The sequence below is a fragment of the Cervus elaphus genome, chromosome 18 (assembly GCF_910594005.1).
Source record: "Cervus elaphus chromosome 18, mCerEla1.1, whole genome shotgun sequence".
NCBI lineage: Eukaryota > Metazoa > Chordata > Mammalia > Artiodactyla > Cervidae > Cervus > Cervus elaphus.
Window position 1 is genome coordinate 40,521,954 of NC_057832.1, and position 72,089 is coordinate 40,594,042.

Genomic DNA, 72,089 nt, shown 5'->3' on the forward strand with positions numbered 1-72,089 from the left:
CAGCATTTTTTGCAAAAGTGCAAAAATTTATCCTAAAACATATAGAATCTCAAAGGACCTTGAATAGCCAAAATAATGTTTTTTAAAAAGAACAAATTCAGAGGACTCACACATTCTGATTTCAAAAGATATTATAAAGCTACAGTAATCAAAAAAATATGGTGCTCACACAGATATACAGATCAATGAAACAGAATAGAGAGCCCAAAAACAAATTCCAAATGATCTTTTACAATAGTACAAAGACCACTGAATGAGGAAAGGACAATTACTTCTGCAAATGGTGCTGGGAAAACTGGATATCCACATTCAAAAGAGTGAAGATGGATTCTTATATATATACTATATGGCAAGGGACCTGAATAGACATTTTACAAAGATGATATACAAATGGTCCAGATGAAAAGATGCTCAACATCACTAATCACCAGAGAAATGTAAATAAAAAACACAATGAGATATCACTTCATACCCATTAGGATGGCTACTAGAAAGAAGAAAGAGAGAGAGAAAGGAGGGAGAGAGAAAAAAAGAAAAGGAGAGAGAAGGAAGGAAATAACAAGAGTCAGCAAGGATATGGAGAAATTAGAACCTTGTGCACTCTTTGGTATTGTAAAATGGGATGGAAAGTAATATGGCACTTCCTCAAAAAATTAAAAATCTAGAACTACTATATGATCCAGAAGTCCCACTTCTAAGCATATATCACAAAGAATTGAAAGCACAGTCGCAAAGAAATATTTGTATTTCAATGTTTATAGCAAACTATTCATATGAGTCAAGAAATGGAAGCCACTCAAATGTGGATCAACAAATGAATGAATAAACCAAATATGGTATAAACATACAATAGAATAGTATTCAGTCTTAAGGAAGGACATCTTGTCACATGCTACAACATGGATGAACTTTGAGAACATTAAGATAAATAATCAAAGCCAGGCACAAAAGAAAAATACTCTGGTTTCACTTACATGAGGTCCCAAAAGTGGTTGAATTAGTAGAAACAGAAAGTAGAATAGTGGGGGAAGGTGGGTAGGGGAGTGGTTGTTTAACGAGTACGGACTTTCAGTTTTGTAACATGAAAACATTGTGGAGCTCTATTTCACAACAGTGTGAAATACTTAACATTACTGAACTGTATACTTTAAAATGGCCAAGATGGTAAATTTTTGTTACATGACTTTTACCATGATAATATATATATGTGTGTGTGTAAATATATATTAATTATATATAATTTATATATATATTTATTATATATATTTATTTGCATTTATATATATATACACCTATAACTCTTTTTTAAGGACTGGTACAAAAGCAGAAGACTTGGTGAGGACAGCTCTCAAGCCATCTCCTGCATCATGCTATTCCAGTCTTTACTGATTGCCCTCTACATCTCAAGCATAATTGTAATCCTGGGAACTCCCTTCACCACTTTCCAGGAGATTCCCTTCCCTTCTCCACAGTGATGGATTGTCTGTATTCCATATCTTCCTCTTTCTTGGTTTATTTACTAATTAATATGGAGTGATCCTTGAGAAGCTTCCTGAGAAGGGGGACTTTTTGCAGTTTTTTAACATTCGCCTCTCTGAAAGTATCTTTTTTTCACCTTCTCACTTGACTCATAGTTTGACTTGCTATAGAAACCTAGGTTGAAAACAAATGTTCTTCATATTATCGCAAGTACTGTCCATGGCTTTCTAGCTTCCAGTGTTTCTGTTGAGAAGTTCAAAGCCCTTTGATTGCTAATCATTTGTACGTGACCTAATTTTTTTCTCTCTGGGAGCTTGCAGAATCTTCCAAATTCCCAAGGTAATGAAATTTCACAATTATGCTGAAGGTATTTTTTCATCCATTGCACTGGGAAATCACTAGGTCCCTTTAATCTCAAAAATCATGTCCTTTAGTTGTGAGAACTTTTCTCCCCTCCATGGTCTCTGCTCTCTCTTTCTGGAACTTTTATTGTTGGGTTGTTGTATCTCCTGGACTCATCCTCTAGTTTCCTTCTCTTTATTTTCAACTCTGCTTTTTACTCTACTTTCTAGGAGTTTCCTCAACATTTTATCCACCCCTTTTTTTGAGTTTTTCATTTCTGATATGTTTCCAACATCCAGGGATTATCTTCGTTTCCAAGCATTACCATCCTGTTCTTCTACAGAAGGAATGTTTTCCCTGAGGATATTAATGTCAGGTTTTCTTCTAAACTGCACAACCTATTTCTCACAAGTTGCTTTTCTGTTTATTTTGAACATTCTCATGTGAAATACTGTCCTCACAAGGCTGCTTGTCTGCTCATGTTTAAAAGCAGGTGGAGAAAGCGTTAAGGATCAGAAGCTTTAAGCTTGAGCATGGGCTTACTCGAGGACTTTGAGCTTCACTGCAAAGTGATCTGGGCAATACAGTGTCTGTATCTTTAAGTCTTTCTGCTTTGCACAGATACGATTCCCTTCAGTATACTCTTGGAGAATAAAGGCCTGACTGCTCAGCACAGCTCTGGGAGCCAAGTGGGAAAAAATTCTTCAGTACACATGTGTATTATTATGTGTTTCGTTATTATGTGTTTAAGCCCAATTTTCAGTACAGCACCCGTGCCCTCACCTGTACCTTGTGTTTCCAGCCCAAATAACCTGATCCTTACATCTTACTCCCCTCTTCTCTTCACCCTAGGTGATGAGAATGCTCTTGGTTCCAGTTGTCAGATGCTGAGCCTTTTAGCACCCCAGGTTAGAATAGGTGGCTCTCAGCTTCCTCCATGGCCAGCATAGCATTCAGCTTTCCTGGGTCTCTGCATCAGCTGTCACTGTTCCACCTGTACTTCTGCTTCCAAAATGTTAAGAGTTTTTGATTTGTCTTCTATTTGCTCCATCTTTATAAATTTTTGCCTTAAAAGAACATCCCTTTCCATAGTTTTAGTGAAGAGTTTTGGAAGGCAGAAAAATTATGTGTTCAATCTACCATACTAATTCAGATGTCTCCAAAACAAATCTACCTTTAAAAAGAAAAGGAATTTAAAACATACAGTACATTCCCATTTATATGCAAGGGAAAAAAGGTGAGACTATATGCAGGCTGAGAGATACACAGAAGATTTCTGAATGAGGGTACTCTTACTGTCCACTTTGTGCCCTATGCACTAGGTCCTATGCATGCAGACAGAAGTCACCAAAAGAGATTCCTGCTCCCACAGAAGTCTAGTAGAAATGATACAAGTCAGCTTAAAAACAAACAAAAAAGATACAAAAAAGCAAATTATAACACATGTGATAAGGCGCATAAGGAAAAATGTGGTAAAAGTTACAATAGAAGACCTATCTCAGGAATAATTCTCAGCTGGGGCCAGAATTCAGTGGTTACACAACAAAAGGTCCTCAGAAAAAGCTTCCTCTTTGTCAACACTTGAAGTCTGTCATAGACGCTTCTATTACGATCGCATTTTTTTAAGTGTGACAGACCATTGGAGTTTCTTAATAAACAAGCAGACAGATTCCAAAGGACCTGTGCCTTAGGGAAAAGAAGAGCTATGTGTGTTATTTCTTCCCTCAAATAAAACGTGTGTATTTGTTCTCTACAAGAATGAAAGAATGGCTAACATTTACTAAAGCACTAAATGGAAAGTGCTTATCTCAGATAATCTCTAATCAAATAATCCCTAGCTTCACAATGTCAACTTTGGTTCTTGGGGAAACTCCCGATTGCCCCAGGGAAGATCTCAGAATGATGAGTCTCTGCCTCAAGCCAATCCTTTGTTTGACCTGATGAACATAAACTTGGTGAAGTGTCCTACACTCCAGAGCCCAACCATATACCAATCTTAGATCTTCTCTGGGTGTAAATAATAGTCTAAAGCAACTTGTAATCATGATTTGTAATAGTATAAGACCTGTGATACACCAGTCAGGATGGCTGCTATCCAAAAGTCTACAAGCAATAAATTCTGGAGAGGGTGTGGAGAAAAGGGAACCCTCTTACACTGTTGGTGGGAATGCAAACTAGTACAGCCGCTATGGAGAACAGTGTGGAGATTCCTTAAAAAACTGGAAATAGAACTGCCATATGACCCAGCAATCCCACTCCTGGGCATACACACTGAGGAAACCAGATCTGAAAGAGACACATGCACCCCAATGTTCATCGCAGCACTGTTTATAATTGCCAGGACATGGAAGCAACCTAGATGCCCTTCAGCAGACGAATGGATAAGGAAGCTATGGTACATATACACCATGGAATATTACTCAGCCATTAAAAAGAATTCACTTGAATCAGTTCTAATGAGATGGATGAAACTGGAGCCCATTATACAGAGTGAAGTAAGCCGGAAAGATAAAGACCAACACAGTATACTAATGCATATATATGGAATGTAAAAAGATGGTAATAATAACCCAATATGCAAAACAGAAAAAGAGACACAGATGTACAGAACAGACTTTTGGACTCTGTGGGAAAAGGCGAGGGTGGGATGTTCTGAGAGAATAGCATTGAACAAGTATACTATCAAGGGTGAAACAGACCACCAGCCAGGTTGGATGCATGAGACGGGTGCTCAGGGCTGGTGCATTGGGAAGACCCAGAGGGATGGGATGGGATGGGGAGGGAGGCGGGAGAGGGGATTGGGATGGGGAACACATGTAAATCCATGGCTTATTCATGTCAATGTATGGCAAAAACCACTACAATATTGTAAAGTAATTAGCCTCCAACTAATAAAAATAAATGAAAAAAACAAACAAACAAAAGACCTGTGATATACCCATCTGAATGCAGAGAATACAAGGAGAATACAAGGAGAGATAAGAAAGCCTTCCTAAGTGAACAATACAAAGAAATAGAGGGAAATAATAGAATTTTTGGAATAAAGGAAATAGAATAGAGGAAAAAATAAAGTGGGAAAAACTAGAAATCACTTCAAGAAAATTAGAGATACCAAGGGAACATTTCATGCAAAGACGGGCATCATAAAGGACAGAAATGGTATGGATCTAACAGAAGCAGAAGCTGTTAAGAAGAGGTGGCAAGAATACACAGAACTATACAAAAAGATCTCAATGACCCGGACAACCACAATGGTGTGACCACTCACCTAGAACCAGATATCCTGAAGTGCAAAGTCAAGTGGGCCTTAAGAAGCATCACTATGAGCAAAGCTAGTGGAGGTGATGGAATTCTAGTTGAGCTATTTCAAATCCTAAAAGAGGATGCTGTTAAAGTGTTGCACTCAATATGCCAGCAAATTTGAAAAACTCAGCAGTGGCCACAGGAATAGAAAAGGACAGTTTTCATTCCAATACCAAAGAAGGGGAATGCCAAAGAATGTTCAAACTACCACACAATTGTACTCATATCAACGTGCTAGCAAGGTAATGCTCAAAATCCTCCTGTTGAAGCTAGGCTTCAACAGTATGTGAATCAAGATGTATAAGCTGGATTTAGAAAAGGTAGAGGAACCAGAGATTAAATTGCCAACATCCATCGAATCATAGAAAAAGCAAGAGAATTCCAGAAAAATATCTGCTTCATTGACTACACAAAAGCCTCTGACTACGTGGATCACAACAAACTGCAGAAAATTCTTAGAGACAGGAATACCAGACCACCTTATCTGCCTCCCAAAAAACTTGTATATAGGTCAAGAAGCAACAGTTAGAACCAGACATGGAACAACAGACTGGTTCAAAATTGGGACAGGAGTACATCAAGGCTGTATATTGTCACCTTGCTTATTAAGTTATATGTACAGTACATCATGCAAAATGCCAGGCTGGATGAAGCACAAGCTGAAATCAAGATTGCCAGAAGACATATCAATAAGCTCAGATATGCAGATGACACCACCCTTATGACAGAAAGGAAAGAGGAATTAAAGAGCCTCTTGATGAAAGTGAAAAAGGAGAGTGAAAAAGCGGGCTTAAAACTTAACATTCAAAAAACTTAGATTGTGGCATTGGGTCCCATCACTTCATGGCAAATAGATGGGGAAACAAAGGAAACAGTGACAGACTTTATTTTCTTGGGCTCCAAAATCACTGCAGATGGTGACTGCAGCCATGAAATTAAAAGACGCTTGCTCCTTGGAAGAAAAGTTATTTCAAACCTAGAGAGCATATTAAAAAGCAGAGACATTACTTTGTTGACAAAGCTCCATATAGTCAAAGATATGTTTTTTCCAGTTGTCATGTATGGATGTGAGACTTGGGCAATAAAGAAGGCTGAGTGTCGAAGAATTGATGCTTTCAAACTGTGGTGTTGGAGAAGACTCTTGAGAGTCTGCTGGACTGCAAGGAGGGCAAACCAGTCAATCCTAAAGGAAGTCAACCCTGAATATTCATTGGAAGGACTGATGCTGAAGCTGAAGCCCCAGTACTTTGGCCACCTGATACACAGAGCCAACTCATTGGAAAAGACCCTGATGTTGGGAAAGATTGAAGGCAGGAAGAGAAGGGTATGACAGAAGATGAGATGGTTGGATGGCATTGCCAACTCAATGAACATGAGTTTGAGCAAACTCCAGGAGTTTAATGAAGGGCAGGAAGCCTAACATGCTGCGGTCTGGGGTTGCACAGTCGGACATGACTGAGGGACTGAACGACCACAAGACCCTTGAGATGATCAATCAAAAAGTCTCAGAGAGCAGCTTAATATCATTATTCCCACAGGTAAAGTAATTCAGTGGACTATGAATAGCCATAGATCTCCATCTTATTTTTCTTGAGTTACCCAGGGCTCAAGCTTGAAGGCAAACCATGATAGCCTGTGGCCTCCAGTCTGATTCTGTCCCTAGCTTTCACGGTCAAAGGGACTTCCCCAGCTGCTCAGTAAAAGAAAGAGAGGAAGGGTAATTTACAAGTACTTCCCTTCCCTACAGTCACAAGGTCCCTGTTATTTAATACTTGAGACATACTACAAAGTCTCAATGAAGATGGCTGAGATCAAATGTACAGGCTACCTTACATTAAAGAGAACATAAAAGACATACATGTGTATGTACATGTGCCCAACTAAATGTAAGTATGTGAGAGATAGGCCTTTGATGACTGGAGCCAGATGAGACAAATCAAGAGGAAATTTAAGGAAAAGCTGACTATAAGTTTCATTCATTTATTGTTGCTTAGTCACTACGTCATGTCCGACTCTTTTGAGACCCCATGGACTGTCTAGTTGGTCCTTGAGATTTCCCAGACAAGAATACTGGAGTGGGTTGCTGTGTCGTCCTCCAGAGGATCTTCCCGACCTAGGGATCGAACCCATATCTCCTGCATTGCAGGGGGATTCTTTACCACTGAGCCACCATTCATTAAACAAATTTTTATTGAGGACCTGTTGTGTGCCAGGTACTGTGCTAGACACTGGGGTAACAATAGTAAACAAAATCAGTCATTTTATCTTCTCACACAGACTATGCAATAAGTCGGGGGGGGGGACTGAAATTACTCAAGTAATTCTACCAAGGAGTATATTAATTAGAGACTGATAAACACACATGGGGCCGGGGGCGGGGTGGAGGGGGAAGCAGGGGATGTGGAGAGGAATGGTTCAGGAATGCCTATAACTGGAAGTAGTTCGGAAAGGTTTTCTTGGGAAAGGGAGCCTTGGGCTAAGATCTAAAGGTTCAGTAGGAACTGACTGAACAGGAAAAGAAGAAATTAAAATTATATATAACCTCTTCCAGGCAAAAGAGCTGCATGTGAAAAGGCCCTGTGGTAAGGAGGAACTGATACACTCAGGAAACTGGAAGGAGCACAGAGAGGAGAATGGCATAAGGTAAGCCTGAATAACCAGAGCTTGCAGGGCACTGGAGGTCACGTCATGTTGCACCTCCAACCCAATAGCCCTGGAGAGTCACTGAAGGTTTTTAACCAAGTGGTAGAGAGAGAACAGAATCACATTGTGAAAAGTTGTCTGAGACCACACAGAAAATTATGGTCCAGGTGAAAGATGGTGGAAATCTGGACTAGAATGATAGCAGTAGAGAAAGAGACAGTAGTAAATAAATCTGAAAGTTATTTACAAAGGAAAACTGACAGGACCTCCAAAAGATTACATATGGGATGATGTAAAAAAGGTACCTCCATTGAATCCCAGATTTTACCTGGAGCTTGAAGAAGGGAGCAACACTGGCAAGAACTGGGAGGAAAGAGAAGCAGGTAAGGAGGTACACTTTGGAGCCAAATGGGTGGGTCTGTATTTCTGAAGAGTATCGTTTGAGTTGATTTATGGCAGGAGACAACAGGAGAAGAGACCTATCCCCTCACCCCTCATTTAATAGACAAAATGCTGGACCAGCAGTCAGGAAACTCTGGATCCATTCTTTACTTTGCCACCCGTTAGTCGTGTGATCTTAGGCAACTTACTCAACCTCTCCAGATTTCAGTTCCCTGAAAAGTCCTCACCCTTTCCTCCCATATCAGAATCTCTGGAAATTCTTATTAAAATGCACATTTATAGACATTGTTCTCTGTTGAACTATGAGCAAGCACAGAATAAAAGAGTACCCTAAGGTCCTACAGATAGTAAGAGCCCGAATGAAAGCTAACTTCAGGTCTGACTCACTCTTAAACTAAGAGATGAGTAATGAAAGAGAGAGGGAAGAAGGTCCAAAGCAACAGTATCACCAGTGAGAGGGCCTAATGTAATAGGGCCAGGTTTGGGGGAAAGCTGTAGCTATCCTCCCATCCCCTGGTGGGACAGTGCTGCAGTTAAGTTTCATTATTGCATCATTTCCTCTATTGACCCAGGGCAGGCACCACCGCACCCTCAACTGGAGACACACATAAGACTATGACATTTTACAAAATAATCCTTTAAAAAAGCCTAAAATTTCCCTTTGAAACCCACTGGAAGAACCAAATCTACCTCATCTCTACCCTGAAGCAAATTTTCAACCCAGATACCAATAATAATTTTTAAAGAATTTCAGAATATTGACACTACAAAAACCATGACAAACATATAACTGAATTTCTGAAAAAAAAGGTTGACATAGGATGCTGTCATATGACTTATGAGATGCTTTCAAGAGAGTCATGTGAAATTAAAGCAAATTCTTCAAAAGCATCAAACTCCCAGAAAGAAATTATTTCATTAGAACTGATTTTTTTGAAAGTATCCATGTAGGACTTCTCTGGTGACCCAGTGGTTAAGAATCTGCCTGCCAGTGCAGAGGACCTGGGTTTGGTTCCTGGTCCAGGAAGATCCCAAATCCTGTAGAGCAAATAAGTCTGTGTGCCACAACTACTGAGTCTGAGCTCTAGAGCCCATGCGCTGCAACTACTGAAGCCCACATCTGTAGAGCCCATGCTCTGCCACAAAAATAAAAAAGCTACCTTTCCGAGAAGCCTCAGCTTTGCAACAAAGAGTAGCTAGCTCCCACTTGCCACAACTGGAGAACATCACCACAGCAACAAAGACTCAGTGTAGCCAAAAATAAATAAATAAAATTGTAAAGTATATATATATATACAAACCCATGTAAATTATCCATATAAATAGTGTCTAAAGTAGATTTGAGTTTCTCCAAAATCCTCTTGGAGATTTTGAAGGTCATCATTGCTTCCTAATGGCTTCCAGTGGGCTTATTGTGTTTTTCCAACTAGTCTGGAATAAAATTTAGTGCTTTCTTTTGCATTTCCTTCAGTGCCTAGTACATGCTAAACATTTAGCATCATGCCATTGTACCATGTTATGTATACCATAGTTAATAAATGGCAGAGCTGAAATCCCCATCAAGGGCTACTTGATTCCCTACTTCCATAAGCCTATTCCCAATAGCATGTTTTACACTTAACAAATGATTCATTTCTTCCCTTCCTGTTTCTTCTTCTCTTTCTTCCAAATGTATCTCATCCTCTCTTAATCACCAGCATAGTTATAAGAGCTATAATCTAAAGAGAAAACTATGAATTTGCTATCAGTGGATGAAACTGTAAAGTGCTAGATCTTTTTTAGCCAATCTTATAAGCACACAGTAGTTTGTATAGAAATTGCTAGAAATACAGCTAAAGGATATACTCACACAAATATGCAAGAAAACCAAAACTATAGTGTAATGTTCACTATAGCATTATTTATATAGAAAAGATTGAAAATGACCTAAACATCCTTCAGTAAGAGACTGATTAAATAAACAAAGTTAGTTTTTATGGCATATTATGTAACTTGTAAAAAAGAGTAAGGTAGATGTGTGTCTGTGAATATGGAAAAGATCTTCAAGAAATATTAAATTAAAACAAAAGAAGCAGAGCATTATATGTACTATTACCTCAATTTTGATTAAACCAAATCAAAGATATACACATATAACACAGTGTTGTTTTTGAAGTACTTCCCAGTGTATGCATGTTCCCTCACTGGCAAACATTTTTCTCCCTGAACCCTGCACTGAGGCGTTTAGACTAAGGCATAGCACTGGAATTAGGACAGAGGAGGACATGCCATGGGAGGAGTCCCCAGCAGACAGGAAGGAGACATAAAATAAAAGCCCAATTTTCAGGTTCAGCGGGCTGTGGGAAGAAGAGAGTCAGAGAGGGGAGGCAGAGTGTGTTACGGAAATCCTGCCTCCCAAGCCAAAATCCCATATGGTGGGATGGTGGGAATCACTTCCGGTGATAGAAAATGAAATACTCCTGTTTCCATTCCATACTCCATTTCTGCCCCCCAAAATTAAAGTAATACTTTGCTAGAAACCAATAATTTCTTCAATTTTATCAATCACTGATAAGGTCTCCAGTTCCACATCCAAATAAAAAAGGACTCAAACCCCTTAAGAGTTTAAATACCATTGAAACAGTGGTATCAGATTAACTTTTTTACATTGTACACATCAGAAACAATTCCCTAAATAAGAGGATTATAGTTATAAAAGATTTGTCTGATTCATTCGTTCAATAAGAGTTGATCATATACTAAATTCTTTTACAGGGACTGGGATACAGTGATTAATAAAAGTCCCTACTTTCCAGAAGCTTCCATTCTAGTGGGAGAGATGGTCAACAAACATGAATCAAATTGATAAATTATATTAGTTAGTGCTAAATGCTAAATTTATAAATTTTTTTTACATGATAAAAATAAATCAGGCATTAACCATCAACCCATGAAAAGACATGGAGGAGCCTTAAGTGCATATTATAAGTGAAAGGAGACCACCTAAAAAGGCTACATACTATATGATTTCAATAACATGACATTCTGGAAAAAACAAACCTGCAGGAACAGTAAAAAGGATCAGTGGTTTCCAGGGGCTGAAGGAAGAAAGGGATGAACAAGTGGAATACAGAAAAATTTTAGGGCAATGAAACTATTATGTATACTATAATGGCAGGTACATGTCATACATCCCAAAAACAATAGAATACATGATACCAAGAGTGAACCCTAATGTAAACTATGGATTTGGGGTGATAATAATGTGTCTCTGTAGGTTCATTGATTGTAAAAAATGTATCACATTGGTGCAGGATGTTGCTAATGGGAGAGGTTGTAGGGTGGTAGGGTAGGGATTATATGGGAAAAGTCTGTAACTTTCACACTTTTTGCTGTGACCCTACAATAGCTCTGAAAACTGAAGTCTTTTTTTTTTTTTTTTTTAAGTTAAAAAAAAAATCAAGTAAGGGGAAACAATGTAAAGGGGTGGGGATTATTTTGAATTGATTTTTCAATGGACTCTTAGGATATAATTTTTATTTTAAAATGTTTTCAGAAGGCACTTCCAAAATTTAAAGTTCTTTGTCTTTTAATGTTTTTTTAACAACACCAAATATAGAAGGAATGTGAGCAAAGGAGTCTTGTAGAAGATTAACAAATAGTACAAATTATAGGAGTGTAAAGAAAGGCAGCTATGATGGTTAATTTTGTGTCAACTTGACTGGGCCACAGGGTGCCCAGATATTTGGTTAAACATTATTTTGGGTGTGTCTATGAAAGTTTTTCTCAATGAGACTAACATTTGAATTGGTAGACTTAATGAAGCAGATTGTTCTCCCCAATGTGGCAAGCCTCGTCCAATGCATGGACGGCCTGAATACAACAAAAAGGCTGAGTAAAGCAGAATCCACTCTCCCTTTCTGTCTGAATGCTTTAGCTGGAACACTGGTCTTCTCCTGCCCTCAGATTAGAATTTAGAACCTTTCTTAAAAGCATGAGTTCTGGAATCTGACAGACTTAGAGTTGAATCAAGCTTTGCTACCTCCTGGGCTTCCCTGGTGGCACAGTGGTAAAGAATATGCCTGTCAATGCAGGAGACGCAGGTTTGATACCTGGGTCAGGAAGATCCCCTGGAAAAGGAAATGGCAACCCACTCCAGCATGGTTGCCTAGAAAATCCCACAGACAGAGGAGGCTGGAGGTCCATAGTCCATGGGGTCGCAAAGAGTCAGACATGACTTAGCAGTTAAAACAACAACAATAATTGCTAACTCTTAGCTGTGTGATCGTAAGTGAGTTAACTGACCTCTCTGAACTTTACTGTCGCATGGATATAATGTAGGTTATTGATTTATGTGAATGGACTTGTCAACACATGTTTCTTGACCATTCCCTATGTGCCAGACACTGTGCCAAATGCCACAGTCAGATGAACAAGATAAAGTCCTCTGCTCTATAGATGTGCCCACTCTAGTGGGGAGACACACATAAACCATCACTCTATCATTCTAATACTATGTGATATTTCAAACAGACATATAGAGAATGGTGGCATATCACTTGTAGTAGAGGCTTAGGCTCCTACTGCTCACCTATGTTCAGTTCTCCTTCCTTTCAGCCCCAGGAGAGCATTACACTCTTGCTTCCTTGCAGCTAGGCAAGGCTGTGTAACAGAGTTTATCAGTGGGCTGAGAATGGGAATCACATGGTTACCTCTGGGCCAATACATTTACCTGCCAGTATGATACTCTAGGTATTCTCGTCTCCTGCTACATCAACCAGAGAAGCCAAGTGCTCTGGATGGTACAGTTTTAGGATGGTGTATTCCTGATGACCTGATCACCAAGGGGAGCTCCAAAGAGAATGTTACCCAGACCTAAAGCAGACTTTGACTGACCAAACACTAAACTTGTATTAAGCCACTGAGATTGTGTGCTGTAAGTCACTATGGCATGATCTAGCCTCACCAATTCATAAACCAACCTGCACAAGGCATTCTGAGAGACCCAGAGACTGACCTGAGTGCTAACTGATGCGTGAGAGAAGAGCCAGGGGAAGAGGTGAGAAAGAATCAGCAGAACAGAGAGGAAGGCAGAGCAAAGGCCTGGAGGGTTTGCAGTGGCCTAGGGAGGTAGGTGATAGCAACCAGTCCAGGGGTGCTAGAATGCAAAGCAAGAAGGAGAGGGCAAGAGAGAGACAGAGGAGGTAGGTAAGACCAAATTGTGGAGGGCCTCATGGGCCATGTTATTAGCTTGCCCTTAACCTGTAGGAGATGAGAGCTATGCAGGGCTTCTAAGCAAAGGAGTGACACGCTCATCTGTGGTTATGTAGAGGAGCGATTGGGGAAGGATTATAGCCCAGAGACCAAGATGAAACTAAACAACTTATGGAAAGTACCACTGTAGTACCTGCCAGACAAAAGTACAGCACTTTCCTTTTCCCTTCCTCTGCTCATGCATTAATGTAGTTGTGGAAATTAATCAACCCTGGAGCTTAGCAATCTTACTTTTAGGACATTTTAGAAATAAAGTTTCATTCTGTAAGAATGCATGTATAAGGATGTCTCCTGCAGCCTTGCCTGTGGAGTTAAAGTGTTGATCAAAATGTTCATCAAGAAGAAACTAGTTGAATTTAGAGACTATCATTACTAAGAGAAGTAAGTCAGAAAAAGAAAGACAAATACCATATGATATCACTTAAATGTAGAATCCAATATATGATACAAATCAACATATCTACAAAACAAAAACAGACTCACAGACATAGAGAAAAGACTTGTGGCTGCCAAGGGGGACAGCAGGGGAAGGAATGCGAGTTTGGGATTAGCAGAAACAAACTATAATATTTATATAGAATGGATAAACAACAAGACTCTACTGTAAAGCACAGGGAACTATATTCAGTATCCTGTGACAAACCATAATGGAAAAGAATATGAAAAAGATACATATAAATGTAACTGAGTCTCTTTGCTATACAGAAGAAATTAACATAATATTGTAAATCAACTATACTTCAATAAAGTTTTTTAAAAAGAAAAAGAAATTGGTTGAATAAATCATGAAACATCCTATAATACCTATTATTAAAAAAAAATAAGAGCTATGTTAAGTGACCTGGATGAGGTATTCATGCCATAGAGCTTAGTAAAAAAACAAGTTGCAGGGTAATATGCAATATATGATTTCATCACTTAAAAAAAATAAAAGAATAGGTAACCCAACTCTGTACATGTAACTTGGGTGCCTTTTGTATACATTCATGTGAGCCTGTGGCAGGGAAGGTGACATGGAAGGAGACACCTCGGTGAACAGTGGTCATCTCAAGAGGCGGGCAGTCTTGCTGTAGTTACAATTAATGTTTGTTACTTTCATAATTTATTTTTAACTAATAAAGAAATGGAAAGAAAGAGACTATCCCAGAAAAGTGGAACTGGTAGTGTTCTTCCTGTAGCACTACCAGTTCTGACAGTGAGCAATTGCAAAGACAGAAAAAACAATTTTTCAGCCAGAAAACCAAGCCAACCTCCTCCAGTTGAAGTTTCCTCTTCCCACTGGAATGTACTGCAATTGTTTTTAAATCGAATGCCATACCTTGAGTTGTCTGTGATTACTAATTCCAATGGATTGGACCCAGACTCTCAGGGGATTGAAACAGATCCAGACCTTCAATGTTAATTACTCCATGAGAGGAAGCCCTGTTCACTAGTAGGAAATGAATGAGGCTTCCCATCAGGATAAGCAAATTACTTTGGTCTATGGGGAAAAGGCAACAAACCTTCCAAAAGAGTCACTGGCCTTAAAAAACCAATAACATGCAAATCAAGCTGAATAACTGGAAGTTCCTTGAGGGCTGAGGCTAAGGCCCTGGAAGGAGATGATAAGTGAAAGTGAAGTTGCTCAGTTGTGTCCAACTCTTTGCGACTCCATGGACTGTAGCCCACCAGGCTCCTCCATCCATGGAATTTTCCAGGCATGAGTACTGGAGTGGGGTTGCCATTTCCTTCTCCAGGGGATCTTCCCGACCCAGGGATTGAACCCAGGTCTCCCACATTGCAGGCAGACGCTTTACATCTGAGCCACCAGTGAATCTCAGGAGCTGATAAACTGAAGCTAAATTAAAGCAAAGCACTAACCTCAGATTTAGTATACATGTGTTCAAATGAGAAATTCTCCATGTTCTCATTTGTCAGCCTTTTCCACCGGGCACTGTGAAAAATAACATCCCCTATCTTTTCAGATACACAGTGTTAGGAGATAATGACATGCTGAAGTTAAGGTTGTCTGTGGGAGATCTAAGTGGAAATGTCCACTGAACACTGTGTATGTCTACCTTGTCTAGAATGCAGAAAATCCAAGTCATGGACATAAACTTGGGCATCATCTATGTACAACAGAAAGAAAGGGTCAGTAAAGCCACACAAGGAGGAGAGCGTGAGGAACAGAAGAGAGAGGAGGCGCTAAGGCCAAGGAGGAAAGCATGGTCAGGAGCTTCAGTATACCAGTGGGAAAGTCAGGTTAGAACTAAAATGCCTCCACTGGATTTGGCAACAAGGAAGTCTCTAGGGACTAAAACTGTTTAGGGTGGAAGCCGACAGACCGTTTCTAAAGCAAAGTAGACAGCATTACTAGCATTCTGAAAGATCCAGGAAGCAAATCTTAAATGACATTTAAGTGAGGTAAAAGTAAATTTCATTTAGTTAATATATTTCTGAGTATACATAATACATGATTATCAAGTACATGTACATGTATAATGTACATGTACATTATACAAGTACAATACATGTATCAAGTAATACATGATCAAAGCAGAAAACCTGGAAAACAAAGTACAAAGAGGGAAAAAATATCACTTATTCCACTTTCTAGAGAGACTGACATTTTCTCTGTGTATTTGTATTTACATAAAGGGTGTGGAAAAGAATAGTGCATCTTGTCATGTGACAAGCATGGCCTATATTGGCTCAATACTTTGAAAACCTATTACTTAAAGATACTAGAGAAAAATTTAGAAGGATATTCTTATGAAATTGGAGTATACTAAACCTTTTCATATATGTCATGAAATACAGACACTATGAAAGAAAGGATATAAAGTCTACTTTATATAAATCTAAATTCTCTGCATGGCAAAAAAAAACCACTATAAATTAATATAAAGATGAATGATAAAATTAAAATACACTGAAGAACAAAAGTTTACCTTTTGGAGTGTATCAAGAGTTCCTTCAGATTGTCAACCTACACGAAGAGATTTGATGTTTATTCCCTAGGAATCCGTCAGGGTAGGATCGCGGAAAGTGGTTTCTATGCACCAACGTCAGCTTTGCTGTTTTGACAAAGGGGTAGTTTGTAATTTCATTTCACTTCCGGCTGGCAGTATTGTACTAATGAAACCCTGAATCTGTACTTTTCTAGCTAGTGTCTGGTGTTCACAGACACCGTGATGGCTATTGATTGCTCTAAAAAGTTGTGGGGGGAGGGCTGATTTCATAGATAACTTATGGATTAAAACGTGATCAAAGACTTTATTAAATTTGTACTTCAGCACACACATGTGTGTGCACACACACACAAAGAATTCCTTCAAAGCAATATGAAAAGGATCAAAAACCATCAGAAAATCAAACAAGGACATGAACGGAGAGTTTGTGGAAAATCACATAAAAATGGTTCCGTGGTAAAAAAAAAAAAAAAAAAAAATGGTTCCGTGGTCCACCTTACTTATAATAAGAGGGATGCAAATTAAAACTACACTGAGATACATTTTCCCTTATCAGTCTGGTGAAGATCAAGAGTGATAGCATCATGTGCTGACCAGAGTATGAGAAACAGGTGTTCTCACACCTTGCTGGAAGGAGAGTAACTGGATATAAACTCTGTCTCTAGTAGAACTGCCTGTATCCTTTGAGTAACTACCTCCATTTCTAGGAAACTATCCCACTGCTACACTCACATGTGTGAAATCACACATGAACAAAATTATTCACTGCAGCTTTATCTGTAATAACCAAAGATTGGAAACAACCTAAAATTCCATCAGTGGGGAACTGGTTAATAAATGGAATACAAGGGCTAAGAGGAAGGAGGCAGCCTGTATCTCCCGAAAAGGAATGACTGCTAAAGCATTCAGTAAAGAAAGCAAGGTGCAGAACACTGTCATCTGTGCACCACCACTTACGTAGAAGAATAAAATTAAATTGTGGGAAATACTGGGACTTCCCTGGTGGTCCAGTGGTTAAGACTCCACCCTTCCACTGCAAGGGGGTGAGTCCAATCCCTGGTCTGGGAACTAAGATCCTGCATATCTCAAAATACAGCCAAAAAAAAGAAAAAAATCATGGGAAATATGAACATACTGTTTATCAGTGTGTTTGGAGTATTTCTAGAAGGAATCACTAGAAAAAAAACTAGTTGAAGTAGTTACATAATGAGGTAAACAGTGTGGCTCAAGTGGCCTGAAAGTAACTTCTTTTATACTGAGTGTCCCTTGGAAACTTCTGAATTTCATGCCATGGTTATACATAACGCATGCAAAAAAAAAAAATTATATTTATTTATTTATTTATATATAATTTTTTTAATTATATATATATATTTATTTATTTATTTATATATATATAATTTTTTAAAACAAGAAGAAATCTATAAGCCATTTTATTTGTATTTTCTGGTGGTCATTCTTATTTTCTTAATTCCCGTCTTTTTATTTTGTGCTGTGTCTACCTTGACCCTTTTCTGTTCCCCTTCTCTTGCCCCACCTCTGCTAAATACAACTTAAAAAAAAAAAATAGCATCTGCTGACAATTTAGTATATACCAATAAGTCTGCTTTATGGGTGTAATTTCATTTAATTTTCACAACCACCACGAGGAGGAAAGTTGTCTTTGCCACAATTTACAAATGAGGAAACTCAGACACAGGGGACTGTAGTGCTTTTCCCAAAGTTACACAAACAGTAAATGACGGGGCTGGGGTTAAACCAAGTCTGTCTGTGAAATCCATGCTTCTTTTAGTAAACGGTGCTGCCAGGAATATGGAACAAATATCCATTCATATATATTTTTAAATTGTTGGATAAAGTATTATAATCTTTGATTTAAAAATCAAGCAAGCTGGAGAAGGAAATGGCAACCCACTCCAGTATTCTTGCCTAGAAAAGTCCATGGACAGAGGAGCCTGGCGGGCTGCAGTCCATGGGGTCACATGACTGAGCATGTGTGCACGAGGGTGGAGGGAGATGGGTTGGTAGCAATAAAGTGGTAGAACTAAAAAAAATAAAAAATTAAAAAAAAATCAAGCAAGCATAATATTTTATATGACTTTTTAAAAGCACACGTACAAAAAAATTTCATAAATTAAGCTATTTTTTATTTCTAAACTCTTGATGACTATTTCTGAAAAGTCAATTGAAAGGAGAACTCACCTTTCATTCACTTACCAGCCCTGAGCGCCTAGTGCTTAAAACCATACTATTCATTGACATCGAAAGATGGACCCCTCAAGAAATTCTCAGTCATCTCTAGTCAGCAAACTAAGATCCTGCAAGCCACACAGCATAGCCCCCCAAAAAAGAAAGAAAGAAAGAAATTCTCAGTCAGTTGAAGTGAAAGCAATAGAAATATTATTGGGTCCTTCCAATGTGCCAGGCAGGATGCTAAGCTCCTTACATAGATTCCAACAACTACATGACAGAAGGTATAACTGCTACCGCCTATTTTGTAAATGAGAAGAATGACGACTGGATGGTCAGTAACTTCCCAGTTGACCACACCTTGTAGGATACAGAATGGTGATTTGAACTGAGGCAGTCTGGCTCCAGAGACTGTGCCATCATGACACTGCCTGGAAACTGATTAGTATAGCACATGACACTGTAGGAGAACCCAGAGGAGAACCCTCACTATTCCTGGAAAAGGGTCAGCAAAAGCTTCCCGGAGGATCAAGGCACGGTCTGAGTCCTAATGGAAGTTCAGAACAGAGAGACGTCATGGCATCCGCAAGATGTCATTCTACCCTGTGCTGAAACTGTTATGAAAAGACTTACATCCTTTGGAGAGCAGGGGAAAATTGGAGCCTAGAGCCTAACGTGATCTGCCTGGGAGCTGTGCCATGTAGTGGAACCAAGTTTCTGTCAGGGAATTTTATGTTTTACTCAATATTCTGAAATTTAGCTATGACACAGTCAAATATCAACACGTTCCAGTCATCAGGAGGGTACTATTAGGAGGGTTGAATTTAATGGCACTTAAATGTTTGTTTTCCTAACACAATGTCCTAGAAATATGCAACAGAACTGTAACGGAGATGAATCAAAAACAAAAGGATGTAGTACAATAAGACACAATGCCAAGAATAACAGTAGAAGTGATTTTTTGTGATTCTGGTAGTTAAGAGTAAAACTTATGACACAAGCAGAAATCTTTGGGGACCCTAAGAATGCTTCAGGGCTTTCTTCATCCTGTCCACTAAATGCCCCAAAGCTGGACTCTTGATTCATCTGTTCTGGTTGTGACGGAACGGTGACAGAGCAGAAGCCCGTAAGCCCACAGGCTGCTGCCTTGCTGTGTCTAATGCTCTCACCATGACCAGTCTTCAGTCCCCGACATGGCCAGGGCTCAAGAGCTGGGCTCAGTCTCTGCCCTGATCCACTAAGGCACGAGCCAGGACTCAAGGACAGCTAACTCTGTAGAATAAAAATTCTACCCTGTGCATATCCTTACTCTCCTAAACTCAGCGTGCAGTCTATGTCAATTTATTTATAAAAACAGCAGCCTTCATTTGGGGACATAGGAGCAGTATGTTTTGACCAGAACAATTTCTTTCCTTAAAAAGCTTTATGGCCAATTGCCTTTGAAAAGTAAACTTAAATAACCTTTTATTACAAGCTTTCTCTACACTCCCTATGCCACAGCTATTTAATAACCAATCCCTAGATTGCATCTGGGCCTTCAAAATATCCTTCTATCTCTCTAGGCTCATAGGTGTGCTGGAAGACATATAATAACTAGCCTTCTGGGGGCCCTGGTTCCTAGCATTTGCCAATTTCCACCTACCCTGTCTAATATAAAGCTACCAACAGGAACCACGGAGGGCAGAGCTGGGAGGAGATGAACACAGTTGGCTCCTCTGAACCTGAACCAGCCAGCCCCAACATACATCTGCCTGGGCTCCATCCTGTTCTCACGCTGAGATGGTTCTTCAACAGCCTCCAAACCCACCTCCTTCTCCAATCCCCCGGGGACTTCTTTCTGCTCTTTCAGATTAAACACTTTCATCACATCACGGCCCTCCTCAAACTGTCTTCCTTGGCTCCCTATTCGCTTCACTTCCACTTAGCTTTCTAACTCACCCTCCATAGTTTTGTCTACCTAACAAAAATTGTTAGATTTATTCAACAAAAATACAAGATGCCTAGTTAAATCTGAATTTCAAATGAACAAGGAATACATTTACAGCGCAAGTACATTCCATGCAATATTGGAAAATACTTTTACTTAAAAATTATTTGTTGTATATCTGAAACTTATCTGGGCATCCTATATTTTACCTGGCAACCCTACACCTAACCTCTCCACCACATCTTACCTCTCCTTCCAAACACCAGCAAGCCTCTCCACAGTTACAGAAGCCTGTGTGATCTCAGGTAAGTCATCTAATGTCTCTGAGCTTCAGTTTCCTAATGCATAAAATAAAGTTAATAACTGCCACTCTATAGAGTGGAAAGTAAATGAACTAATGTGTGTAAAGCATCTGGTCTAGTACTCAGCATTCAAAAAATACCTGACTGACCCTCATATCCCATGTCAATCCTCAATTACTTAAAATATCTTAGAAGGAAAATTATACCGTGGTTATGGAATCCAAGGGCCAAGAGTCCTCCTAGAACATCACTCTGTATGTCCAAAGTCTCTTAAATAGGTGCTTATAGTTACATTTTTAAACAGATCAGCAGCAGAGGTTGGGATTAGGGGATGCTGACATATCCAGCAGTAGCCCATTCTAGCAACTCAGAGTCCTTGATCAAGAGAGGCCAGGACTGTCTACCTCTTACCCAAACATATCCCCCAACCAACATCAAGGCCTGCAGGCATCTGCTTTGTGACAGGTCTACCTTCAGCTCCCACAGGAAATGCAGTTTCCTTGCACAAGCAACACAATCCCAACAGGACTGGAATTGGAAAGGAGAGAAATGTTGCAAGACTACAAACTCCTTTTTTTTTTTTTCTCTCTCTGTAGAACAGGCCCCTGCAAGGAACCTCAAGGTACTAGGGGAAATGAGCTAGATGAGAAGAGATGATGACACCATCACCTGTGGCAGCTCCCCAGGCATCCTGAAACAAGGGCAACGAGCTACTGATTGATGCCCTGCACTAGAGCCAATCGGAGTTCGGCTATGTGAAATTACCAGAACCACCTGAAAAGCAAGTATCACTTGAACTGCAAATTTCACTTTCATGATATCAAACCATCAACACAACTTACTGATTTAGAGATTATGCTATTCCACAAACAAGTGATTAGTTAACCCCCTGGGAAACTCACTGAATGTTTTAAATGCATCTTCTCCCCATTCAGATATGCCCTCCTTCTCCAGGGAACAGTGAACAGTGTGCATCTGCAGCAGTAATCAATAAACCTCACTTGAAGTTTCCCTTCTCAGCTCTGATGGGTTTGGCTATAGCCACTGTTTACATCATCTCTACTCAGAGAATTACCCAGAATGCTACAGATACAAAGCAGTATAAAAAAGGAAAAGCAGGTTATAAAACACTATGGATGGTATTTTTCTATTTCCCATACCCTGACAGATGCGTGAAAGTGAAGTCGCTCAGTCATGTCCGACTCTTTGCAACCCCATGGACTGTAGCCTAGCAGGATCCTCAGTCCATGGGATTTTCCAGGCAAGGATACTGGAATGGGTTGCCATTTCCTTCTCCAGGGGATCTTCCCGACCCAGGGATCGAACCCGGGTCTCTCGTATTACAGGCAGACGCTTTACCGTCTGAGCTACCAGGGAAGCCCAAATGTGTAGCTACAGAGAAAAATGACAAGAATAATAATTACAGCATAAGCAATGATTACCATTGGGTAATAAAATTATTATGCAGTGTTTTGGCCTATCTCTATTTTCTCAATTTCTACAATACACTGAACATGTGTTACTTATGTAGTTCTTTCTTTAAGCTAAAAACAATTAAATTTTAAAATATTGATTGGTTCCTGCTTGTATGATAACTAAGAAATCTGCTATCACCTTGCATTGATATGTCTGGGCTTTGGCATCTTCCAAATCAGTCAGTCTGCCTGAGGCCACCAAGGTCCAGAGCATGTTCAAATGGGTGGCACCCTGACTAGCCACAAGAGGTCTCTGGGTGTGAACAAAGACAACATCAGACTTCTGGACTTTGAAGAGCTATTTCTTAATTTAGAGTCTCTTACTCTATTAAGAGTAGACTCCGGGTTATTAAGCATAACTAATGAAGATCCACAGAATGCTGGAGCAAGGGAATTTAGAGAAATCTCTCTAATGGAGCCCTGAGATCGGAGAGGACTTTGCCCCCAATCCTCCAGTTGGCCAAAGTATTTTTCTGGCAGCAAAAAGCCCCAAGCTCCTTCTGAATCTTGCAATCTAAGACAAGCGATGAAGGCCAGGGGGTTTTTACATGCCTGACGAACAGCATGGCCACACAATATCAGATGGGAAAAGCCCAGAACCTGAATCTCTTCTGACACCTAACCTGCCTTGATGGAGTCTGGGGCCTCAGTGAACAAACTGAACACAGAGGAAGGACTATGTATTACAGCCTCTGTGTTGATTGTCCCAGGACAAGAGAATCTGAGGTAGTTAGCAGCAATTGCTTCAGTACTAAGGCTCCAAACATCCCTCTGGGAATGCTGTCTCTCCTTGTAAGAGTTCATCACCTCCCAGAAAATGTATCATCAAAAGACAATTCCAAATGCCAGGGAAGAAGACAGCATTTCCATGCATCCTGATCACTTGCCACACAAACAGGTATAGTAGGGCATGCCTTTCCTCCCGTCACCACTCTTGCCCACAGGAAAGCAGCACATGAGAAACACAGCCTCCAGAGTGGAAGCTCTAGGCCCATCATTCCATGGAGCCCTTGAGGGACGCAGACCACTGTGGAGGCCCCACAGCACAGGAGGAGCTGCAGGCCTGGCAGGCCAAAGTGACAGCAGACCACCAGCCCAGCTGCCTGGGTGCCCAGGCCTCGAAGGCCACAGTGAGGACAGCACCACCTGGAGCTGTGGCAACAGGTCTGTAAGTCAAGGATTCTGCGCTACATATTCTCACACCCAGAACTCAATAACTTGAAGAAATTACCTACGGCTCTTTGACCTGGTTACCTTACCTGCTTACCTTATTACCTGCCTACCTGCTTACCTTATTACTTCTTTGACCTGCTTACCTGGTTACCTTACCTGCTTACCTTATTACCTGCTTACCTTATTACTTCTGTGATATTTTTGATCAATCAAGGTGGATCTTGCTTTGAGAAGTAATAAACCCCAATGGCTCAGTTACAGAGCATGCAACATGTCCAAAGAATATCATGGAAATTATTCCATCATGAAGATTAGAGAGACTTTCCATACTTTCATGGATTCAGCTTGCTAAGAAGAACACAAGTAAGGTATAATTTAGAGAGACAAAGAGAGTCTCTTTTTTGCAAATAAGTAGCCAAAAGGGCAGGGAAGAGAGGTAAAATACGTCATAGCATTTTACCTAGTCCTAACCATTACATGTGATGCTTTCAAATGGGTTACTAGTACCTTAATTTTGAGGGAAAAGAGTAGAAGGAACCAGTCAATGGTGTTACATGTTTAGTTTCTAAGACACTGAACTCAAGAGAACTGAGACCTTTGGAGAAACCAAAGATGGTTCAAATAACTCATGAGAATAAATTAACTCAGTGCTCCTTGCTGATGAGCTGATTTCCTAATAGTAAAGCAGAACCAGCAGCCACAGACAAAGGTCTACCCTACAGATGGAAAAGAGATAAAGCACTGAAACTCAGCCCAGGGGAACCTTCCCAGCCCTGGGGTTCAGAGCAGTGGGCTCCTTCAGGAGCATCAAAGTAAGATCTCATCACCAACGCAGCTTCCTGGGCACGCTCTTCCAGGCCCGGAGACCAGAGGGACACAGGGAGAGAGCTCGTCCTCAAGGTGGGGGAGTCTACGTGGTTGCCCCAGGAGAAGCCACTTCCCTTCTAAAATGCCTGGGGTTTCCCACTTCAGCAGGGGACGATAACTCAGCACATACCAAAACAGCGAGGGCCCAGAAGAGACACCCGGCCCCCTTCTGCACATTGTGCATCAGAAACCTGGCACAGCTGCCGCGTCTCTTCCTGACAGAGGGACAGGCTGGATACAGTCTGCACACCTCTGCCCTCCGAAAGCTGGGCCAGACCAAGGAGTCGCTAGGAGCTACAGCAGCACGTCAGAGCTGAGGTCATGAGGGCCAGGACAGAGGCTGGGCTGGCCTGGGAACTGCCCAGAGCTTTGGTCTCCAGGCCTGGCCCCCCCTCCAAAAGCAGCCAGCCCTTTCCAAGTAGACGCACTGCATGTCCCTAATATTCTCACTCCCAGTAATACCACCACTTTTCTCACAGCAAAAACATTTCCCAGAGCCTTACAGGCCTGGCTGGTCTGCTCAGTAGGACTCAATCCCGGAAGGAGCTGCTAAATAACCCACTGTTTCGGTTTATAGACTCTGAGGACTTAGTGACAAGTGAAACTGCTTTCTGAGAGCAACTGCAAGTTCTCAAGCAGCTGGTGACTTCTCTTTTTTCTTGGGATACTCCCTCCTGCTAAATTACAGAACCAACCCAACCCACTAGAATAAAGACACAGGAGTGCAACTCCACATTTTAACATGTGAGTTGTGGACGCCACCTCTTCTCCTGGGAGCTTAATACTGAATGGCAGTTACTTTTCCCCCTTCACTTTGAATGCATTGATGGACTCTCTGAACTGGATTCCACCAACATGTAGGAGGGCAGTCATGGGCAGTAATTCTAAGGGGCACAGAAAGGACCAGCCAGCCTAGACAAGGGCAGAGGAAGCAAAGTTCCTTGGTGTTTTCCTTCTTCCCCTTATCTGTCAGGCCTCTCTGGGTCTCAGCTGGTAGTCACTTCAAATCAGTGATGGTGCAAGCCAGCAGTTGAGGCTATTATTAGTTAATAAATGCTGACAGCATGGCCTTTCCTAATCATTTGTACATATTAAAATATGAGGGATGAGCTCTCCAAGGGGAAAATCCACTGAGATCCAAAGCACAGAAGCTGTCATGGTGGAGTTACGGATGTTGCATTAATGCTTTGGAGCAAAGAACCCTTTTTTCCAACAAGCAAATGGCAACCCAAGGCTAGGAAATTAATAAACACCCTAGATGCTAACAGTGTGTAAGGTGGTGTCCAACAGTGTCCTCTCAACCTCCCATACACTTGCATTCCCACCCACAAACAATTTGCCCTTCCAGGGCTGCCAGAAGCACAGGATCTGAGATTAAGTCAGACTCCTTCACAGTCAAGGGTCACTTTCGCCATTTTGAATAATGATGATGATCGTGGGTGGGGAAGGCTAAGACCTTCTGTCATAAAAACACTTAGCAGAAAGCCTGGAAAACAATAAGACACAAGCTAGGCTCATTACCTAAATTGACAGACCAGGTTTGGGGAACTTCATGTTCACCATTAAGAGAGAGAGAGAGGAAATCACTTTTTTTTTTCTTTTCTTCATCTTCTACTTAACTTTCAAAAAACGTGCATTTGATGTCTTCAGAGGAGAAAAGACTGGGAGACTAGCTGACCACTGGCACAGGAGTCTGGCTCATTCATAAGCAAGGCTCCACATGGACTGCCTGACACAGTTGACTGGAGGACTTCTCCAAAGCAGAGACCCTGGGCCACATGGACTGCCTGACACAGTTGGCTGGAGGACTTCTCCAAAGCAGAGACCCTGGGCTAAGGAATGTTACAAAAAGCAAGTATTAATTGCAGGATTACCATGCTCCAGGGATTTTTCACACAATCATCTCTTTCAGTCTTCACCACAGTGAACTGCTATTATCCCAGTTTCATAGATGAGCAATCAAGGGGCACAGATCCTTTGCATTTCTTAGCCAAGGTCAGACAGCAAGTGGCAGAGTTGGGCTTTAAAGCCAAGCTGTGTGAACTCAAGAGCCAGTGCTTATACTATGTACTTGACCATAGGAAATTGCCTCAGCATCATCTAGACAATGGGAAATTATAGTGTGTATATACTTGTGTACGTGTGTGTGTGTGTGTGTGTGTATGTGTACACAGTATATGAACCAACAATGTAAACACAGAGGTGAGTACGTAGGTCGCCAAGAACACCTCACCAGATTAGGGTAACAGAGGATTTAGTTGAAAACACCACAGGTCAGGCACTATCTCTGGGAAGAGGAGCTGGGAAGGAAGGAGACCAACTTCTCCCGTGCTGCCCTAATGCTCTGTCCCATCATTTTATCATTCACGTGTACTTACTATTTTTAAAACTTTTAAATGAAAAATCTGTATGCTGTTGATTCACTATATGAAATTTACTGAGTCATATTTTATAAAAAATGGAAATATGAGAAGAAGCAGTCCCACACTACAGAGGCCCAGCACGTGCATTGCAGGGGAGCCAGGAGTGGTGGTTTCATTCAGTACAGGAGGCTTGGTTGGGAGCATCTGAGTAGCTCAAGACTTAAGAATACTAAAATCGAAACCATTCAGCCGTCCTCTCCCATTTTCATTTTCAAACTCCAAACCAGGCTACCATCACTACATGATCTGCCTTTCTATTTAGAAAGTCAGTGAAAGAATGAATGACCTCACATTCCCCAATAGGCAGGTCCCAACATGTTGTGCACAAAACAAAACTTGAGTAAATTGATTTGTATTTTAAATACCCGAGCTGAGGTCCCTGTTTTAGCAATCCTGACAAGATCCTCTTTGCAAAGCAAAGAAGTTGATTGTGATGTTAACACTGTGTTTTGTAAACAAAACATACAAAAAAGACGGCTTTTTTTCCCTTGGTGTCATACAAGGGTCCTACTTTCAGTCTGGAACCAATCTTCTGAGCTGTTTGGGTGTTTGGGAGACTGGGGGGAACGGCCAGGTATACAGATCATTTGCATGAAATCAAGGACCCTCTTGCAAAAGATATTTTAAGGACCGAGGAAGCCTCTACAAGTTCAACCCAACATGGAAGCCTGAGGCATTAGAGGGGAAGTATGATTCCAAACCCAGAGTCCTGTTCTATCAGTAGATTCCTTCTCAGTTGCCAGATTCAAAGCAAGTCATACAGCTATGAACAAAAGCTCCAGAAAATGCCACAAGATCCTCCTCTGACATCCTACCAAAGAGGTGAGTGGTATTCTCCCTACTTCTACCCTGAACCCAGTGGGTGTCAGTAAATTGAGGATACCAGCAGACTCAGCACCCACCCAGGGTCCTCCCAATGGGAGCAGGATCACCCTATAGCCAGTGGTAGGGATAGCACCAGCAGCACAAGACAGCCTCCTTGGACAGAGATCAGGGTCTTCATGGGGAGCATCCCCAAAAGGCCACTAGGGAATGAGCAGAGCTGTGACTGATCTGGCCGACGTGAGCAGGCACAGCTGAGGAGGAAGCTGGCAGATGCCTCGCGGTGGCATTTATGTGTGAACCCCCACTGCACCTGGAGACTCCTAGAGAAAGTGCACAAGATTTGGGGGGAGTCAGGAGGTCCTGCAACAGCTGGCCACAGTGAGAGCCAGGAAAGAACAGTACTGCTGAGGGCTCATAGTATTCTTTTTGAGGGAGTGGGGGTGGAGAGGCTCATAGTATCTTATTTGTAATCCCAGGCCAGCGGGCTGTGGAGTGGTCTGAGGAAACTGAGGTCAGAACATCTTAGGTTTTTTACAAATACAAATAAACTGGAATACTAAAGCCTAACCAGGGGTAATCAAAGTATTTTTTAAATCATAGTCAGCCTTAGCTTCTCCCTACGCCCTACCCCTCTAAAACTCTGTGCATGATTTCAGCTTTACTTTCTTTCTCAAGACATGGCAATGTGCTGAGTCACTAAAAAAAAAAAAAAAAAAGTAAAGAAAGAGTGATCCAGCTCCTGAGGACTAGCCTTGGTAATGATCTAAGCTTCTACGCGGCACTTTTTGCCCTGGTTTGATTCCTGTGATGCTAAAGGACGTCACATTGAGCAATCTTAATAAGCTTTCCAATCAACCCCACCCGCTCTGGCCCCACCCCCACCCTCCAACAAAGATTTATCAAATGTGGGATTTTCCCATGAGTCTCAATATTAGAGTCTCAACCCCCAATAAATATGAGACCGGGGATGTCTGAGACTCAGTCTGCCCTCGAGCCCACCAGGAACGAAAGAGAGCTCCATCTGCCCTCCAGGAACCCAGCTATGAACTCTCTCTTCACAAGTAAGTGAAGGAAATCCTTAGCCCAGGAACTGTGCCTGGCAGCCGAGCGGCGAGGGCGGGGGGTGTGCGTCTGCTGCTGTGAGGGCTGGCGGGCGGCCAACAGCCAGAAGCACAGCTCCCCCAGCGGCGCAGTCTGCTCACTGGCTGCTCTCCCTCCGCTCTGTCACAGGCGCCTTCAGTCCACTCGCTGTCTCCCTGGGGCTGCTCCTGGTGATGGCTTCTGCTTTTCCTACCCCGGGTCCCCTGGGAGAAGATTTCAAAAATGACACCACCCCAAGCAGACTACTTCTGACCACTCCAGACAAAACCGAAGCTCTCATTAAGCACATCGTCGACAAAATCTCTGCAATGAGAAAGGAGGTGGGTAGGCTCACCCCAGGGTGATGAGCACCCATGTGGGCATCTATTTCCTTGCTCTTGGATATGAACGGGGGCTTCTGCATTGGGAGGTCTTTGCTGGGTTTGGAGGCAGTTCAGACTTGAAGCCAAAGGGGCAGACTATGTCCTGTAATTTCTCCTCTGCTGCTGGTCTCAGATGGTTCCTTTTCATCCTGGAAAATATACAGAGGGGCTGGGATCCCTGCCCCCTGGCCCATTCTCAGCTCCATTCTTGGCATGAGCTGTGGATCACACTGCCTCTCAGGATTTCCTTTTCCATAACCAAAAAATAAGGTCTGTTGATCTTTTTTGTGATTTGGATTTTGGGAGGATTAAAAAGCACCACCTGAAATGACTGTTCAGCTTCCCAGGACAGTCACAGTACTTTTAGGTTATGCCAGTCCAGTGGTTAAGGACTCCCCAGAGTCATTCTGGCATGTAAGACGGGTACCTGATAGTCCACCAAAGTGGCAAAATCATACATAGGCTACAGCAGCTCCCAAGCTTTAAATGTAAGGTAGTTTGGCTCTGCTTTGGTAGAAAGAAAATAATACAGGAGAGGCAACTGGGAGTCCCAAATCTAGCTCTGATTCTGCTGGACAAGCTTTGTGATCTTGGGCAAATTCTTCAGCACCTCTGGGCTCCATCTGTAAAATTATGGAATTGGACTAGATGATCTGAAAGATCCTTCCAGCTGGGACATAAAATTCTGGCTCAAATTATATTCATCCAATTATTATCAAAATTCCTATCATTTATTATGTTACCTACTATGTCCTGGCACTTTATAAAATATTGTTTTGTCCTCACAATAAACTTAATGAGGAGGCTTTTCATTATCCCCAACTTGCAGATATAGGGACACTGAGACTGGGAATAGGTAATAACCATGAAGTCACAGGTGAGGCTAGAACTGAACCCAAGTGTGCCCATCTTCTGTAGAGCTCGTTTGCCTGGATGCTAATGGACTGTGACTTCACTTTTCTTAGAGAACTTCCTGGCCATGAGACATCATGCATCAGCCCTCTAGTGGTGTGAGTTTTAGGGGCATTCATACGATAACGGTTCTGATATTCTTTCCCAGATATGTGAGAAGAATGACAAGTGTGAAAACAGCAAGGAGACACTGGCAGAAAATAACCTGAATCTTCCAAAAATGAAGGAAAAAGACGGATGCTTCCAGTCTGGGTTCAATCAGGTACAAATGCATTATGTTCACTTTTCACTACTCCCTAGTCAAAAGTTCTCCCCCTTGCATGAAGCATCTGTATACATAAAGACCAGGCAGGCAATGAAGAAGGGGATTAATATAAATAACATCATGTAAATTTCATGAGGAGGCCAACTTAAATGATATTAAAAGCAACTTATTTTTTAACAACTTCGTCAAATATAGCCCCTCTGGGCTGGGATTTTCACCACTGTCAAGTGTTAGGAAACCTCAGAGGTTTAGCTAGTTCATCATGGGTAAGGTGGTCCAGGAGCCTTTCTCCTCTTTGGCTGCCCTTAGCAGGATCTAGGCCTGCCCTCCCTGCCGAGATCATTCTCTACACCCTTCTCCTTCAGACAGTGCAAAAACCCCCACTGACTTCTGATTATTTCATAAAAGGAGGTTTCACCCTAACATTGACAAGGGCAGGAGTGCAGCCAGAGGGAAGGGCTTTATAGGGTGTAACAGAATGGCCCCTTGCCATAATCTAACATCTACTGGGCTTTGAGAAACATTTAAGTGGTGCCTCTTGTTGTGCAGGTATTTTAAATGGGGCAGCTGATGCTGTCCAATGTCTCAAAACATGATGCTTAAGAAGTACTTGAAGTTCCCTTGAGGGGAACAGGCAGAAATTGTTGAATTATAGAAATTTTAATTTCTAAAATCGATTATGCCTTGCTGTCAATAACCAATTTTCCCACTGTCTTTCCTCTTAGGAGACTTGCTTGATCAGAAGCACTGTTGGTCTTTTGGAATATCAGACATATCTGGACTACCTCCAGAATGAGTATGAGGGAGATCAGGAAAATGTCAAGGATTTGCGGAGCAGCATCAGAACACTGCTCCAGATCATGAGGCAAAAGGTGAGTGTCCCCTCGCCTGATTCAAAGAAGGCAGCCTAGACAACTCGGCAGTGTAAAGCCAATTCAAAAGAGATGGCTGTGTGTAAAGGAAAAGATCTGACAAATATTTCCTGATAGTTAAAGCCTTTTCTTTTTCCTGTCTTCTGCAAATGACATCAATAACTATATTTAAAGCTCAGTTAAGGGGGAGGGTTTTAACATCAACTTCTAAAAGTTTAAGAAATAAGGGAAAAAAGTATCTGTAGAGGCAGAAGGAAGCATATCCAACCTCAAGTAACAATCCATAATAACAAAGAACAGAGAGCACAAAAATTATTTAAGATTGCCAAATGACATTCTTGTTATTATGGTAGTTTCAACTCCTTTCCCTTACTCTTTTGCAGAGGAGTTAATGCAGAGAAAAGGCTAAAGGCTGGAAGAGCAGGTACCAAGGGCTTTGGTCATTACCAGCTAGCCATTCAAATGCCACATGGTATAAGCTTGATGGCACAATTTGTAGATGAGCCAAAGCATAGAGAGAAGGAGAAGCAGGCACACGGGTGCTAATCCTCCCTCCCTTTTCTAGCTCTGTGCCTTATACCAGGGCTTCTCCCCCTCGAAGGTATAGACAAGTTTCCCAGAGGATCTTGTTACAGTGCGGAGTCTGACTCAACAGGTCTGGGATGAGACCTGAGACTCACATTTCTAACAAGCGCCTGGCGATGCTGAGGTTGCAGTGCTCCAGGATCACAGGTGGAGGTGCGAGGCCTTCCACCATGACTTAGCTCCAAGTCAGTGGGTCTATGGAAAACTGTTTCCCAATCCTCTTTACGCCACCAGAGCAGCTGACTCTTAATAGATGTCAGATGGATGGGTGAGAGCAAAGCCAGAGAAAAGTATTAGAGTTAGAGGCCCCTGAAGAACCCATTAAAATGCCTTTAACTAAAAGTTCTTCATACATCTACTGAATTCTAACTTTGTGCCAGGCACTGTTTAGGATGACAGAAAACAAGTAAGATACGATGGCTACTCGTGAGATGCTTATGGTCTAACAGAGACAGAGCAGCAAAAAGTATTAGAGCTCAGTTGCTGTGAGATGGTCTCATGCTGGGTGGGCTCAGAGCAGAGGGACCTCCCCCTATCTGGGCGAGTCAAGGCCAATGGTCCCAATCTGCTCCTTCACCCCAAATTTGTTTGAACATCTTCCCACAGGCCACAGCGCCTCTATACTGCAAAAGACTTCTTCAATATTTAAACAATTCCTTTTGTTTTGTGTTCCCTTCATGTAAAGAGCATAGATCTAGTAACCACGCCAACCACAAACCCAGACCTGCTGGAGAAGATGCAGTCCTCAAACGAGTGGGTAAAGAACGCAAAGATTATCCTCATCCTGAGAAGCCTTGAGAATTTCCTGCAGTTCAGCCTGAGAGCTATTCGGATGAAGTAGCTGGGGCCCCCATGACTGTGGTAGTTCCTGGGCATTCCCTCCTCTGGTCAGAAACCTGTCCACTGGGCACATGACTTATGTTGTTCTCTATGAAGAACTAAAAGTATGAGCGTTAGGACACTATTTTATCTTTAATTTATTGATATTTAAATATGTGATATTGAGTTAATTTATATACATGATAGGTATTTATATTTTTATGAAGTGCCACTTGAAATATTTTATGTATTTGGTTTGAAAAAGTAACGTAAAAGTGGCTGTGCGGCTTGAATGTTTTTGAATATTGTTTTGGAGCCAAATCATTTCTTGAAATGTGTAGGCTTACCTCAAAAAATTTGCTAACTTATGCATATTTTTACAGGCATATTTATATTGTATTTATATAATGTTTAATCTGTTTTTATGCCAATAAACTTCTTTTTTAAAGAAAAAAAAAGCAACTAAACCTCTGTATGTGTCCCATGAAGCTTAGCATAAACAAGTTTCTGTCACTACCACCACCACTAAAACAAAAAGCTACAGTCACCTGGAGGAAGGTATAACTGAGCACCTACTGCATGCCAGGCACCGAGCCAATGCATTGCATGCATCATATTTAATCCTTGCATTTGCACACTTTTCTCTGGAGGTGGGAGAGTAAGTGATTCCCTCGGTCACCCAGCTGAAAAGTAAACCACAGGCCCGGTCTTCCTGCCTCCAGGCTCCCTACTCTTAACCTTTAGGTCCTCTGCCTCCCAGGGAACTGACAGATGATGTAGAAAATCCCAAGAAAATACAGGGAATACATTTTAAAGATGCAATCACACACCTTTAAGATGGTATAACCACTTACAGAAGACATAGCAATATGCAAGCTTCTGAATAATAACTAGAAGTTTTTATTCCTGGGTTCCTCAAACTGCACAGACCTGTCCATCACAGCAATGACCACACTGTATCACATCTTAAAATGGGTGGATTTTTCTTTCCAGTCAGCATATGGGGTCCACAAGAAGGCAGACTCTATTTATTCATCTTTGCATCCTGAGCCCACAGCCCAGAACATGAACATTCAGTTCAGTTCAGTCACTCAGTCGTTTCTGACTATTTGCGACCCCATGGACTGCAGCATGCCAGGCTTCCCTGTCCATCACCAACTCCGGGTGTTTACTCAAACTCATGTCCACTGAGTCAGCGATGCCATCCAACCATCTCATCCTATGTCATCCCCTTCTCCCACCTTCAACCTTTCCCAGCATCAGGGTCTTTTCCAATGAGTCAGCTCCTCACATCAGGTGGCCAAAGTATTGGAGTTTCAGCTTCAACATCAGTCCTTCCAATGAACACCCAGGACTGATCTCCTTTAGGATGGACTGGTTGGATTTCCTTGCAGTCCAAGGGACTCTGAAGAGTCTTCTCCAACACCAAAGTTCAAAAGCAACAATTCTTCGGTGCTCAGCTTTCTTTATAGTCCAACTCTCACATCCATACATGACCACTGGAAAAACCATAGCTTTGACTAGATGGAACTTTGTTGGCAAAGCAATGTCTCTGTTTTTTAATATGCTGTCTAGGTTGGTCATAGCTTCTCTTCCAAGGAGCAAGCGTCTTAATTTCATGGCTGCAATCACCATCTATAGTGATTTTGGAGCCCCAAAAAAGTCTCTCACTGTTTCCACTGTTTCCCCATCTATTTGCTGTGAAGTGATGGGACCGGATGCCATGATCTTAGTTTTCTGAATGCTGAGTTTTAAGCCAACTTTTTCACTCTCCTCTTTCACTTTCATCAAGAGGCTCTTTAGTTCTTCTTTGCTTTCTGCCAAAAGGGTAGTGTCATCTGCCTATCTGAGGTTATTGATATTTCTTCCAGCAATCTTAATTCCAGCTTGTGCTTCATCAAGCCCGACATTTCACATGATGTACCATGCATATAAGTTAAATAAACAGGGTGACAATATACAGTGTTGATGTACTCCTTTCCCGATGTGGAACCAGTCTGCTGTTCCATGTCCAGTTCTAACTGTTCCTTCTTGATCTGCATACAGATTTCTCAGGAGGCAGGTAAGGTGGTCTGGTATTCCCATCTCTTGAAGAATTTTCCACAGTTTGTTGTGATCCACACAGTCAAAGCAGGCCCCAATTAACATTTACTGAATGAAGAAACTACATATAGATAATCAAACCTAAGATACTTCAATTCTTAGGGATATATGCTGTTGGTCAATGAGTGGGGAAGTTACTAGTACTGTGCACTTATGAATCTTTATCTTAAGGGAAAAAACAGTAAGACTTAGGAAGAAACATTCTAAGACCTTCTAGAGGAGACAGTGACTAGTCAGTGCATGTATATCTGCCTCCATTTTCTTTCCCACCAGCGATATTCTCCATCTGCCTTCTCCTCTCACCCCAGCTAAGAGTGGTGGTAAGAGAGACAACCTGGGGAAGTGCACATGGTCCCTACATCTCATATCAACACTATGTTGGGAATTTGGCACAGATTTCCCCTCTTAAGTCCCAGCCATATAAAAGTTCTGTCTTCTTAGTAAACTTTTTCCCACCCTAACCACCACAGATGTCTTCCTCTGGGGGAGGAGTTCTGCTCAGCAAGGGAAAGTCCACAGGAGTCAAGAACTGAGAGGAGTTAAGCAAGAGAAGAGCCACATACTCTGCTTTCTAGAAACCATGCATCACAAGCAGGTTTCTGAAAATCAGAGCTAAATTCAAAGAGCAAGAGAAAAAGCAGTTAACAAACACCTCCACTCTTCAAAAGAGAATGTGTGAGCATCATATATGTTAGGTGATGCTGGGGATGCAAAGGTGAACAAGTAAACATGTTTGTTCATGTGGTTTACACTACGGCAGGAAGGCAGACATTGAACAAAGGATGTAAATGTGAGGAAGTTTACAAAAGAGAAAGGTCAGGCATACCCAGAACCCTATTATAGGCTCCAGTAGTGGAGGCATCTAACTATGTCTGGGAGGGCAGTAATGGAGGCTTAATTGAGGAAGAGGGGTTCGGGCTGAGATGTGAAAGATGATGTAGGAGTTAGCCAGGCCAGGACGGGTGGGAAGAGCACTCCAGCCTGAGGGGACAGCATGTACAGTGGTTTGAATCCACAAAGTGCACACTATGGTTGAGAACATGAAAAATACATGATGTCCAGGGCATAAAGAATGAGAAAAAGGATAGCTGAGAATGGATAGAGAGGAAGGCTGAGACCAGACTGAGAGCATCAGAAGCCATATTAATATAAAAATAAAATTTACAAAAGCCATAAAAATTTGGAATTTATCCCATATGTGATGAGAAGGCATTGACGGTATTTCAGGAGTAGAATGACATCTGTGATTTACATTTTAATGTGCTCACTCAAGTTGCAGCGTGGGAAATGGATGGGAAAGAGGCAGGAAGAGATTGCTGGGGGAATATATCAGAGGCCTTCATTGTAGTCCAGGGAGGAAATGGATTAGGATGGTGAGAATGGCTTAGAAGAGAGAAGGCAATGGCAGTCATCAGCAAAAGACAAGTAGGGGCTGGTTCAGTAAGATGTGGTGATTGTTGACCAAGATTCAGGAATTCTAGAGGACACAGGCTTTGGGAGAGGGAAGAAGAAGGAGTTGAGTGGAAAATCCAGAGAATTTTGAATTTGAGGGTTTTCATTTATTCAAATACTCTCTGAGCTTCTGCAATGGGTGAGATTCTCTGCTAGGCCCAGGGCATATAATGATAAATAAAACAGACTAGGTCTCCACTCTCAGGGAGCTTACAGTCTAGGGAAAACAATTTAAAGAAATAACTACTATGCTAAGTATGTATGCTACTGTTACAAGCAGGTAGCCCACCCACGCCAAAAGAGGCATTGAAGTCCTAACCCTTGTACCTGTGAATGTGACCTTACTCAGAAATAAGATCTTTGCAGAGGTAATGAAGACAAGAGGAAGTCATGAGACACATAAAGACGCCCAGGGGAGACGTCCATGCGAAGAGAGAGGCAGACAGTGGAGAGATGCATCTACAAACCAAGCACTAAGGACTGCTGACAACCACCAGAAGAGGCAAGGAAGAAGGATCCTCCTCTAGCGCCTGTAGAGGACAGCCCTGCTCACACCTTGACAGCAGACATCTATCTTCCAAAACTGTGAGAGAATAAACTTGTGTTGTGTTAAGCCACAGTTTGTGATAATTTGTTATAGAAGCTCTAGGAAACTAATACAGCTATTATGACAACACAAAGTAGGAGAATCTAATCTAAAATAGAGTTCAGAAAAACCTCACCAGAATAAGTGACATTTAAACTTATACTAAAAGAATGTATGGAGATGGTGAGGGACAAGCTTACACCAAAAGAATGTATGATGGAGAGGGACGAGGAAGCCTGGCATGCTGTAGTCCTTGGGGCTGCAAAGAGTCAGACATGACTTGGCACCCAAGAACAACAACAGAAGAGTGTATAGGAGTCAGCCGGTTGTAGAGGTAGGAGAGGTGTTTCAAGCAGTAAGCACAGCATGTGCGGAGGCTCAGAGGTTGGAGAGAACATGTTGGAGGAACTGAAGGAACTATGAATAACTGAAGCACAAAGAAGAAAGTGGTACAAACAGAGCTGAAGCAATAGGTTCAAGTTATGAAAAATCCTGAAGGGGGGATTAAATAAAAATGTTGATATAACAGAAAGATAAAGAGCAATTTTCTTAGAATTTTTGATTTCTTTTTTGTTTGTTTGTTTGTTTGCTTTCTCACTTTTTTTTAAATGTTGAGGGATTTTTCATCATCTGGTGGCATGGGTTAAGGAGATTTGGATCTAAACCTCTATACCAGGTAGTATAGAGAGCATCTACAAGAGATCTACTTTTCTGTAGTGGGTTCCAGCAACAGGGCAGACCATACTAGAGAGGTGAAGGGCAAGAACAAGAGAAGATGAGGAGCATGTCAAGGTGTGTCTTAAAAAGAACTTCAGACATTGTGATGTCAGGTATCAAATTTTCATTTATCTTCTCCCTTACTCATATATCCTCCATGAGTTTTATTCACTGACATAAAGCAAATATATGGCAGCCTTGTGTAAGCCCAGCTCTAAAGAATAAAGGGAGGCTCCTATGCACCTTTGAGGCTAAAATGGACAATGGAAGGTTGAAAACACAGGGAGATCAGGGAAGTGATCAACAGAAACCGAAGAGTTCAAAGCAAGAGTGACAGGCAGCAATCAGGACATGTAAGACCCCACCAAGAAAATCAAGAATAAAAAATAATAATTTTTTAAAAGATCAAAAAGACTCAGGAAAATCTGGGAGAAGTTTGAATTCCCTGTAGTTGGCTTGGGATGGAGATACTGACTATAATATCTGTATGCTAAAGGAAAGGATGATCTCCAAAGGCTAGGGACTTGAGGACATGTAGTTATTCTATGAAAATGACCCCAAAATCTGCAAGATAGAAAGCTGGTAGGAAAGTAACAGTCCAGAATCCACTTCTGGTAAAATTCTGAGTTTCTGGTGGCTTAAGAATAGAAAGGAAAAGATAAATGAACCCATATAAGTAGACTAATAATAAGACTGAGAATAGACTGGGGATTCCCTGGTGGCCCAGTGGTTAGGACTTGGCACTTTCACTGTGGGGGCCTGTATTCAATCCCTGGGTGGGTAACTAGGATCCCACAGGCTGAACAGCATGGCCAAAAAAACAGACAAACAAAAAAGACTAAGAATAGACTAATAACAATGATGATAATAATCTGTTATTGAGTACTTACTGTGCACCAAGTACAGTTCAATGTATGTGTTATTTCAGATGCACATGTATTAACCAAAGGAGCAGAGAGTCTAAGCAATACATGCAAAGTCACAAAGTGTACTTAATTCCACAAGACACGGCTAGCTGTCCTTTCAAATCCACTCTTGCGTTTGATTAGCCATGTGGCTACCTATCTAGAGGCTACATTTCCCATTCTCCTTTGCAAGTAGGTGTGGCTGTGCTGAAAAAAAAAACACGGCAGGCTCAAGAAAAGGCTTTAGAAAAGCCTGCTTACAAGTATGACCCTTGGCTGGCATCTGAGACCTTAACTGGTAAACAGTTCCTCACGCTGATACAAAACTTTCCCTAATGGATTAGAGTGCCTAACCTGTACAATCTATACAGTTTATACAAACCACCTGCTTTCCTTTTAAGAATGTAAAATCTCAATATGTGCTAAGCAGAACGGACCCCACTAAAAACTTGGGGAGCTGAGCTGCTAAAGAATTTCCCTGGAAAAAAAAAAAAAGAATTTCCCTGGTAGACACATACTGTCACAACTCACTGTGGGAAGAATTAAGCACATTCCATGTGGCTCCCCTGGGACAGGACTATTGGAAGCTCGTGTTTAATTTCTCTAAAGTCCACCTCAGGTCTTTGCCCTTTGCTGAGTTTGCTTTGTATCCTTTGGCTATGATAAATCACAGCCATGAGTCCCATGACTCATGTACACTAAGTCCTGGGGGCCCATCTAGTAAATCACCAAACCTCAGGGTAATGTTGGGAACCCTCGACACAGTGGCTGAGTTCTCATCAACGAAACGTGAGTAAATTGATGTTGTAATTTTACCTTCACTTGCCTAAAAAGATATTACTTGCCTTCTATTGTCTTTCACTTTTTTGTGGATTAGAAAAAAAAATGCTATGATAAATCAGCTTTAATCACACAGAACAAAGCAATATCCACAAGCTGCAATGTCCAACAGGGTACACAGTAGTCATTTGCATGCATTTAATTTTAAACCTAAATTCATTAGGATTAAAAAAATTAAAACGTTAAGGCCCCCAATTTCATTCATGCTAGTGGCCATCATATTGGGGGCAGTGCAAATACAATACATTTCCATCACTGAAGAAATTTCTACTGGACAGTCTGACCCTAGAAGTTAGCGGAGCAGAGATGAATGGAACTTTGGTTGCTAAATGACCTCATTGAGATGAACAGACTCACTACACTGGAACATCAACAGAGTCAATGGATCATTACATGATAAATCTACTTCTATCTTATTCAACTATATTTGGGGATATGTTCATTACAGAAGTTTGCCCTATATTCTAACTAACATAACTCCGAATTTATTCTTAAGCAAGGATTTTTTTTAACTGCAGAAAGCAAGCAACCATGTAGAACAGGAGCAAAGTCAGAATCTATCTAACAAGCACAGCTACTCTTGATGCCCAGGTCTTTAATCAGAGAACATGTGAGTTGGTGACTTTGTCCATATGGTGTAGGGTCTCTCAGGATCACAAAAGCTCAGTCCTCACTCTACCATTGCTCTTTTGTATCGCCATTCAGGAAGAACTTCCACAAACAATCTATGTACTTCTTTTTAATGTAAGCATTACTATAAATTTCCCTCTCTGTACTGATTTAGCTTGTCCCACAAAGTTTCATATGCTACATTTTCATTTTCATTCAGTTCAATGTATTTGTTAACTTCTCTTGAGACTTCTTTGACCCATGGATTATTTAGAAGTATGCTGTTTGGTTTCCCAGAGTTGGAGATGTATCCGTTATCTTTCTGATATCTATTTCTAGTACAACACTATTGTGGTCAAAGAACATATGATTTCAGTTCTTTAAAATTTGTTGAGATTTGTTTTATGACCAAGAAATGGTCTGTTTTGGTATATGTTCCATGAGTTCTTAGAAAGAATATGTTTTCTGTTGTTGTCAGGTAAAGTGTTTTATATGTCAATTAGATCCTTTTGGTACCAATCAACAGGTGTGACTGGGTTTTTCTATATCTTTGATGATTTTTCTCTCTAGTTGCTCTGTTGGTTATTGAGAGAGGGGTGTTTAAGTTGCTAATTTGAATCATAATTTTTTTTTTCTTTTCAGTTCCACTAGTTTTTGCTTCTTATACTTTGCAATTCTGTAACATGGTTAACACACACTTGGGATTACATGCTTTCTTGGAGGCTTGGCCCTTTTATTTATTTTTGTCCCTTTTATTTATGTCCCTGTCTGTCCATGGTGATTTTCTTTGCTCTAAGTCTACTTTGCACGTGTGCATGCACGCTAAGTCGCTTCAGTTGTGTCCGAATCTTTGCGACCTTATGGACTATAGCCCACCAGGCTCCTATGTCTATGGGATTCTCTAGGCAAGAATACTGGAATGGGTTGCCACGTCCTCCTCCAGGGGATCCTTCCAACCCAGGAACCAAACCTATGTCTCTGGCATCTTCTGCATGGCAAGTGGATTCTTTACCCACTGAGCCACCTGGGAAGCCACCTTCCCAGGGAGAACAAGAGCCACTTTTTTTTATTAGGTGAGAGTGGAAGTCCAGGTTCCCCATGTTGTCCACTGACACCACAAGGGCTGGGGTGATGGGAGTTGGGAAGGCAACTCATTACTGCCTAGCAGAGATGGAAGTCCCAGATACCCACTTAGTGCTTTCTGACCCCACTCCACTAGGGGGATGGGGGTGCCTCATTATGGCCTCATGAGGGTGGAAGTCTAGCTTCCTTACTTGGTCTTAGCTAGAGAAGGAGGAGTAGGATGTTATTTTTCTCTGTGACATTTGATTGGCATCTAGTGTTTATTATCTACAAGTTTTCTGCCTTACAAGACAGTCCCTTCCCTAGACCTTTGTCTAGAAAGACCAAGTTTTTCTTGGGACCTTTTTTTTTTAATCTGCACTCACTGGCATTTTCTGAGTTGCTGTCTTCTCCAGTATTGAGTATGACACATAGAAGGCAAAAAGAAAATCCAGGGAACTCACCACTATGTCATCCCTCACATCCTCAGGTCTTGACTGGTCAGCTTCTTCTCTCTACAGAGTCTTCTTATGTTTGTTTTATTCAAAACATCCAAGGTCTTCATTGCATTCAGTAGAAGGAACAGGGAAAAGTACCTCTATTCCATCTTTCTGTAAGTAGAATATGTGTACTAATATCAGGTACTCTCAGATCTTAACCCCAAATCAAATTTGCAAGGTCACATTCTCCATTATGCGGAGTCCATGTGAGTGAACCATCTCTCATGCCACCAGCTTTCCACTTCCCCACAGGGACACATAGAAATAATATTAATAAAGGAAAAATAGAATATCAAAATAAGACTCTAGAATGCACAATAGATATTAACCATATATTCTAGGTCCCAATGTAATTGTTGTGGATAACATTTTCATATATTAAACTGGCATTCTTTTCATTTCTAATAATTCCTTTTTGCCCCATGACCCTGCCCCCACTCAACTGAACATTAAGTCATCTGTTACCTCCAAAGAGGGATGCTTCTATAGAAAAGCAGACCATTTTTTCAGTTGTAATAGCCTGATCTTTTGAGTATATGGCAAAAAGTGTACATTACCAAATAGACTAGAGAGAATGCATGATCATATAAAATCTAGTTTTTCCTACCCTAGAGGAAATACAAATTCTCTTAGTTGTGGAAGATAAGCAGTCATTAGATGGGAAAACTTATAAAATTACTTGTTAACAAATATCTCTGAAAAAAGCATCCAAATGTTGTAGGCATGTCCAAAAGTTACAAGTAAGAATAGACTGGAGAAGCCTTAGGAAAGGACAGGGCAGATAAAAGAGCAATAATGTTTCTGATAAATGGAGATCTGATTTATATCCAATACCTTGGGAATAGATGGCAACCACTTCAGGGCAGTCAGCTGACGGCTCTCTCAAGCCCACCCTTAGGAAGTCTTAGCATTCCTGGACTGACTCTCAATCCTGAATGTGTGGACAGGAGGGGAAGACTAGAGTCTGAACTGACTGAAGAAACCCTGATCTGGCTGAGGTTAAATATCTATGAAATGAGGGCTTGACATAAAACTTATGTTCAAATTTTTAAAAAATAGACATGGTTTACCTGCTTCTGTTGAGAGCCTAAGTTTCATGTCACTACACAAGTAATGAAACACAAAGAAATGTTGGCAAATGACCAGAGATAATCAAACAAGAGAGCCTGGTTTTCCAGTAGAGTTGGTAGACTAAATAATTTTGACAATTAAGCTAACTATAAAGTTTTGCCTAACAGATCCACAAACTTTAAATTTTTAAATCAAGTACTATTCCAGTATAATAATAATTAATTATGGAATGCCACTAAAGACTAAGAGTTATAATAGGTAGTTCTATATGTGGCAAAATAATTCAGGTTTTAGAAATTGCCACTCTGTGAAAAACAGCCACCAAAAAAAAAAAGTGAAAATTGAGTTTCCTGTAAGAATCAAATACTTTAGAAAGTAGAAGTAATTGTTAAACGCCCAAGACACAATTCATTTTTGTCCTTAAAGCATTTGTTCAGTTTAACTAGATTGGGCCACTGAAGATAAAGTGATCACAGGAATCTTTACATGTCTTTGAAATGCAACAGGACTAGAAATGGAGCTACATGTACCTCTGCACGTGAAAAGCCACACAGTGCTTTCTGTCCCCTTCCTTCACCAGCGAGGCTTCCCTGGTGGCTCAGATGGTAAAGGATCTGCCTGCAATGCAGGAAACCTGGGTTTGATCCCTGGATTGGGAAGATCCACTGCAGAAGGGAATGGCAAACCACTCCAGTATTCTTGCCTGGAGAATTCCATGGACAGAGGAGGATAACAGGCTACAGTCCATGGGGTTGCAGACAGTTGGACACGACTGAGCAAGTAACACACTTTCTTTCACTAGCCAGCATGAAAGGTGTCAGAAATCTGCTTTTTCTTATGTTCCTAGGCAATTCTAAGATCCAAAAGATAGAAAACAGGAGAGTACTCTAAACAGACCCTGAATCAGGCTCAGTTCAATCAGACTGATAGTCACAGCACCTGCTGTTTCCAGAATGCCTCTCTCTGCCTTTAATTCACGCCAGCCTCACAGCCTCTCTTTCCGCAGAAGTCTCTGGGGCTAAAGCAAACTTCTCAACCTGTAAAATTCCAGCTAACTTTGAGTTCACCTTCCTCAAAGACCTCTGTGCCTGGGGGATTTCTGGGTAAAGACAGCAGAGTATATTAATATATTCGACTCCACTGCCCTCACCCACACTTTCCCGAAAACCTTTTCCTGAAAATGAAAATCTGGGCGGGGGGGGGGGGGGGAGCAATGATATCATCAGTGAAACAAGGAAACAAACATAGCTGCAGTCCACAAGTACACTGCTCCAAATCCGGGGAGTCTGGATGGAGATATGGGAGAAATGCGCAAGTACATACCTACTTCCCCTAAAGGAACTGGCCGTGTGCGGAGGAGAGGTCTATGCAAGAATCTTCAGATTAGACAAACAAGTCCTGGAGGCGGAAACGCCCACAGAACTGAAATGTTGAGTCTTTTCAGATATAACACTTTTTTTTTTAATGTTTTTATTATTTTTTTCTTTTGGCCACTTCTGTGGCATGCACAATCTTAGTTCCCCCAACCAGAGATGGAACCTACACTCCTTGCAGTAGAAGCACGAAGTCTTAACCACTGGACCACCAGGAAAGTGCCCACATGTTTTTTTAATGAGAACTCATTCAAACACAGTTTGAACTAGGGGGATGATATTTTAATTCAGAAAGTGTGTAAGTTCATAAACAACCTTTCTCAGTCATTTTCAAGCTACCAGATTTCTTACAATTAAAGAGAAAGCTTTAACAGTACATAAAATCCTAGGAAAAAATAATCTGTCTTAGAAGGAAATGCTCTTAAGGACCTATATACCTCTGTTTAAGGCTGAATGATTCTGGATGTAAATACACATGGAGATTTAATTGTGCTACTGTCTTTTTTATCATTATTGGTTTTGCATTGTACTGATTACAAAAGTACAAAATTTTGAATAGTGTTCTAACCCTTTTTTCCCCAGAAGCTTATTTTCAGAGCATGACTTTTGCAGAACACAAAGTTTTTCAGAAATGTATAAACAGTGTGACAGCAGAAATGTCTTTAGGTCTATTGATAGGCCCAATTCCACTCCACTGAATGGCAGAGAAGAAACAGCTATGGGAGAAATCATGTGGATTGTTGAGCCTAGGCATCCCAAACAAAGGAACTAGGGGTTGAGGACCTCCGAATAAGGCAGTGTGGATGAAAAGCTGTATTGTAGGTCCCTCATCCCCACTCATGTTTCAGAATACTGGGAGGCAGGCAGAATACTGAAAGAGTCTTCTCTGGGGAATTTAATAAAAGAATAAAGATGTGAAAGTACCAATATCAAGAACTCTCCAACAAATGTGGTCCACCCATTATTTTGTGAAACTCAAGAATGAAAAGCCCTACAGACACATGCTTAGAGCTTCCAATTAGCTTTTTTGTTAACTCTAATATGAGCAAACAACAAAGTCAGATATCTAAGGAAACTTCGGCTGACCTTAGATAGACAGCCACACATTCCTCAAACAAAGATGGGTTTCTAGATCACAAGGACCTACTGTACAGCACAGGGAACTTGACTCAATATTCTGTAATAACCTATACCAGAAAAGAATCTGAAAAAGATATATGTATTATATAACTGAATCTTTGCTTTATACAACACTTTGCTGTATACCTAAAACCGATACAACATTGTAAAACAACTATAGCCAATATAAAATAAAAATTGTTTTAAAGAAACAATGGGAAAAAAAAGGTATCTTTGGAATCAGCAAAGAATTGCAATGTGGGGTTTGCAATTGTGGTGAGTCATGTGCAAGTTCCTGCAAGGCAAGGGAAGGATAACACTTATAGAGGTGAAAAGGTGGTTGAGAGGGCTACGGGAAACGCAGAGTCTATGGCTTTTCATTGGCTGAATCCTTTTCAGGAAAGGAGACTTTCTTCTTCCTGATGGGCTCCACTATCATTGCAGGGCATGAGAGCTCCCTCTTCTGGTCTCCTAACTCTACTTGGTTGAGTTTTCTGTTAATTAGTTTTTTTAACCTCTAAGAAGAGGGGCTTTCCTGGTGGCTCAGATGGTAAAGAATCTGCCTGCAATGCAGAAGACCTGGGTTCAATCCCTGAGTTGGGAAGATCCCCTAGAGAAGGAAATGGCAACCCACTCCAGTACTCTTTCCCTGAGAGTTCCATGGACAGAGGAGCCTGGCAGGCTACAGTCCATGGGGTTGCAAAAAGTTGGACTCAACTGAGCAACTTTCACTTTAATCACTTCAATACAGAAGACAAAGACCTCGCCCCAGCACCACCAAAAAAACAAAAAAAAGGCAATTTTCAGGAAACAGTTACTTTGCAGTGAAGAAACCTTCAAAAATATCAACAATATCCTCAGAGAGATAAAAGAGGAGGTTACATCCATGAAACAAGAATGTAAAGCTATCAAGAAGGAGAACAGTCTAAGAACAACAGGAACTAAAACACAAAGAGCTACAACATTCAAGACAAATAAATTAACAAAAAGACAAACAAATGACAGAAAGAGAGGATGGAGAAGATGAAGAGATGGAAATCAACAAAAGAATTCAAGAAAATTTCCCAGGATTAAAAGATACACATTTATTACAGACTCTAAGTTCACTCTGCTCGCCACATGACAGGCCAATGAATCCAAGAGAGAAGGGATTGAGGCACGGAAGAGACTTTATTCAGGGAGCCAGCTGATCGAGAAGATAGCAGGCTAACTTCTCAAAACAACCATCTTATGGGGTCTGGACACCAGGCTATTTTATAGTTCAGAGATGGTGGGGGTGGGGATTTGGGGGAGAGGGAGGAGGTGAGGAAGCAAAGTAAAAAGGCCATTATTCTTGCAAACATCTCCCAGAATGGCAAGCCTGGGGCAGGGGATATGTCAATTTCTTCCTTTCTGCCCTCTACAGGTGGACAGGGTTCTGAACAAACGCACTTTAGTTTAACAGTCAGGCAGAGGGGCAGGATTTTCTGAGACAGGCCATTCTGTGTCAAAGAAACAGTTCTAACATGGAGTCAGAATTGGCTTCCTCCCTGCAACACATTTCCAAAGTGAAAGGGTCACAACACAATTTTTTAAATGCCCTACATCAACAAAACAAAAACATGCACGAGGGAATTTTCTTGGGAAATCTCAGAGCTCTGGGGACAAATAGAAGATTTTGCATGCTTTGAAGAGGAAAAATCAAGTCACATATAAAAAAAGAAAAGAGAAGAGAAGAAATATAGGAATCAGATGGCTTTAGACTTCTCAGCAGCAATACTAGAAGCAAGATGACTGAAGAACAAGAAGCAGTGGAGCCATGTCTTCAACATTTCTCTAAATTCAGCCAAACAGTTAACCAAGCATGAAAAAGAATGAAGATATTTTTGGAAACTCCAGGACTCCAAAATTTACATCTTGTTTACTCTTTGGAAGAAACAATTGAATGTTGTTTTTTTTTTTACCAAAGCAAGAGATTAAACCAAGAAAAGGAAAGACATGGAGTAACCAAGAAAAGACATGGAGTAACCAAGAAAGACATGGAGTAAACCAAGAAAAGGAAAGAGGAGAGAATTGAAGGTAATCTTAAAGTGGGATGATAGAAGAAGATCCTGGGGCAAGGGCTGTCATCAGGGTCAAAGGACAACAGTCCAGGTTGATGCAGTGACACCAAAAGACAGCCATGGTGAGAGCTGCCACCCCTCAGGTACTACCCGCTCCCGTGCACTGCCGTTTTAGTGGAGGAATAAACGCCTAGTGAGCCTGGTTTATATCATCATCTATACTCAGCCTATTTTGACCAAATGCTGATTAATTAAGCTCACGCTTTTCCCTCCATGCTACAACTATCACCAAGAGGATAAACAGAATATATGCTTTATCCAGTGTATCTCAGTTTTTAGCATGCAGCAAAATCACTTGTTATTTTTCCTTATGGTCTTTTCAATGTACTCTTAACATCTTTTGTTTAAATTTATTTATTTTTAATTGAAGGAGAATTGCTTTACAGTATTGCAATGGTTTCTAACAATCACTTCTTCTTAAAACACAGACTATTGGGCCCCAAACCCAGAGATGTCTATTTAGTAGGTCTGGACTGGGAACTAGGAATGTCTAACAACTTCCTAGATGATACTGATACTGCTGGCCTAGGAACCACACTTTGAGAACCATTGCTTTTTACCTGCCTTTTAGCTCTGGGGTTGGTCATGATGAGCTGGGAATCAACAAGCAGAGAGTCCTACTTTCTTCAACCATTTTTCCTCTGGATATCTCTGGCGCACACTCCTGGCCTGTCAGATGTTTTGGTTTTCTCAGGATCCATTCACATCTTTGCTCAAAGACTTCTGCAAAGAAGTCTCCTAAAACCATTTCCAAGAGTCTGTTCAGCTTATTTTCTTCTGGGAGATCCCTTCTAACAATAGCAATGTAGCTCTCTTTTCCTACTTAGCCAGGTTTGTACTAACTAATCATGTTTTTAAGTATTCTTAGGCATACATACATACAGAGGTGATTTTAAAAACTGATTTTAAGTGAGGAAATTATGAACACAAAAGTCAGCAAATGATTACCACCACCGGGGGGGAATGGTATAACTGCGTAGGACTCACAGAGTATATCTAAGACTCTGGAATGACTATATATGAACATCCTTTTTATGATTAGTCTTTAATGTCTAATAATAAAGAATATCTTATTTATTCTTCAATATGAATTATATAGTTCATAATTTTTAAGAAAGAGAAAATAACACCTTCTTATTGAATATTTCGTCTCAAAAAAAAAGATCATGGAGGAGAGAAAACAACTGAGAAGAAAGCTCTCAGGACGAAGGCAATAGCAGATTTGATGAAAAGATGTTTGAGACAATAAACCCAAGTCAGGTTTCAGATTGCCTTAGTTCAGTACCCCACCCACTCCCTTCACCTGATGGCCAGGCCATTCAAAGATGTGTAATAATCAGATGGCAATTAATGTAGAACCTATACATAAGAACTGCAAAAAAAAAAAAAAAAACAGCAAGAAAAGCGAAATGTAAGCAAAGAATTGGTGAAGAACAGATATCACCAGAGGTACTACCCAAAGACTGCTGTTATTAGATTGACTAAGCAGAGTTGCTGACACAGAACTTGTCAAAAACCGTTGAACAAGTGTCCAGGAATAGGAGCAGGAATTCATTTAATTCCCCTGAAAATAAAAAGTGAAGTAAAAAATTCACCTAGTTCTTTAAGGGCAGGAGAAAAAAGAAGGTAGCTCAAAAGTAAAATACTCTATAGCAGCTGCCGTGGGTGGCAGCCTGCCTTACTTCTCCAAGAGCTGCCAGGGTCACGTGTTTGAGTACTCAGCTGTGTTGTCTGAACTAGGACATGCCACTGGCCATAGGTGGTTGATCCAAGGATAAACACAAACATGGGCTCAAGACAGGCCTACCCATTTCTCTGGAAATGAAACTGAGACTAGTGTTTGCTGAAGCAGAGGCACTGATAGCAGAGTTCTACAAACTTCCTGCTGCTGAACCCTCAGTTTCTGTGCTTTCCAAGATTTGGCTGTCAGTGATTTCTTGAATGAATAAGATAATCTTATGTCCATCCAATACACATCTTTTTTACTTAGGCTAGTCAGAGTCTATTTCTGTTACTTAGGAACAAAAGAATCTTAATTATTGTAGGCTTGTAATTATTTTCAGGAAAAACCTCCCAGAGCCTGACTTCCGAATACGTGTGTTTAGTTATTTTCAAAAATATCTTAAGTCAAACACTTGAGATTCCTGGAAACAGTATGACACACATTGTTCTCTTTATAATGAACTCATTTTCTCCTGAAGAGAAAGCGAGTCAGCTGCACAGCAGGCCTCAGGAGAATGGCCTGGACAACCTTGCTAGTGTCTGACCACCTGAATCACTCCGAAGGGAAAATATTCCCAGAAACTCGGTGAACCACCCAATCTAACCTGCTTGTTTTTATCAATTTTATCTTTCCTATTAATATTTTGTTTTCATTATAGGAGTTAAATGGATTAAATAGTATATAGTAGTGTTCATAAGTAGTGGAATACTCAGTTTTTAGAAATTATATTGTATTAATATATTCACATAACTCACAAATTAACCATATCTGAATAAGAAGTAGCAATTCAATAACTGATAGAGTAGTCCTCAATAATTCAGCATTTGGGCTAAACTAAACAAAATTCTCTTGAAACCCCAAAGTACTCCGCTTCATAAACCAGGGGTTAAGGAATTAGTGTATATTAAAGCCTACCTTCCTCCTACTCTGTGTCTCTCCTTCTTACACACATACACACACACACACACATACACACAACCCTTCAGTTCAGTTCAGTTCAGTCGCTCAGTCGTGTCCGACTCTTTGCAACCCCATGAACTGCAGCACGCCAGGCACCCCTGTCCATCACCAACTCCCAGAGTTTACTCAAACTCATGTCCATTGAGTCGGTGATACCATCCAGCCATCTCATCCTCTGTCGCCCCCTTCTCCTCCTGCCCCCAATCCCTCCCAGCATCAGGGTCTTTTCCAATGAGTCAACTCTTCACATGAGGTGCCCAAAGTATTGGAGTTTCAGCTTCAGCATCAGTCCTTCCAATGAACACCCAGGACTGATCTCCTTTAGGATGGGCTGGTTGGATTTCCTTGCAGTCCAAGGGACTCTCAAGAGTCTTCTCCAACACCACAGTTCAAAAGCATCAGTTCTTCGGTGCTCAGCTTTCTTCACACTCCAACTCTCACATCCATACATGACCACTGGAAAAACCATAGCCTTGACTAGATGGACCTTTGTTGACAAAGTAATGTCTCTGCTTTTAAATATGCTATCTAGGTTGGTCATAACTTTCCTTCCAAGGAGTAAGCATCTTTTAATTTCATGGCTGCAATCACCATCTCCAGTGATTTTGGAGCCCCCCAAAATAAAGTCTGACACTGTTTCCACTGTTTCCCCATCTATTTCCCATGAAGTGATGGGACCAGATGCCATGATCTTAGTTTTCTGAATATTGAGCTTTAAGCCAACTTTTTCACTCTCCTCTTTCACTTTCATCAAAAGGCTTTTTAGTTCCTCTTCACTTTCTGCCATAAGGGTGGTGTCATCTGCATATCTGAGGATATTGATATTTCTCCCGGCAATCTTGATCCCAGCTTGTGCTTCTTCCAGCCCAGTGTTTCTGATGATGTACTCTGCATATAAGTTAAATAAGCAGGGTGACAATATACAGCCTTGATGCACTCCTTTTCCTATTTGGAACCAGTCTGTTGTTCCATGTCCAGTTCTAACTGTTGCTTCCTGTATCATTCTAGTATGACCATAAAGGTACCAAGCCGAGAGGGTAAGTAGATGCTAAAATCAAGCTCATGTCTGCTTGCCAAACCATATACCTGGTCCAAGGTGTGTCTTTCTGGCAAAAAGAGACCCTTTTTTCCTAATTCACAAGAAGACAGGTATGTCAAGGACTAGCGCTTGGAAGAAATGGGTCAGAATGTGAAGATTTTTGAGCAAAGGAAAGACATCTAACTTATAGTTTAAGAGGATCACTCTAGCTTTGTGTTAAGAATAAACTGTTGGAGTTGATAGGGGTGGCAAGGGTGAAAGTAGGAAGACCAGTGTGGAGGTTAATCTGATTTACCAAGGGAAAGATGGTGGTAGCCTGGAACACAGTGGCAGCAGTGAAGGAGGTGAGTAGTGGCTGTATTCTTGATATGTTTTTAAAGAACAGTCTTCAGTATTTGCTGACAAACAGATGTAGGATAAAGAGAGAAGTCAAGGATGACGCCAAAGTTTTGGGTGTTAGCAATTGGAACAATGAGGCTGCCATTGAATGAGAGAGGGAACCAATAGGACAAGGAGTTTTCAGGAAAAGATGAGGAACTCAGTCTTGAACGTGACAAATTTGAGACTCCCATTAGATATCTATGTGGCAATAATGATAAGCTAACTGATATACATGTCTTTAGTTGAGTGTAGAAACTAGAGTGAAGAAGTAAATGTAGGCATTGTAAGTGCCATAGATGGTATGCAAAGCCATGAGGCTTAGAGAGGTTACCAATGGAACAAAGAAGCAAAGAGAACCAAGAACTGGGCTCTGGGGCTCCCCAACACTACAAGATAGAGGAGCAAAGAAGAAACAGCAGAGGAGACTGAGATGAAGTAGCTAGCGTGACAGGATGAAAACTTCATGGCACCCAGAAGCCAAAAGAGGAAAACGTTTCAAGGAGGAAGAGTGATCAGCTGTGCCAGAAGCTGCTGGAAGTTCCAGCAGGACAGTCTGAGAAATGATACCGCACTGAGTTAGCAATGGAGAGGCTTGGGAGCATTCTAAGAGAAACAGTCATAACCTAAAAACTTTTATTTTAAAGAAAAATTAAAAACAAACATCCAGCTTAAGAAGCTAGAAAGATAAACAAATATCCTACAATGTTAGAACAGATGAATTTCAAGATTGGTTCTGTAAAAAGGCCAATAAACGAGGACATAAATCTCCGTTAAGCTTCCCGGGTATCTCAGTGGTAAAGAATATGCCTGCAGTGCAGGAGACATAGGAGTTGTGGTTCGATCCCTGGGTCGGGAAGGTCCCCTGGAGGAGGGCATGGCAACCCACTCCAGTATTCTTGCCTGGAGAATCTCATGGACAGAGGAGCCTGGCAGACTACAGTCCATGGGATCGCAAAGAATCGGACATGACCAACGTAACTAAGCATGCATGCAAGTCTCTGTCAAGACAGAACAAGAAATAGAAAACACACACAATTAGTGTTGAGAAAGTGAGTATCACTTTAGTTCCAAAGATATAAAAATTGTAAGAAAATATGTCATGTACAACTTCAGGTCAATAAGATTTTTACTAATAAAATTGATTATATTTTAGGAAATTATGTAGTAACAAAATTAAGGAAAGGGTAAAAAAGGAATGGTTCAACAATCAATGAATGGTTATTAAATGGTTATCACATATATTTCTAAGTGAAAAACTTAAATTGCAGAATAACATGCATTGCACAATTCCGCTATTGTTTAAAATGTATATGCTCTTATATATATCCATATATATATGTACAGATGTGAGAGCTGGACAATAAAAAAGGCTGAGTGTCAAAGAATGATGCCTTTGAACTGTGGTGCTGGATAAGACTCTTGAGAGTCCCTTGGACTGCAGGAAGATCAAACCAGTCCATCCTAAAGGAAATCAACCCTGAACATTCATTCGAAGCACTGATGTTGAAGCTGAAGCTCCAATACTTTGGCCACCTGGTGCGAAGAGCTGACTCATTGGAAAAGACCCTGATGCTGGGAAAGATTGAAGGCGGGAGGAGAAGGGGAGACAGAGGATGAGATGGTTGGATGGTATCATCAACTCAATAGACATGAGGTTGAGCAAGCTCTGGGAGATGGTGAAGGACAGGGAAGCCTGGTGTGCTGCAGTCCAAGGTGTTGCAAAGAGTCGGACACAACTGAGCAACTGAACAACAACAACAACAATTTTAGGGCTGGGAGAAGGTATTTTACTTAATTCATTTGAGGGGATAATTAATAAATGCACATGGTACAAAATTCAAGGCACAAGAGAGCAAAGAGTGAAAAATCTCCCTCTCATCAAGGCCCCAACTCATAAATTTACTTTACCCACAGGCATCCACTGCTGCCACCTTCTTATACATTCTCCCAGAGATACTTCACATATACAGGAACACACATGGATTGACAAAAGCATTCCCCTTTGTTAGGACATATTTGTCTTTTTTTCTCTATGCTAGTATATAAGGGTCTCGCTCAGGTACTGAGCCAAAAGCACCAGGCTGCAGTGGAATCACTTACAGGAACATACCTATTTATTGTCTCATTAGTCAGTCTCAGCCACACACGATCATCACTGTGAACTCATCAACAAAAGTGATCCTTCTGCAGACCCACACTGTAATTCCTAACCTCCTGCTGGGATAGGATAGGGCTGTGGCCCAGCAGAAAGGAATGAGAGAGAAAGTCCAACTTTTCAGACAGCTCTCTCCCATTCCTCCTCCACAATTTACCCCAGGATCCAGAGGCATCTTGTTGTTGCCAGCAACCATCCAGTACCTCAGGGATCTCAGCAACTTTCCTCACTACCAGCTCATAACACCAGTCTTGGGTTCCTCACTCAGTTACCACTCATCTGCTCACATGCTAGCTTCTAAACTGTGATCATTGTTTTCTCTTTCCCTGTTCTTCCTGCCCTGTGGGCCTATGATTATTTTTAATCCATTTACAGTAGGTTTGGTAAGGTTTTAGGCAGGAGAAAAATTAAATAGATGTATTAAAGCTGTCATCTTAACCCTGAAATGCTCATTCCTTTTTTTCTAACATATAATAAAACTATTATTAAATGATGCAAAGAACTCCTACAACAACAAAAGCAAACAATTCAACTCAAAAACGGACAAAACACCAGAATAGGCATTTCTCTAAAGAAGATACATAAATGATCAGTAAGTACATGAAAATATGCCCAATACCGTCAGTGTTTAGGGAAATGCAAATCAACCCACACTGGGATATCACTTCACATTCATTAAGATAGCTATCGTCAAGAAAGGGAAAACAACAAGTATTGGTGAGGATGCGGAAAAAGTGAAACCCCTGTGCACTGCTTGAAGAAATGTAAAATGGCACAATCACTGTGGAAAGTTTTGTCAGCTCCTCAAAAAATTAAACATAGAATTACCATATGATCCAGTAATTCCACTCCTAGGAACATACTTGAAAGAATTGAAAGCAGAGACTCAAATAGATACTTGTCATTCATTGCAGCATTATTCACAATGGCCAAAAAGTGGAAACAACTCATGTCCATCAGCAGATCAATAGCTAAGCAAAATATGGTATATATGTATGCATTTATAAAATACATACAATGGAGTATTATTCTGCCTTAAAAAGGAATCAAATTCTGATATATGCTACATCATGGATGAACCTTAAAAACATGCCAAGTAAAATAAGCCAGACACAAAGGACAACTATTTTATAATTCCACTTAAGTGACACCCACAGGGACTTCCCAGGAGGCACATGGAAGAGAATCTGCCTGCCAATGCAGGAGACACAGGTTCAGTTCCTGGACCAGGAAGAATCCACAGCCGTGAAGCAACTAGGCCCATGCACCACAACTATCGAACCTGTGCCCTACAGCCTGTGGTCTGCAAGAGGAGATGCCACCGAAATGAGAAGCCTGCACACGCCAACCGGAGAGGAGCGCCTGCTCACCACAACTAGAGAAAAACCTCACACAGCAACAAAGACCCAGCACAACCAAAAATAATTTAAACTTTTTTTAAAATGACGTACACAGAATAGGAAAATTGGTACAGACAGAAAGTAGAATAGAGGTTACAAGAGGCTGGGGTAAGAGAATGGAGAGTTAGTGTTTAATAAATAACAGAGTTTCCAGTAGGGATGATGAAAAGTTCTAGAAAATGGAGGGCTACACATTTTGAAAATACTTAATGTCACTGAATGGTACACTTAAAAAGTGGTTAAAGTGATAAATTTTTTAAAATATTTATTTATTTGTCTGGCCTGGGTCTTAGCTGCAGCATGAAGGATTTTTAGTTGCAGCATATAGGACCTAGTTCCCTCCTGACCAGGGATCAAACCCGGACCTCCTGGATTAGGAATGCAGAGTCTTAGCCTCCAGATCACCAGGGAAGTCCAAAGTGATTAATTTTATATTATATATATTTGACCACAATGCAAAAAATTTAATTGAATACATGCTAGAGTAATCAGCACAAGGGTGCTTTATTGATTGTATTTTCTTGGAAAGTTAGAATTAAACAGAAAAACTTGGTTTCACCTCTTGTTGAAAATCTTTTTTAAACCTATGACCTCACTTTCCTCCTAAAGACCTTGAATGGCTGAGTACTTTCAGCTGAACACCAGTGATATCTGCACAAGCCAGTAATAAATAATAAGCTGGCAGTATGCCTGTGAGTTGGGCTTCACTGGGCTGCATAGTGTTCCAAAATAATTTGCTGCCAACTTTTAAAATTAAAAAAAGAAACTAATAAAAATCTAGATACTCAACTCTTCTTAAAAATCAGAAGAGCCAATGACCCTGGGCTCACAGTCATGCATGGTCACAATGAACTGAAACTAAGAACCAGCAGCTGCCCTATTAAAAACACAGTACCCTAGCAAATTCACCTACTTCTCTCCTATTTTACTTGCCTGGCCCTGCAGGCATTTTAAAGAGCTGTCAACCTCTTTAATAAGAAGGGGTCAAAAAATAGAAATGAAGAAGTTAATCTATAAAGTTACTGGGAATACAGTAGTCCCAGGATACCTGTTTTTAACTCCCTATTTTTCATTCATTCAAATGATGGGGGTGGAATACATTACATTTAAGGTATATTGAGAAAGGTTAGTAAAAATTTTTACTTTCTATAAAGTGACATTTTATAAACGTGATAGCGAATTTACTTTCATACTTGTATCTTAGGATAACAATAAATTTAGAGAACAAAACTGGCTCTTAAGACTTTTTACAGGATCACAAAATCAATTCAAATCTATTTGAAAAACAAGTCATCAAAAGAGACTACTTATCCACTTAGAACTGAGTTGTCACAGAAAATAGCTGGGAAGAAGAAATAACAAGTACCCATAATTTAGGTACCTTGGTATTGTGTAGATATATTTGGGGATTGTAGATGAGAGAGCATATTGGATTTGGGGTGGCAGGTGCCTCCTGCCACTTCCTAGCCATGGGAGATTTGACAGCTGAATGAAAATAATATTACTCATTTTGAGGAACAGATAAGGAGACAGAGCATGTGACAATGTTTGTAGACTATAATGAAGTATTCAAATGCGAGTTTTTACTGGCCTGCAGTGCTCTGTATATCTTAGTTCATACCAGCTCAATACTACTCAAAGTATGGTCGATGAACTGACACTGGCCCATGAACTCTTTGCATACAATAAGATAAATACCAAAGTTGACTGAGTTAACCTCTGGAAAGAGCAATGTGATATTGCTGTATCGTCCAAGCCTGTGATCAGCAACTCCTCTGACCATGGTACAGACTGGTCAGTATTAGTGAACTCACAAGATGAGGTGCAGGTGACGAGAGCTATATACAGGTCAGGAGAAGTAGGACCATTTATTTTAAGGTTAGTTTGTCAGTGGAAACCCCAAGGTACATAAAAACCCGAAAATGTAAGCACTTTTAGGAACTTACTTTTACAATTAATTCAAATGTTATTTAAACTTAAAAAAAAAAAAAAAAAGGTGGCTAAAGGAGCTTTACTGGATAGTTTTGCCAAAAACAAAACCCAAACATACTTTTCCTGAATGTAGCAATAGTAGTTAACCAAATGATGACAAATGGAGTGATTCCAAAGAAAGAAAGGTTAAAAGAGCTTGTACTTTTATTCAGAGTATGATCCCTTGGTTTTGTAGCCATAAGTGATAGTCAAGTGCTAAAACCACAGTGGTACTTGTAGAAAGGTATAGCTAATGAAGCAATGAGGCCACCTAAACTCCTAAACTTAAGTGATAAATTTTTGCATAAAAAGAAAAGTTTAAAACAAAAAATGTTTGGAAGAAAAAATACTGAATTAAAAAGTTGACAGACAAAGATTTAATATTTCTTTAACAAACATCTGTTTTTTGAAAGCTTCTCAAATTAATGGCACTTCAAGTTGCTGAAACTAACAAACCATATACAGGTCACATTCGTCAAGGACGTTAGTGAAAGACCAAATCAAAAAGATTTCAGAGAACAGCATTGAAACATGTATTTTACCATATGTGAAATAGATGACCAGCCCAAGTTCGATGCATGAAACAGGGCATTCAAAGTTGGTGCACTGGGACAACCCAGAGGGATGGGATGGGGAAGGAGGTGGGAGGGAGGTTCAGGATGGGGGATACATGCACACCTGTGGCTGATTCATGTTAATGTATGCCAAAAACCACCACAATATTGTAAAGTAATTAGCGTCCAATTAAAATAAATTAATTAATTTTTTAAAAAAAGAAATTGTAACTCACCTTAAAAAAAAAAGATTTGCTTCAAATTGATGAATCTAGAACAAAAAATGTAGCTCAGGTACCACTTTTTCTAGTGGTACTATAATTGATGATTTCAGATGGTTAATGATATGAATGACTTACTTAATGAATAAATAAAGCTAGGAAAGCATTTTTCATTGCAAATTGATATGCACAGACATAGTTAACACATAAAGTTATCAAAACAAAACATAGACACAACTTATACATTATCTCCTACAAGTAACATTATGAGCAATCCATCCTGGATTTGTCAATCAAAATCTTTAATGATGATAAATGTGTACATTCAGATACAAATGAACTTATTTACAAAACAGAAACAGATTCAGAGACATAGAAAACATATTTATGGTGACCAAAAGGAAAGACGGGGGAGGGATACATTAGGAGTTTGGGATTAATAGATACAAACTAAGCTAAAACAGATAAAAATCAAAGTCCTACTGTATAGCACAGGAAACTATATTCAATAGCCTGTAATAAAGAATAATGAAAAAGGATATGAAGAAGAACATATATATAGTGTGTGTGTGTATAAATGTAGACAGATATATAGAGACAGAGATGTAAAACTGAATCACTTAGCTGTACATCAGAAACTAACACACCACTATTGATTAAGTACATATCAATAAAACTTTCTCAAAAACATGCGCCCAGGGAGCCCCTCAGTAGTCCAGCGGTCAGGACTCTGCTTCCACTGATGGTGATGTAGGTTCGATCCCTGGTCAGGGAACAAAGGTCCACATGCCACAACGTGGCCTAAATGAATATTGTGTACATTCAAAGTATTCACATAGGTACTTAATATAAGAATCATTCTTTTCCTCATAACTTTGTTTAGTTATGACTGCAGAAGACAGAAAGTTGAGTGTGCAGCAATTTCAATACTAACCGCCTGTATACACACATCCAGTAAGTGTGTACAATTTTTGTATCTTTTTTCTTGTATGATGTCATATACACATCTCAGGAAGTAAAATCACAGAGTATGGAGACTTGATGAAAGAGGAAAGGAGCTAAGAATGATTTCCAAGGTTTTGACTTAGGCAAACAAAAAGATGGTAGAGGCATTTATTGACATTTTGAAGAAATAGGATTAGGGAGAAAAATTTTTCATTTTTGACATATTTTTAAGATATGAGATATCCAAATAAATGTATTCAAAGTAGATATGATTTTTCTTATTCAAGAAAGAAATAGAAACTTGGAGTGTTCAGAATTTCAATGTTTTACAGCTCACTTCTAAATTAGTTTTATGTAATTGAAAGAGCTGGAATTCATATATCCTGTATTTTACCACCATTGAATTCATATATCCCATATTTTACTACTAAATATGCTACAAACTTGGAGAAGGAAATGGCAACCCACTCCAGTATTATTGCCTGGAGAATTCCACGGATGGGCTACCGTCCACAGAGTCACAAAGAGTCAGGCACAACTGAGCAACTAACACACATGCTACAAACTAGCTGTATAAATAGAGATATCAACCAACTTTTCTTAGTTTCCATTTCCTCATGGAGACAGAAGTTTTACCCCATTCACGGAGCAGGTAATTCAGCTATGAACATTTCGAAAATGGAAAAGGCAAATCAATATCTGGAGTTACTATTGTCTCTTATGCTTTTGGATAACAAATTAAACAAGCCATTTATTTTCTTTGTTTCCATAAAAACATCACTCCTAAAATTGAAGGAGGCAAGTTTAGGATAATTTTTCATTTTTAAAACAAAGTTTTAAAAGAGCAATTCTATTTCAGTTATTTGTACAGGAAGCAGTATCAATTTTAGAAATCCAATGAAGCATAGAATTTAAATGAAAAGAATAAATTCTCCTAATTTCATATTTTATTAAAGTTCTTTACTTTTTAAGAATTAAATCACTTACAGATTTTCTGTTACTATTTTGCAAGATGTTGGAAGCATTAAATATATAAAGGCTATCTTCATTAAAGAAAATACTTTGTAACCCTCAAACAAGAATAGCATTAGAGTTACTGCATGTACTTTTAAGTCAGAAGGTCTGTGTTGTAATTCTGTCTCCACTTAATAGCTGCTTGAATTTAGACACATTATTACTTTTTCCTTTTTGGCCATTCATCCACAGCTTGCAGGTTCTTTGTTCCCTGAATAGGGATTGAACCCACACCCCCTGAAATGGAAACACAAAATACTAACCACTGGACCACTAGGGAATTCCCCTAGACACATTAATGAACCCTAGTTTCCAATCAGTAAAATGTAAATATTAATAGTATCATCCTAAGGGAATCGTTAGGAGGATTAAATGAGATGATATATATAAAGCACTTAGTATTGTGTAAAAGGGCTTGAGAGCAGTTAAATATCTCACGAAGTCAGAATCTTTAAAATTAAAAGCTTCTGCACAACAAAGGAAACTATAAGCAAAGTGAAAAGACAACCTTCAGAATGGGAGAAAATAACAGCAAATGAAGCAATGGACAAAGAATTAATCTCAAAAACATACAAGGAACTCCTGCAGCTCAATTCCAGAAAAATAAAAGACCCAATCAAAAAGTAAGCCAAAGAACTAAAAAGACATTTCTCCAAAGAAGACATACAGATGGCTAACAAACACATGAAAAGATGCTCAACATCACTCATTATCAGAGAAATGCAAATCAAAACCACAATGAGGCACCATCTCACGCCAGTCAGAATGGCTGCTATCCAAAAGTCTACAAACAATAAATACTGGAGAGGGTGTGGAGAAAAGGGAACCCTCTTACACTGTTGGTGGGAATGCAAACTAGTACAGCCACTATAGAGAACAGTGTGGAGATTCCTTAAAAAACTGGAAATAGAACTGCCATATGACCCAGCAATCCCACTGCTGGGCATACACACTGAGGAAACCAGATCTGAAAGAGACACATGTACCCCAATGTTCATTGCAGCACTGTTTACAATAGCCAGGACATGGAAGCAACCTAGATGCCCATCAGCAGACGAATGGATAAGAAAGCTGTGGTACATATACACAATGGAATATTACTCAGCCATTAAAAAGAATACATTTGAATCAGTTCTAATGAGGTGGATGAAACTGGAGCCCATTATACAGAGTGAAGTAAGCCAGAAAGAAAAACACCAATACAGTATACTAATGCATATATATGGAATTTAGAAAGATGGTAACAATCACCCTGTATGCGAGACAGCAAGAGAGACACAGATGTATTGAACAGTCTTTTGGACTCTGTGGGAGAGGGCGAGGGCAGGATGATATGGAAGAATGGCATAGATACATGTAAATTATCATATGTGGACTGGTGAGATATCATATCACCAGTCCAGGTTCGATGCATGATACAGGATGCTCAGGGCTGGTGCACTGGGATGACCCAGAGGGATGGGATAGGGAGGGAGTTGGGAGGGATGGGATGGGGAGGGAGTTGGAAGGGGGGTTCAGGATGGGGAACATATGTACACCCATGGTGGATTCAAGTCAATGTATGGCAAAACCAATACAATGTTGTAAAGTAAAATAAATAAATAATTTTTTAAAAATAAAATAAAAGTAGAATATTCATGAAAAATTGACCAGCTTCAACAGCAATCTAATCAACAATGAGCTTTTTCAAAAAATGTGTTGTTAACAGCATCTGGTGCTGGCGAAAACAGAAAAGGAAGGATTCTATTATTACTAACACAAGAGTAAATGGGTAGAGGGAGGTAGCCAACATGGCAGAGTATGAGGATCCTGAACTCATCTCCCCCTACAGACATAGCAAACTTATAACTACTTATGGTGGGACTATGTATGAGACTAACCTGAAGACTAGAAGGAAAAATTTCCACAATTAAAGACATAAAGAAGACACCACCATGAGAAAGGTGGGGGGCGGGGATGAAAACACAGCATGGTCAGAACCCATACCTCTAGGTTTGGAAACCCACAAAAGGAAGAATAGCACAATTGTAGAGGTCCTCGCCAAGGAGTCCAGGAGTGCTACACAAAGATGAGTCCCCAGAGTGTCTGTCTTTGAAAAATAGCTGGTTTTATGTTCAGGAGAGTCAGAGGGCTATAAAAAGCAGAGATTCTACATATAAACTCCACACACGTGCTCTGAGTCCCAGAACAGAAGTAGCAATTTGAAAGGGTCCAGTATCACCCCAAACGCTGATCTTGGAGAGCCTACTGGGGAGGCAGGAGGAAACTGAGCCTCCCCCGGGGATGGAGACACTGACGGCAGCCCCTTTGGGGAACTCATTCTCCTGCAATAACACTAGTACTGTCAAGGGCCATTGTGGAGTCCTCCCTCTAGCCTGTCAGCACTGGAGACCCGGTCATGCCCACCAGTGCGTCAGCACAAATGCCAAGCACTTCTGGGCCGTGCAGCCAACTATGCAGAGCCCTCCAACAGTCCACAACCACCACACAAGGCAAAGTCTTGCCGAGGCCAGCCCTGCCCACCAGCATGCCCACAGCAGTTGGCCCCCATCACAAAAGAAGGGCCCACAGAGCCCAAACAGAGGCATCCCTAGAGCATGTGGCTCTGATGACCAGAGAGGAGCACACAGCCAAGTCTCATGGGAGGTTACCTACTGAGGCCATTTCTCCAAGACTGGGAAACAAAACTGACATCCTAACACAAAGAAATCAAAACAAAGATTTGGGCAAAACGAGGATATGGAGGAATATGTTCCAAACTAAGGAACAAGACATACCCTTAGAAAAAGGAGGAAACAAAGTGGAGATAAGCATTCTACCTATAAAGAGTTAAAGGTAAGTGAATATCAGAAAGATATTCATAAAACTCCAAAAAAAAACAAAAAAGGATGAATACAGTGAGGATTTTCAACAAACAGGATATATAAAGAAGAATCAAAGAGACCTAAATAATACAATAACTGCAAGTAAAAGTTCACTGGAAGGAATAAACAGTAGATTAGATAATACAGAAGAGCCTATCACAGCCTGGAAGACAGAAAAGAGGAAATCACACAAGAAAAAAAATTTTTTTAAGAGGATAGACTTAGAGACCTCTGGGACAACATCAAGCTTACTAACATTCACATTATAGGGGTAACAGAAGGAGAAGAAAGAGATAAGTGGGTACAGAGTTTACCTGAAGAAATCATAACTGAAATCTCCCCTCACATGGGAGAGGAAACTGACATTCAGGCCCAATAAGCACACAGTCCTGAACGAGATAAACCCTAAGGAGTTCCATACCAAGACACATTATAATTTAAATGGCAAAACTTAAAGAGAGACTCCTAAAAGCAGCAAGAGAAAAGCAATTTAGTTCCGTACCAGGGAACTCCATAAGATAGTCAGCTGACAGTGGTATATGAACACAACGGAATATTACTCAGCCATTACAAAGAATGCATTTGAATCAGTTCTAATGAGGTGGATGAAACTGGAGCCTATTATACAGATTGAAGTAAGTCAGAAAGAAAAACACCAACATACTATATTAACACATATATATGGAATTTAGAAACATGGTAATGATGACCCTATATGTGAGACAGCAAAAGAGACACAGATGTAAAGAAGAGACTTTTGGACTCTGTGGGAGAAGGCGAGGGTGGGATGACTTGAGAGAATAGCATTGAAATATGTATATTACCCTATGTGAAATAGATCGCCAGTCCAGGTTCGATGCATGAGACAGGGTGCTCAGGACTGGTGCACTGGGATCACCCTGAGGGATGGGATGGGGAGGGAGGGGGGTTCAGGATGGGGAACACATGTACACCCATGGCTGATTCATGTCAATGTATGGCAAAACCACTGCTATACTGTAAAGTAATTAGCCTCCAATTAAAATAAATTAATTAATTAAAAAACAAAACAAACAAACAAACAAAAAAAGATGTTCAGCTGACTTTTCAGAAGAAACTTTGCAGACCAGAAGGGAGTGGCACAATATATTCAAAATGATAAAAAGGGAAAGCCTGCAACAAGAATGCTTCACTCTGTAAGGCTACCATTCAGATTTGAAGAAGAGAGAGTTTTACAGACAAGCAAAGGCTAAAAGAGTTCAGTATCACTAAATCAGCTTTATAAGAAATGCCAAAGGAATTTCTCTGGGTGGAAAAGAAAAGCCCACAATTAGAAATGTGAAAATTATGAAAGGACAAATCTCACTGTAAAGGTAAACACATAGTAAAGGTCAACCACTATACATAGTAGGTCAACCACTTACAAAGTTAGTAGGAAGGTTGAGAGATAAAACTAGTAAAAGCATATATGTCCACAATAACTAGTTAAGGGATATACAAAATATGTAAAATATGACATCAAAAGCATTAAATACTGATAAGAGAGTAAAAATGTAGGATGATTAGAATATGCTTGAACTTAAAAGATTATCAACTTAAAATAGTGACATATATATATATAAACACACACATATGTAGGTATAGACATAGATACAGATATAAAAATCTCATGATAACCACAAACCAAAAACCTAATAGATACACTCACAAAAAAGAGAAAGTAATCTAAGCACAACAATAAAGAGTCATCAAATCACAAGAGAAGCGGGCCAAAGAACAAAAGAGAATTACAAAAAAACAGAAAACAACAAAATGGCAAATGACAATTTCAATAATTACTTTAAAAGTAAATAGAATAAATGTTCCAAGCAAAAGACATAAAAGTGGCTGAATGGATTAAAAAACAAGCCTCATACATATTCTGCCTATAAGAGACTCACTTCAGATCTGAAAACATACAGAGAACAAAACTGAGGGGAGAAAAAAGTTATTCCATGAATGACTTATAAATTATGATTTAACACCTTCTGAACTGATGTACACATCATCATATCTGAACTGATGTACACAGGACACAACATCACTTCTGTGGTATTCTTATTCAAAATGCATAACCTGAATTTAAACATGAGAAAATATCAGGGAAACCCAAATTGAAAGATATTCTACAAGATAAGTCAGGATAATGAAAGGCAAAGAAAGATGGAAGAACTATCCCAAATTGGAAGAGACACTACAACTATAAGCAATGATCCTGGACATTTGCAAAACAGTTGGTGAAATTTGGATAAGGTTTGGAGATTAGTTAATAGTACTGTAACATAGTTAATTTTCTGGTTTTGACCATCATACATAGATATGTATGATGTTAACATTCATAAAAACTTGATGAAAGTTATACTGAAAATATTTATACTATTTTTATAACTTTTGACAAACCAAGTTATTTCAAGATGAAAAGTTTAAAATTTTTTAAATGATAGAACATTCATACAGTAATTATGCAGTCATTAAATATGTTTATAAAAATCTTAGTGATGTTGGAAAATGCTCATCATGTAACACTGTGGAAAACAAAAACAAAAGCAAGATTATGAATTTGAGTACAAATTTGACTATGTAAATTATACAGTACATGCACTGAAAACTAAAGCTCAAAAAGAATCCACTAAAATATTAAACAGTAGTCATCTCTAAGTAGAAAACTATAGGTGATACTTTCTTTTTTTTTTTTTTGTACTTTTACATTTCCCAATTTTTTTCAAAGAGCATCTACCATTCTTAGAATTAGAAAAGTTTTATTTTTTAAGATACACCATAAATTTTGTATCACCAAAAATCACTTATACATATTTCTTCAGGTTTGTTTTAATAAAAAAGTGTTTTTGATACTTTGAATTTTCAAAATTATTATTAGTTTTTTCATTTAGTATCAGTATATAACCAAAAATGATTACTGATTTTACCAGCAATTTGGAAATAAAATCCTGGCACTATGCTTGAAACAGTTGCTTCATTTCCACTAAATAACTAGAACCATCCCCCAGAGTTCATCAGAGAAGCTTGAACCCATGCCTGAATCTCCATCAAGAATAGAAGAAGGAGAAACCTAATCATTTCTCTTTAGCCTGACACAAGTCAAGAGAAGAATACATCTGTGCCAAACACTGGGAAATAAAAAAGAAATCAGATCTTGCAGGGAGACAATTCAAGATGGCCACCAGGTGTCCTGAACTCCTTTTGCTTCATATGACAGTCTTCTGAGTAATATGACATTCAGCAATCCATAGTTGAAGGGCTATAAAGCATGTCTCCCTACCCCAAAAGACCTTGTCTATGAGACAATGTATATGATTATTATACACGAGTCTGCTCCCTCCACCCTGCACTGCCTGGATAAAGATAAATAAATATCCCATAATATTCCCCTAAATATATTCCATAAATATTCCCCCATTCCTACTCTGACAAGCTTAAGATCAGGCCCTCAGTCATATCTCCAGGCTTTCCACTCCCTGCCTCATTAGAGCAAACTCCAGTCACAATTTGGAGCTTCGTTCACCTTTTATTCAACTAGTCTTAGCTTTCAGTCATAACTGCATCCCTACCAGTTCTGTTCCAACCTGATCTACAAAGCTCCCCAGGCATGCAGTACCAACTGCTTAGTTAAAACACCCGTTGTTACCCTCCTCGTCCACCATGGCCACATCTGCCTGCCTCCACTCTTCAGTACAGCTCCTCTAGACCATCTCTACCATCTGCTTTTACACTCTGCCTCCTGGGGGCCCTGTTACCCCCACATGTAATATGTAAGGAAAAGACTGATTTACACTGTACCCTATTTTAGTTTTCTTTTTTTAATTTATCACTGCTCTTTTTCCAGAAAGGACTTAATATAACATATATTCTGATTCTATATTTTATTGAAACATAGATGATGTATAATATTATGCTAGTTTCAGGTGTACTAGTGATTTGACATTTGCATGCATTAAGAAATGATTACCACAATGTCTAGTAACCATCTGTCCCCACAAAAAGTTAACTACAATGTTATTGACCATATTCTTCATGCTTTGTATTATATCCCCATGACTTACTATATAACTGGAGGTTTGTATCTCTCCATCTTCTGCACCTATTTCACCCAGTCTCCCAACTCCCCTCCCATCTGGCAACCACCTGTTTGCTCTCTGCATCCATGAGTCTATTTTCACTTCATTTTATTTATTTCATTTTTTGTTTTTTTAGATTTCACATGTGAGGTCATGATATTCATCTTCCCCTTTTGACTTACTTCTCTTAGCATAATACCCTCTATATCCATCCATGTTGTCCCAAATGGAAAGATTTCATTTAATGGCTAATTTTTCATCTTATATGTGTGTGTGTGTGTGTGTGTGTGTAGCACATCTCACATCTTCTTTATCCATTCATCTATCTATGGACACTTATGTTGCTTTCATATCTCGGCTATTATAAATAACACTGCAATGAACATTGACATGCATGTATCTTTTTGAATTCGTGCTTTTGCTTTCATTGGGTAAATACAAAGAGGTCCAATTGCTAAATAATATGGCAGTTCTAGTTTTAACTTTTTGAGGAACATCCATACTGTTTTTCCTAGTGGCTGCACCTATTTACAGTTCTAACAACAGTGTATGAGGGTTCCCTTTTCTCCACATCCTTGCCAACATGTGTTTTTTGTTGTCTTTTTGATGTCAGTCACTCTGACAGATGTGAGGTGATAGCTCGTTGTGGTTTTTAGTTGCATTTCCCAATTATTGATATGAGCATCTTCTCATGTATCTTTTGGCCATCTGGGTGTCTTCTTTAGAAAAATGTCTATTCGGGCCCTCTGCCCATTTTTAAATCAATTTGCTTGTTTTTTTAATGTGAGTTGTATGAGTTCTTTGTACATTTTGGATATTAACCTCTTATCATATAAAATCTCCCATCCAGTAGGCTGCCCTTTGGTTGAGTTTCCATCCCTGTGCAAAAGCTATTTAGCTTGATGTAGTTCTATTCATTCATTTTTGCTTCTGTTTCTGAGGTGACAAGATTAAAAATATATATATTAAATATATTTATTAAATATATTATATATATATATTGCTGAGATCAATGTCAAAGAGTTTACTGACTGTTTTCTTCTGAAGTTTTATGGCTTCAGATTTTACAAATAAGTCCATTTTGAGTTTATTTTTTATATGGCGTGAGAAAGTGGTCCAGTTTTTTCAACACCATTTGTTGAAGAGGTTGTGTTTTCTCCATTGTATATTCTTACCTCCCTTGTCATAGATTTATGGACCAAATAAGCATGGACTTATTTCTGGGCTATTTCTGTTTTATTGATGTGTGTCTGTTTTTGTGCCTGCACCATACTGTTTTAATGACTGTGCTTTGTAATATAATTTGAAATCGAGGAAAGTGATGCCTGCAGCTTTGTTCTTCTTTCTCAAAATTGCTCTGGCTATTCACGGTCTTTGATGTTTCCATAGAAATTTTAGAATTATTTGTTTTAGTTCTGTGAAATACATCACTGGTAAAAAATGGGCATTCTATTGAATCTGTAGATTGACTAGGTAATATGGTTACTTTAACACTGTTAATTCTTTCAATCCATGAGCATGGCATAGCTTTCCATTCGTGTTGTATTCAATTTCTTTCATCACTGTCTTCTAGTTTTTAGAGAGTAAATCTTTTACCTTTTTGGTTAGGTTTATTCCTAGGTATCTTATTCTTTTTGCTGCAATGCAACTATAAATGGACTGTTTTCTTAATTTATCTTTCTGATGGTTTGTGCTTAGTGAATAGAAACAAAACAGATTTCTGTATATGCATTTTGTATCCTGCAATTGTACTGAATTCATGTATTAGTTTTAATAGTTTTTGGTGGCATCTAGAATTTTCCATATATAGTATCATGTTGTCTGCAAAAATGAGTTTTACTTCTTCCTTTCCAATTTGGATTCCTTTCTTTTTCTTGTCTGATTGCTGTAGTGAGGATTTCCAATACAATTTTAAATAAGAGTGGCCATCCTTGGGTTTTTTTCTGGGCTTAGAGGAAATGCTTTCAGTTTTTCCTCATTGAGTATCAATGTTGGTTGTGGGTTTGGCATATATGACCTTTATTATGTTGAGGTATGTTTCTCTACACCTACTTTGTTGAGAGTTTTTATCACCAGTGGATGTTGAATTTTGACCAAAGCTTTTTCCACTTTGGACATCTATTGAGATGATCATACGATATCTATTCTTAAGTTGTGGATGTATCACACAGATTTGTGGATTTGAATCACCCTTATAGACATGAGTTAAATCCCACTTAATCATGATCCATTTAATGTATTGTTGAATCCAGTTTGCTAATATTTTGTTGAAGATTTTTTGCATCTGTTTATCAGGGGCTTCCCTGATAGCTCAGTTGGTAAAGAATCCACATGCAATGCAGGAGAAACCAGTTCAATTCCTGGGTCAGGAAGATCTGCTGGAGAAAGAATAGGCTACCCACTCCAGTATTCTTGGGCTTCCCTGGTAGCTCAGCTGGTAAAGAATCCAACCACAATGTAGGAGACTTGGGTTCGATCCCTAGGTTGGGAAGATCCCCTGGTGAAGGGAAAGGCTACCCACTCCAGTATTCTGGACTGGAGAATTCCATGGACTATATAATCCATGGGGTTGCAAAGATTTGGACACAGCTGGGTGACTTTCAAAAAACAAATCAGTGATATTGGCCTGTATTTTTTTTTTTTTGTAGTGTCTTTGTTTGGTTTTGGTAGTAGGTGATGCTGGCCTCAAAAACTGTTTGAAATCATTTCTTCCTTTAAAATTTTTTGGAATAGTTTGAGGACAGGTGTTAACTCTTCTTTAAGTGTGTGGTAAAACTCACCTGTGTAGTCATCTAGTCCTGAACATTTGTTTATTTGGAGTTTTTTTTTTTTTTTGATTCAATTTCATTACTAGTAATTGGTCTGTTCATATTTCCTCTTTCTTCCTGAGTCAGTATTTAAAGATTGTAGTTTTCCAGGAATTTATCCCACTACTACTTATGGCTATAGATGATTTTACTACTTTGTTTTTAATCTTCCTACTAGCTGTATTAGTGATTGATCTACTACCTTTACTGCACAAATGACTTTACCAATCAGATTTTTTTTTCCTCTCATAAATTTTATATTTCTCGTTGTGTTATTTTTTTTTCCCCACTTTTAATATTTCTTGTCAAGCTGATTTAGTGGGTCTGAACTCTTAGCATTTGCTTGTCTGTAAACTCTTTATCTCTCCTTCAGAGCTGAATGATAGCCTTGTTGGGTACAGTATTCTTGGTTGTAGGTTTTTTCCTTTCACCACTTTGAATGTATGGTGCCAATCCCTTCTAGCCTGAAGTTTCTGCTGAAGTCAGCTGAGTATCTCACAGAAGTACCCTTGTACATATCTAGTTTCTTTTATCTTGCTGCTTTTAAGAGCATCTCTTCATCTTAAATTTTGGTCATTTCAGTTATAAAGTATCTTTAGTGTAAACCTCTTTGGACTCATCTTGTTCAGGACCCTGTGCTTCCTGAAACTGGGTGTCTGTTTCCTTTCCTGGATTAGGGGTGTTTTAAGCTATTATTTCTTCAGATAAGCTTCCTACCCCTTTTCCTCTCTCTTCTCCGAGACCCCTATAATGCAAATCTTAGTACGCTTGATGCTATCTCAGAGATCTTTTAAACTATCCTCATTTTAAAACATTCTTCATTTTTCCTGTTCTGCTTGATTTTCACTACTGTCTTCTAGTTCACTATTCCATTCCTCTATATCAAATAATCTAATTTATTCATTTATTTTTTATTTCCATTATTGTATTCTCTAGCTGTTTGATTTCTCTTTGTGTTTTCTAACTTTAGGTTAAAATTCACACGCTCATCTGTTCTTTCCCTGAATTCATTGAGCACCTTTATAATATAGACTGCTTTCTCCACTTTCACTCTTTTTCTGAAATTTTGTTCTTTTTCTTCATTTGGAACATATTCTTCTCTCTCCTCATTTTGCCTAATTCTCTGTGTTTATTTCTATGTGTTAGGTATACCATCACATTTCCTAAACTTGAAGTGTTCCTACACTGGAGTTGTCATAGGGAATCCCTGGTTACCAGAGGCATATACTCAAGGTACCCACCATGTGGGCTGTATGGGTCCTTCTGCTGTGCTAAGGTTTACTACCATGGGTGTGCTGGTAGGCAGGGCTGACCCTGGCCCACTGGTGGGTGATATTAAATCCCAATATGGCTGTCTGTACTGCCTAGAGTGTCCTAGGATGGTGCCAGCCTACTGTTTTGAGCAGGTAAACTCCCATTACTAAGAGGTTAGAGGGAAGACTCCAAAACGACTCTGGCCAGCACCAGTGTCCTTGTGATAGAATGAGCTACGAAAGTTGCTATCACTAATGTCTATGTCCCAGGAGGAATCCCAGTTGTCTCCTGTGTCGCTGAGAGGCTCTCCAAGATCAGCAAGTTGACCTGACCCAGACTCCTTTCAAATTACTGCCTCTGTGCTGGGACTTAGAGCATGTGAGATTTTTGCATGCACCCTTTAAGGGCAGAGTATGTTTCCTACAACCCTCTTGCTCTCCTGTACACAAGTCTGGCTTCCAAAGTCAGACATTCTGGGGGCTTCTCTTCCTGGTACAGGACTCCCAAGCTGGGGAAGCTAATATAGGGCTCCAACTGCTCACTTCTGGGGGGAACCTCTGCAATTGTGATTTTACCCTCAATTATGGGTCCCATTTTTGGCAGTGTAAGTCTCGAACATACTGCATTTCTGCCCCTCCTACCCATCTTGTTATGGTTCTTTTTTTATATCTTTATTTGTAGAAAATCTTTTCTGCTAGTCTTCAGATCATTCTCATAGATAGCTGCACTGTAAGTAGTTGTGATTTTGGTGTACCTATGGGAGGAGGTGAGCTCAGAGTCTTCCTACTCTGCCACCTTGGCCAGGCCTTTTATGATGGGATCCTTAACCCATGTGACTTCTCATAGAGCTTCTACCGGCCCTATGAAGTACAATGAGATCCAAAACTAGTGTTTCTCTATGACATCAATTCCTGCTCCTTCTAAGATAACAGTGCCAAAGGCAATTCTTTTCCCAAAAGGAAAATAAAGATAAGGCATTGACCTTGAAATACAAGCTAGAAGACAAGTGAAATACCAAGACAGCAAGGCTACAATACTGATCTTGCCATGTCTGCAGCTCAGACCTTTTTACCAGCCAAGTGCTGCTCTCCCACACCCCCTGCTGGATATCTAGGTGATTCTTCCAAAGTCCACAGCCCCATTTATACCTCAAAACATTAAAGAGACTAATCATTAAAGACAGGCCACACTTGCTAATCACATTTCATTAACTTCAATGCTATACTCCAGAAAGGGAACACTCCTTAGTGAAAAAAGTTATTTGATATTAGGAAAAGTACAGGGTGTCCCTGGGCTTCCATTTCCTCATCTATAGGATGTGATGATAACATTCAATCCCCTATGGTTGCCATAGGATTATATGAGCTTGTACCTGCAACAGTGCCAGATCCTGGAAGGCATCCAACAATTTTGTCTCTCCAGGGACCTCCAAATGGCATCTAACCTCATGGCATGAAACTTCATTTCACACTCTGCTATTACCATCTAGAAATTCCTAACAATTTTTAAATAAGAAGCCCCATATTTTTGCTTTTCACAGGGCCACCACACACACATTCATGGAGCCTGTGGGTTCAAATCCCCACTTACTACTCTTTAGGAGTATGACCTAGAACATACTATCAAATCCATTTTAAATCTATTTTCTGTAAACTGAGGATAAAAACAGGCTGTTGTAAGAATTAAAGTAAATAATATATGGAAATAAACAGCACTGTACTACACATAGTCTATAAGTGGTAACTATTATTTGTTCTCAACAATGACAAAACGAGAATATATTAGTTACCCTCACTT

General features: G+C 40.0%; 1 protein-coding gene across 1 annotated transcript; it reads left to right on the forward strand.

The window, feature by feature from the left end:
• The first annotated feature begins 28,501 nt into the window (after positions 1-28,501).
• Positions 28,502-32,929, forward strand: IL6 (interleukin 6). Its single transcript, XM_043871610.1, has 5 exons — positions 28,502-28,616; positions 28,786-28,976; positions 30,079-30,192; positions 30,921-31,067; positions 32,338-32,929. Exons 1-5 carry the CDS (start codon positions 28,511-28,513, stop codon positions 32,491-32,493), a joined length of 714 nt encoding a protein of 237 aa, XP_043727545.1. The 5' UTR covers positions 28,502-28,510; the 3' UTR covers positions 32,494-32,929.
• Positions 32,930-72,089: the final 39,160 nt, after the last annotated feature.

Coding starts and splice junctions, on each gene's coding strand:
- IL6 (XM_043871610.1), top strand. CDS start 28,511: ATGAGACCGGGGATGTCTGAGACTCAGTCTGCCCTCGAGCCCACCAGG. Junction 28,617..28,785: donor TATGAACTCTCTCTTCACAA/GTAAGTGAAGGA, acceptor GCTCTGTCACAG/GCGCCTTCAGTCCACTCGCT. Junction 30,193..30,920: donor TCCAGTCTGGGTTCAATCAG/GTACAAATGCAT, acceptor CTTTCCTCTTAG/GAGACTTGCTTGATCAGAAG.